Source organism: Ischnura elegans, chromosome 9 (assembly GCF_921293095.1).
Source record: "Ischnura elegans chromosome 9, ioIscEleg1.1, whole genome shotgun sequence".
Taxonomy (NCBI): Eukaryota; Metazoa; Arthropoda; class Insecta; order Odonata; family Coenagrionidae; genus Ischnura; species Ischnura elegans.
This window is the reverse complement of record NC_060254.1, coordinates 103,783,110-103,855,198: the sequence shown is the minus strand read 5'-3', so window position 1 is coordinate 103,855,198 and position 72,089 is coordinate 103,783,110. Positions and strand designations below refer to the sequence as shown.

At 38.5% G+C, this 72,089-nt stretch overlaps 3 protein-coding genes and 3 long non-coding RNA genes across 6 annotated transcripts in view; 4 read left to right on the top strand and 2 right to left on the bottom strand.

Annotated features, from left to right (window-relative positions):
* The first annotated feature begins 379 nt into the window (after positions 1 to 379).
* Positions 380 to 2,695, top strand: LOC124165155. The gene is made up of 3 exons (XR_006866130.1): positions 380 to 709; positions 1,945 to 2,177; positions 2,609 to 2,695. It is a non-coding gene; the product is annotated as an uncharacterized LOC124165155 (long non-coding RNA).
* A 36-nt stretch (positions 2,696 to 2,731) lies between these two features.
* Positions 2,732 to 3,176, top strand: LOC124165154. The gene is made up of 3 exons (XR_006866129.1): positions 2,732 to 2,767; positions 2,879 to 2,975; positions 3,125 to 3,176. It is a non-coding gene; the product is annotated as an uncharacterized LOC124165154 (long non-coding RNA).
* Positions 3,177 to 23,450: 20,274 nt separating this feature from the next.
* On the top strand, positions 23,451 to 23,960 carry LOC124165019. Its single transcript, XM_046542257.1, has one exon. It carries the CDS (start codon positions 23,451 to 23,453, stop codon positions 23,958 to 23,960), a length of 510 nt encoding a protein of 169 aa, XP_046398213.1.
* Positions 23,961 to 31,474: 7,514 nt separating this feature from the next.
* Positions 31,475 to 52,579, bottom strand: LOC124165153. The gene is made up of 7 exons (XR_006866128.1): positions 51,719 to 52,579; positions 50,586 to 50,638; positions 40,569 to 40,650; positions 38,387 to 38,458; positions 36,875 to 36,954; positions 35,165 to 35,330; positions 31,475 to 32,222 (listed from the first exon to the last, which is right to left on the bottom strand). It is a non-coding gene; the product is annotated as an uncharacterized LOC124165153 (long non-coding RNA).
* Positions 52,580 to 56,239: 3,660 nt separating this feature from the next.
* LOC124165152 lies at positions 56,240 to 70,981 on the bottom strand. Its single transcript, XM_046542462.1, has 2 exons — positions 69,648 to 70,981; positions 56,240 to 58,783 (listed from the first exon to the last, which is right to left on the bottom strand). Exons 1-2 carry the CDS (start codon positions 69,810 to 69,812, stop codon positions 56,297 to 56,299), a joined length of 2,652 nt encoding a protein of 883 aa, XP_046398418.1. The 5' UTR covers positions 69,813 to 70,981; the 3' UTR covers positions 56,240 to 56,296.
* Positions 70,982 to 71,122: 141 nt separating this feature from the next.
* Positions 71,123 to 72,089, top strand: part of LOC124165151 — a 2,019-nt gene continuing 1,052 nt past the window's right edge. Inside the window, exons 1-2 of the mRNA XM_046542461.1 lie at positions 71,123 to 71,343; positions 71,433 to 71,485. Of these exons, the coding sequence (XP_046398417.1) occupies positions 71,148 to 71,343; positions 71,433 to 71,485 (249 nt within the window). The 5' untranslated portion in view covers positions 71,123 to 71,147. The remainder of the gene's footprint in view (positions 71,344 to 71,432; positions 71,486 to 72,089) is intronic.

Genomic DNA, 72,089 nt, shown 5'->3' with positions numbered 1-72,089 from the left:
TCAACCATACAACATGCGGAAATTGTTACATTTTTAAAAGTTGCTAGCTTTATTTAAACTTTACATTTTCTTATGAACAATGTAGATTAATAAGTTATTAATTTGCTGTTTTGTAACCCGTAAGGTATGTAGAAATCGTTAATGCTGGTAAATGTTATTAGCATTGTTGCTAACTTTGTTTAAACTTAGTTAATTGTTATAAACAATAGTAAACTTCAAAATAGCATTCATTTGTTGTTCTGAAACTATAGAAGGGGTGAAAATGTAAAAAAATAATTTCTCGCATAAAATCTCGCAAGTGAGCACGCTTCTTATTCCCGCCGATTATATTCAAATAATCGATTATGCAAAATAATCGGATGTCCATAATCGATTCAATAATCGAAAGCAAATAATCGATTATTACGTACAATCGATTTTTTTGCCCATCTTTTGTTACCGTTATTTTGTGATGGCGAATTTAGCTGTGATGAAAAATATTGATTAGTAGCAAATATACGTTGAAGTATGCTATGGAAGAAGAAAATAATCCGTGCTTCGTTGTGAATACTGACAAAAAGGGATTGAAAGAATACTGTTTCATGCACAATTGAATCAACGCCTGAATAAGTTTTTGAATTCCCGGAAACAGTGGCTTTTAGCGTCACGAAGAGATTAAAGAAGTTGCCATTGTCAGCATCAACCCATCTCTGCTGTGCTGCATGTTAATGTAAGTAAATGGAACATTTTTTTTCCATTCGATACTTATGTATGATTAATGAACCGCCAATTACTATCCATTAATTATTTAAGATTACTCATTATTTTATTCTCAGGGTAATTACAATTTAGCATGGTCTTTACTTTCGCTGGCATAGTGAAAAGAATCCATTCAGACGGTTAAAGTTGAAATATCAGGGTTCTCGCAGTAGAATCCACTTTGTTAACAGTTCTTTATGACATTAGTCTCAACCTCAATTAACTCATTTATGAATGATTTATCTTGAAAATGAGTAACTATTTGGAATATGTCGAGGAATAATAGCAATTAATAAGCTGTTCTAAACATAGCCATCAGTTGAACTCTCTCCGATCGTTATAATTTAGGCATTGATTTGTGCTTTAGTACATTTTAACAGACAATCCACTTGGCTTATTGTGTAGTTTTATAGGGAAACACAAGTGCTGCTGCTAGAGCATTCTCTATGCAAAAAAGAGCCTTGAAAGTTATGGCAAATGTGTCCATCAGGTCTCCTGGAAAGCCATTATTTCTAAAATATAATATAATGACACTACCAAGTATGTACATTTTTTACTGTGCATTATTTGTAAAAAAGAACCCTACCTTATTTTTACCAAACTCCTCGGTTCATGCCTATCTGACCCGTGGGAGTGAAAATATACATATTTTACAACAATTATGTGCCAAAAGAGGTCCACATCACTCTGCCTCGCTTATTTTTAACAAATTGCCTACGAGTATAAAACATATTTCAAATATTAATGTTTTTAAGACAGAATTTAAAAAATTTTTACAGCCTAAGGGTTATTATAATGTAAATGAATTCTTGTCTGATAGTGTATGACAACATGTATGTTTTGATGTTCTATGTCACATGTTCTATGTCTGTTCTATGTCTCCCTGACAATGTTCTATGTCACATGTTTGACCCATGGAACAATAAAGATATTATTATTATTACATATTGCACTCAAGGGCATAAGTAACACGTTTCTAAGTTGTTTCTGTACAATAAGATTGCAATCCTTAAAATTTTTGTTATGTAATCAATTACTCGTGTTTGTTGATAGAAAAATTAGTGGTATATTAAAATCTATGGTTATCACCTGTTTGATAAGCATGTAGGCAGGATTTATGATGATTAAGTACCAAGTCTGCTAAGGAAGTATAATGTAAGCAAATCAATTGGTATTAGTGTATTTATAACAATTTTATATTTACAGGCTGCAGTAAATTAAAACAACATAATAGCCAGTGCCTCATGTGGATGGAAGGAATGGCACCTGGGTTTTCTCACTTGGAGAGGAAAGTAGGTGCTTTATTGGCTTGTGACCCAAAGCAAAAGGGTGCTGCTGTGGAGGAGATGAAATTCAGCCAATTGCCATTGACATCAGATGAGGATTTCATCAAACTCTGCCGTAGGATAAGTGAAGATCCCTCATTTGAGCCAAAGGTGGTAAGTGAATAATGATAATTTGTGTGCTGCAATCCTGATTCAAACAATGTATGATTTTTTAAATGAAAGAACAATTAAGTTTTTGTAAGAAAGTTTCATAAGAGTTTCATTTGTAAGAAAGTTTCAGAAGTATATCTTGAGCTCGCCAGACATTCGTAGGTGCTTGGAATTCCAACTGCTATAAAAATACTCAAGTACAACATAATTTTGAAGTGGGTATGGATTAATGTCCAATGAAATATTAAAAAATTATGGTATGATTGGATTTTTGTTATTTCATATGCACTTGTGCACACATACTACATGTGCATACTAACCATGACAACTGTGTTAATTTCATTGGTGAATTTTTCTTCTGGCTGAAAACATGATTTTTATTATTCTTGTATTAGCTGTTAACTCTTCATTGATTTGGTCTTTTTTATCTCTAGATGCAATGTTTGGTAGCAGTTGAATGAGCACTTCTACAAAATATGTTGCGTCGTCTTAGAATGACAATGTAGCAGAGCTGTAAGCCCTTACAGGCAAACTTCAGAAGAATTCGGTTAAGAAATCATTTTATAGCACTCCAGTGTGTCCTGTTATTTTTTGTGAGTGCATCCAACAAGATATTCTAAGATTATTATAATAATTGATCATTGAAATGAACTTTTAACTTATTACATTAAGTGATATTAACAATGTTTTTTATAATTTTATAGGTGTATGCAGAAGGGTCGACCGTGATGCATCAGATGTGGAGCTGAAAGGGTGTCTGAGTAATTGGCTCAACCAGGCTAAAGTCGGGAAAATAAGATAGTAAGTAGTTGCTTCTCATTTCTCTGCCACACTAATTCGATCATCCCAGACATTTTCTTCATATTTTCCATTCCCTCTTACAATAGGTATACACTATAATGTTCCATGATATATCATTTCACATGGAGTAATTACTATTTTCTCTTCAGGGATTGGCAGGATAAACAGACTGAGGATCAGGCTGATGAAGACAATAATTTTGCTTAATAAGTTCATCAGTAACGATCTATAAGTATGTAACCATGTAAGTTCCATGCGCAACCTTGTACTCCCATAACTAAACAAGAATTCAAAAGAATGAAGTTTTAATTTTACATTCTCACAGCCAATCAGCATACTTGTGAATGTTTTGATGAAATTCGAGCAATATGTTTTTATCTTTTGAAGATTTCTGTATTTTAGTTATTACCATGTGTGGCCTAGGGGGTCATAAATTTTTTAAAGTGTTTCTGTCTTTGATGTTTCCTATTCAGTTTGTAAGTATTTCACTCACTTCATTAATAATGATTAACTATCGATGACTAGATATCTACTTTCGGTATGTCCACCGCTGCCTCAGCATGTACATAATTAATGAGAAAAATAAATTCTTCAGCATTTATTTGTTGCCCATTTTATTAAATAAATTTAGCTCCCAAATTCTGTGCATGTGAAATGACTAACAATTGATAGAGTGGAAAATTTTAAATTTTGTTGTTCTAAATTAATCATTATTTAGGAGAGCATTTTAAAAGCAGAAATTTTAAGTCAGTTTTTCCTCAGCAAGTGTCACTACAGAAATGGTAGGTGTGGAACTAGTTTTCCTAGTATGTAGCAATGTGACACTACACATTTTCAGCAGGTGTGATGTGACAAGTTTGATGCGACAAGTTTGCTGCAAGTTTGATGCGACAAGTGTGCTGCATGTTTGAAAAAGCATAACAAGGCGGTTTGATTCAAGCTTGCAGGCTTGTCATGACAAGCTTTCTGCAAACTTACAACTATGTCGTGACAAGCTTGCAGCAAGTTTAGCATGCTATCTGGGATCAATGTTAACACACATAAAGAACTCAGAACAATATTTCAATTGCCAGCTCACTGAAGAGTCGATGAACTAATATTGTCCACCAACAAGAAGATAAAGGTATCACCAATTATCAATGGGAACACAAATTAAGAACTCAAAAGAGTAATCTAATTGCCAGCTCACTGAAGAGTCCATCAGCTAACATTGTTCATCACAGGAAGCTAAAGTTCTAAATACAAATGTATACAATTTTATACAGGATTTCCTGTATAAAACTGTACACAATTGTATACAAAATGTGTACATTGTATACAAATTTGGCTTCATACAATTGTATACAGTGTATACAATTTACACATTTTCATACACTGTATACAATTGTATACATTTCATACAATTGTATACGTTTCATACATTTGTATACATTTCATACAATTGTATACATTTCATACAGTTGTATACATTTCATACAATTGTATACATTTCATACAATTGTATACATTTCATACAATTGTATACAGTGTATGAAAATGTGTAAATTGTATACACTGTATACAATTGTATGAAGCCAAATTTGTATACAATGTACACATTTTGTATACAATTGTGTACAGGTTTATACAGGAAATCCTGTATGAAATTGTATACAATTGTATACAAAATTTTCACTGGGGTTACAACTGAGATCGATCATTCTTATATTATCGTGCCCTGGGCATTTATTTTTTGATTGCTGTAATATACTTTGGATATCAGCTGGAGTTGCTGGCAACAATAAAAAGGTAGATGGAATTATTTTTTTAGCACCAGGGTTGAGAATGTGTTGTGAGCATTGGGGCAGTATTTTTTGTATGTCATTAGTGAATTGAGATGCAAAGGATTCGCAGACATAGTTTAAATTAATATTCTTAAAATTTGATTTTATTTGCATATCAATGCTTTTCTTACTGGTGACACCCCTAAGGCTATTGATCAGTAGCCAAGTCTTCCTAATGTCGTCTTTGTTCCTTTCGAGATTAGAGCGAACATAAGAGATTTTAGATCGCCTTATCAAGGAAGTTACCTTATTTCTTTGGGTTCTGTAATTATTTCTGTGCACTTTGTTTGTTGTATTGGATTTGTATTTTTTGAATAGTGTGTCTCTTATCTGTATTTCTGAATAAATAGCATTATTCATCCACGGAAGTTTAAATGTATTATTACCGATATTTTCCCGTTGCCTGATTTTAGATAATGAATAAACATGATTTAACTTTTCGCACAGTTGCTGATAAATGCTGTCAGAATCATTGAGTGTAAGTAGTGTCGACCAGTTTATTCTGTTTATTAATTGTGTTACCCTCCGGTCGCAAAGATGAGTAGATTGTCCCATAACCTTATCTTCAGGTAAGCTCTTATCTGTGTGTATGAAAACACCAACAGGAAAGTGATCAGATATTTTTGTTTTGATAATGAAACCATCAAGTTTTGAGTGGAAACCTTTAACGTTAATGTGATCCAAGCATGAAGCTGTCACTTTACGTTTTTTTATTTCTATTCTAGTGCTTTTTGTGATACAAGCAGTGAGCCCATTGGATGCAAGTAAATTTTTGTATGCGTCCACATTAGTATCTTTTTTCGATTTTAGATTCAAATTAAAGTCACCAATCAATATTATCTGGTTTTCTGATCTACTTTCGAGGAAGGATTCCAGACTAATGAGGAAATCCTTCTTCTTACAATGTGGTGGTCTGTAAACACATACTAATAACACTGTGTTAGAATCATAAACCATTTTCAAGATCAATGACTCGCATTCGTCCAACTCGAAATCAACTACCGTTGCAGGCAAGACCTCCCTCAGAAAGACAATCATACCTCCACCCTTTCGTTCTTCCCTCAGTTTATGGAAAGAGTTGAAACCTAGTAGGTTGTAAGGACCCATTTCTGATGATTTTATATTGACCTCAGTCAACAAACATGCCAATACCTGACCCCTATTATTCAGCATATTGAGCAATACTTTTACTTCATCCCAACCTTTCTTCAATGACCTCACATTCAACGAACAAAAAATACAACCTTTAAACAAATTTACATTATTCAAGAAACCACCAGTGCTCTCATAGGATTTGCATTCAACATCACTAGTAGCTATTGATGACAATGGATCCATGATGCCAAAAGATCTTTCAATTTCAACAGCAAACAGATAGAACACTTAATGTGTCTTATAGTGTTAAATACTTAATGACAATAACAAAATCAGTAATAAGAAACGGGAATATAATCAATTGAAATATATATTATATCAATTTACATAGGTCATTTTCATTTTCCACTTTAATTATTCGGCTGGTTTCGTTTTTTTTGACAAGTATTCCACCATTTCTATACCAGACAAATTTGAAATCAAGTTCTTTAGCCCTAGTCCTAACTTGCCACATCAAGTTTTTGAGATAAGGAGTTAGACTTTCATTGATGTATATTTTTGCATTAGGGTACTTTTTCCTGTTCTCAGGGCTGTTCAAGGAGGTTCTGTTGATTAAAAGAGATTTCCTCACAACTTTGCTGTTAAACTCAACAACGATTTTTTGTAGCTTTGTTTTAGCCTTAGGAAGGACAAAAACCTCAGATATAGTTCTGCTATCAATTACAACGCCAACATCCTTGGCAACATCGATAACTTTAGCAGTCAGGAGCTCACTGCTATCACTATCACCCAAGGGAATACCCACAATTTCTAAGCGGTTTTCTAGCTGTTTTTGCTCCAACCGGTTAACCTTCTTTTGGAGATCACAAATAAGAGTGTCTTTCTGTTTAAGTTGTTCTTTTAGGTCACTGATAGTGTTATTCAGCTCACCCACAGTGTTCTTAAAAGCATTTATGGTACTCACAAACTCATCATAGCCGTGGCTGAGGAAGGTAAGACTCTTCTTAATTTGTAGTACATCCTCCCTCGTGAGAACAGCATCAGTGGAACAGCTCTCTCGTTGTTCCTCAGCTGGCTGAGCCTCTACGGATGCAGCTGGTGGATTTCTGCTTTGCTCATTTTGCTTTGAATTCTCAGCACAACGACAGGTAACACATCTCCAAGCCTCTTTTTTCTTCGAGGACATAGACCTATATGTCGACTCTCTGATGCCGGCACAGTTGAAGTGAATTCTTGACGAGCAGCCGTAACAATTGACGAACTCCTCGTCAACAATATCTTCTTCACACTTGTTGCACTTCATGAAGATTTCAAATTACTTTGTGAGTTCGTAAATAGTTAGTGTTTGTTGATTAGTGCTACGTGATACGTATTAATCACAATATGCAGACAACTTAAGGCACATGTATAGACGCTTTAGGCTACAGAGCTACACACGTCCGACCACCATGAATGTATTTTACTAATAAGTATTTTACTAAAAGTGACTTCCGAAAGGACTTAACTGTAAAATAAGCAATAAATAATGGCTCTACGACAATTAGGGAGTTAAATTGTGGGATTTATATGATTTAAGGCAATTATTTGGAAAAAATTCGATAACGTATTAAAACAACATATGAAAAAATGATCTCAGAGTATTTAGTTTGAGGTTGATGTAGGCCCATACAGGTATCAAAATCTGAGTCTCTTAGGGACAAGCGCTTGTTGAATTAAGGTGGAGTAACCCATGTTTAATAATCTAACCCCCGAATGTAATTTAATTTTTTGCTCTTTTCTAGGTGGAACCAATCCCCGGACGTGAGGGGAAGAATGAAAGGTGGAGCAGGAAGAATGAAGAAGAGAAGACGACGATGGCCTCGCGGGACATCCAATGCTAATTCCTTTTATGTTATTCGGGGATATTTGACACGAATTTTAATCAACATTTTTGCTTTTTCAATTTCAGGATGTATATTTAGGAGTAAGAACACCATTCATCGACTTGAGTTGAAGGCTGGTAAGAGTGCAGTTTTCCTCAGGCGCAGTGCATTGCCGTACATATTCATCAGGTTTACATCAGGTTATCTTGAACGTGAAATGGTAAATTAGGGCCGACCTGAGTCACACAACTTGAGTTTTGGGAGTCTCCTGGTGGAAAGTGAATTCACCCTCAATTATCAAAGCACGAGCTCTAGGTATCAACAGTACACGAAAGGTAACGGCTCGAAGGAGCAAGTTTGAAAAGGTTTCGAAACAGCGCTGAAACAAAGGTACCACAAAGTGCACTCCAAAGTTATTTACTACGAATGAGACCGGTCCCAGGAGACATAGAATGCATTCTTAGGCAGGAAATCAACGTTGGTATTTTTGTGTGTGTAGTTATTTTAAGGTATTTGGGTGGGTTTTGTACTAACACCATTTATTGCAGGAGTGAAGAATGAAGACGTAGCTGAGGCCCCGAAGATTGAAGACATCGCAGGGGCCTCGAAGAATGAAGAGGGAAGATAATGTGTGTGTGTATCGGGAATGAGTGGACATTGATAATCCCTCGCCTGAACTGGGTGTATTTTTTGTACTTAATTGTAACATGTCTGTAACTCTTTCCCTTCCAGCCATGAAGATTGAAGACATCAAATTGAGCTCGAAGAACGGCAAGAATCCGAGAGCGTGTGTTTTTTAATCTATCGTGTGATTTCGTGTGATATTTTTCTGCGTGTGATTATTTATATTTGCGTGTGCTGCGAGTATTTTTCCGTTGCGTCGCGTTAGGGCTTGCATGTGAGTGTTATTTATTTGTGAATGCACTAATCTTACCTCTTCACAGATTCAAGCCATCGCTGGACATAGGGAGGGAAGAGTGAAGACTGCACGAAGAAGAGGAGATTGAGGACGTAATTATTCACCGAAGGAAGAAGAGAAGACGTGTGCGATATTTACGGCTTAGTTTTGGGCCCTTCTGGCCAATGAACATAAAGTTTCGTAAGGCTAGGCGTGTATTCCGTGCGTTAGTTTTAGTTTTTTGTGCCGTGGTTTTGCATTACGGATTCCATTGCGTCATGCAGGAATGTGGCTGTGGCTAGGTAGGAAATTTATGATTTCCTATCGATGCCATTGTCTCGTTCTTGTGTGATGCTTTGGAGCGGTGCAAATCCTCGGAAGGGTTATTTATTTGTGTATGCACTAACCCGCTCTCTCCCTAGGTCCGCAAGCCATCGCTGGATGTGAAGAGAAAAATGAAGATTCATCGAAAGAATAGAAGACAGAAGAGGATGGCATCGCGGAACCAGAAGAAAGCGACATCTTAGCTTTGGGCCCTTTGGGCCAATGAACATAAATTTGCGTAAGGCTAGGCGTTTTTTTCGTGCGTTAGTTTTAGTTTTTTGTGCCGTGGTTTTGCATTACGGATTCCATTGTGTCATGCAGGAATGTGGCTGTGACTAGGTAGGAAATTTATGATTTCCTATCGATGCCATTGTCACGTCCTTTTGTGATGCTTTGGAGCGGTGCAATTCCTCGGAAGGGTTATTTATTTGTGTATGCACTAACCCGCTCTCTCCCTAGGTCCGCAAGCCCTCGCTGGGTGTGAAGAGAAGAATGAAGATTCATCGGAAGAATAAAAGACAGAAGAGGATGGCATCGCGGAACCAGAAGAAGGCGACATCTTAGCTTTTGGCCCTTTAGGCCAATGAACATAAATTTGCGTAAGGCTAGGCGTTTTTTCCGCGCGGTAGTTTTAGTTATTTGTGCCGTGGTTTTGCATTACGAATTCCATTGTGACATGCAGGAATGTGGCTGTGGCTAGGTAGGAAATTTATGATTTCCTATCGATGCCATTGTCACGTCCTTTTGTGATGCTTTGGAGCGGTGCAATTCCTCGGAAGGGTTATTTATTTGTGTATGCACTAACCCGCTCTCTCCCTAGGTCCGCAAGCCATCGCTGGACATGCTGAGAAAAGGAGAAAGAAGACACTTGGAAGAAGAAGGGATGGTGCACCTCACCGAGCCGGCTTCTTGCGGCTCTACATGAGTTGCAGCAGATAAGGAGCGGTATGATCTCATAATATTCATTCAAATTTGGCTCATTTTTCCCATATAAAATTTTTAATTAACGAGTTGTTTGAGAATGTTCAATGTTACATTCATTAACGGAACTCAATTGTGCTTACACTGAACTTCTAATTTGCTCATAATGCCATTAAAATTAACAAATGAACTTAATATCCTCCTCAATTTAGTCATTCACTACTCATTGTCAGTTTGAAAATTGTACTTGGTACTTAGTAACTGGAAGTGATTTATAATTTTATGGATCTATACTAACTTAGAATTGAATTGAAAAGTTATGAAAAAATGTTTCCAATGGGCAAAATATTTTTTGTGCCAACATTTTTCTGGATGACTTATAATAACACATAAACGTATTTTCTTTACAAATGTTTTCGAGTCAAAATATCACCTCCCTTACCTGTCTTCGCAAAATATTTTCAAATTATAAAGCAGTCCGAACAACTTTTATTTGTAATTAGTATCTAATTATCTGTTTATTCATTACAAATGTTATTTTCCATCATGATTTTTCATTCTGAATCAGAGTTATTCAACTATTTTTTGTCCTGTGAAAGATTACCCATTTCAAAATCAGTCCTTCATTTTTCCTATTCAAGGAGATATAGTTCCATTTAATTGGAATCATTTTATTATAATAAGTATTATTAATTAAGAGAATATTATTTTAATTTCCTCTGCAATACGGGAAATGATATTTTTCACTCCAAGTTTTTTAAATCTAATTCAAAGGTGAGCCTATTCACACTGTGACGTCCATGCGCCATAAGAAAATTTATCGATTGAATCGGCCATGAGGCCGATTTTCAAGCGTATTGCTTTGTCTCTTTATGAGTGTTCGTTTTTTCCATTACAGAGTTCGATGGATCGTATTGTGTGAGTTGACTACTCGAGGCCTCGATGAAAGCACGTGCAAAGAGATCGAAAGAATACAGCTCGTTGCCGCAAGCAGACGGTAAGATTTCATTCATTCCTCCTTCAAGATTTGAGTGCAGTTCAGAACCAATATTTAGTGATCATATAGGTACACTATGATTTTTACATTCAGGAACCTCGATGATAAAAGTAATGATTGCGTGAGGAAAAAAAAATATTTTCACATTTCCTACGCGAAAATATTTAATTCAACCGCATCCAAAATTAAGATTTCGCGCTTTTTTTGTAACACTCACAAAACTAAAATCCTGTGCTGAATCTCAAGGCATTGACTGGTTGGCGACGACGATAGCGTTTGCTTTCATATATTTCGATTTGAAACTTCATTTCTGAGAAATTATATAATTCGAATGAAGGACAGGTATGGGAATTGTCGTGAATCTATTATAAGTATTTACTTTGCTGTTTAATTTTCTCATTGTAATGCGGAGGTCGAGGTTTCCATATTGGCCTTGCTTTTAGTAACTCAGCATCCGTCATGCGCGCTCAAGTAATAACTTCCTCAAAGACCCTATCTGAGTGAAACATGAGATTCCGGTCATATTTTCTATCTGAAATTTTCCGTGAATTATATATTCCGAGTATAAGTGACATATTTTTAAAAAAGTCGCAAAAATAATGTATTGATACTCATTTTTGTTCATTTTTGGGTACCTATTTTCCGTTGACGCTTTTTTCCTTGCTGTTAAATATTTATTAAGCCAATGGTGTCAGGAAATTCAGTATATAATTTTCATTTTTTTCGGCTGTTTTGTTTCTGATGTGATTACTTAGACCTCTGGTTCTTTGCATGATCTTGAGAAATATATTATATTAATTCTTTCGTATCATTAGACTTAAATATTAAATTACATCTCACAAGAAATTATTATAATACATTCTCCTGGATAGCTGTTTTATCCTTAATAAGGATGTATATATAATATATTTGTAACTTCTGTTTTCGTCTTTTTAAATAATTTCATCGTGTTGATTTTTATAATTTCATTATTGTTTTCCATTTCATAAAATAGTACATACATTTTTGCTATCAATTTTTAGTAATACCCATGAAGTACAAGTAAGTCGTAAAAAAAGTTATATTAATAACACACTCAGCTCACTGTGATGATTTCCTGGAAAAATTTTAATATTGCCCAATCATGTCTTTAAAATTTTTAAAGAATAATGAAAATACAATCAAATATTGCCGATTTGATAAGCGTCAAATGATTTGGAATTACCCACTCTTGCATTTTTTTATTTTAAAAATTTCTACACGCTTAAAAATTAATATTTTCTAAACGTCTTCCTCGAAATGATATTTCTGAGCTGAGAGTCAACTTTTTATGTCTCTCCTTTGTTGGATTATGAGATTTTTTTGTTATATTACCACAGGTCAAGCTTGTGGACAACGACAGCGATTGCCTTTGGAGACAACTGTTCAGGTTCATGAAATGGACACCTGAAGGTTACTGCGCCGACAACTAGGAATTGAGGATTTTATCGTGAAGAAATGAAGAATGAAGATAGGAAGAAAGAAGACACCAAGCCTGAAGATAGTTTTTTTTGCATTTTTTGTTGCAATTATTGTACAGGGTCTTTGTATATTTTTTATTAATGCATGTATTTTTTCCAGCTTTAGTTAGGATTTGCGGCAGGAGAGTAGGGATTTTATATTGCGTCCGACCGTCAAGTAGAAATAACATAGATTAGGTAGGTCTTCGTGTATCGTGGCCACGACTCCGTATTTAGGCGTTTAATTAACTCAGGCGTATAAAGTAGTATTTAGGTAGGCAGGGCTGTATGAATGGATGAATGTGATTTTATGATTGAGTGTGTGGAATGCGATTTGATGAATGAGTGAATGGAATGTGATTTTATGAGTGAGTGTGTGCTTGTAGTAGTAGTGGTACTAATGGTAGTGTTAGTAGCAATACTGACACTAACTGTCCTTTCCTTTCACTAAAAATCCCTCCCCACCCTCCCTCCCCCTCAAAATCCAAACTGCTCCCTCTACGTGGGGAGGGGGATAAACAGAGGAAAGTCTAATTGTCGAATCAATTGTTGATTTTAATGAATCATTTATGTCATCTCCTGCTTGAATTACAGCATTGGACTTTCCTCTGGCTAAAGCAGTATGGTATCCTAGTGCAATTTCAAGTTCTGTATTTGTGCTTTGTATTTAGGAGGTTTGAAGTGATAGAATGTTATCTAATTTTTGGCTCGTGTAACTTTGTTCTGTTTATAATGTTTTCATTTTTTTATTCTTTTGGTTGAAATATGCTCCATGGTGACATTACTGATTTATTTTCATTCACTTTTTTATTATTTCAGCTGATTTTATCTACCAATTTTTGGTACTGTTTTTTAATATTTTCTCATTACTATGATATGGTGAATAAGTATTACTGTGTTCTTTTAAGGAATTAAAGTAATATAAAAATTATTTTCTGTATTCATTCATTTTCACTGCTCTTGATAATGTTGTGTTGTGTGATGGTATATTCTATAAAATCAAATATTAACTTATGTTCCCATTCAAGCATATTCTTTGTAAAATACGTTTTTGTTCCTCCTTTTCGTTGGTATTGGGGATCTTTTGTTAAATGCATGATTCAACTGTCTCTACATGCTAAAATATGGCAACAATTTTTCTATTACCTTTGTGCATATTATTTTTTGTAAGTATAAGTAGAATTAGCTTGAATTAATAAAAAATAGAAGTACTGCTCTTTTTGAATCCCTTTTTTGTTAGGCTTTTCTTCGATGCTGTTATTATATGCCCAGTCAGAGTTTCTTACCTGCCATCCATGTTGACGGCTTCCGCTGACAGTATCAATATTGTAAGATTATGTTTGTCTCATTTACTGGTGAAAAATTTATAATTATATTTTTACTCCTGGTTTTCATTTTAGTTACACTAACACTACACAGTAGAAGTTAGAATATTGTTGACCTCACAATGTGGGTCCATATGTAAAATTTTTCATGGGTTTTGCATGCTGAAAAATTTCGAGATTGAAAAACTTCTGAATACCTAGGTGAAAATGACACAACCGCGGTTTAAGGTCTTGAGAAAATAAATACACTACTTTTTAATCAAAGAGGACTATCGTGGCCCTAATGAGGACCCAGGGGTGGTAACCACCCATGTGAAAGGGATTGCATAAGCAGCATGGTTGCTAAGATGTCCAAGTTTCCAAGTGTGCCAAGTCAACATACCGATATTGTCAACTTGTGATCGCCATGGTTCATGCGTGCGGCAAATGTTTATGATGTTTAATTTGCTCTACCTGGGCAGCCGAACTGACTTACCATAGCCTTTTTGCTTGGAAAAGTTATCGACGAGGTCTTCAGATCACCCAGTTCACCACCAACGGCTATATGGAGGTCATTTGTTATTGACGCATGAGGTGAAGTATCTGGGCAAGCAAGGTGTCAACCCTAGTCTTGGAAGTATGAGTCAATGAAATTCAGAATGTGATTAACTTAAGTGAAACTTCTTTTTCTTTGACCCCCTAAAATCCCTGATTTTCCAATGACTGAGATCTAAGGACAATTGAATAACTATATGATATGCAGGTATGGATTTTTATGCAGCGGTTTCACCTTTTTTCACATTTCACCTTTCTTACGCACTGCAGTGCTTTCACTCCTAATTCGGCATTTGGGATTTTTCATAAAATGAATTGATGAATGAAGGATCTGATTCTTAAATCAATATTTCTTTATCTGAAGGTCATAATTTAAGGTAAAAGAATCACAAATTTTTGCCTCCAATATTAGAAGGAGGATGTCCTATTCGCCCTGTGTGTTGCCACCAATCGCGAATTTAAATGGGTTTACTAAAGTCGCCACTCACGTCGCTGACGGACATATACATTCGAGTTTGATGGGGAAATAAAGAGTAATTAGGAGCGTCCACTGAAGTTTACATTAATGATGTTGTGATTTATCAAATAGTGCAACTACAGAGTGATAAACTCTTTGAAATAAAGACACTTAATTTCCATACGTTTTGCTTTGGGGGCTATATATTTTTTGAATTCATCACTATTCCTCTTGTTAATAGTGCTTTATGTTTTTGCTCTATATATGCATGCGGGGTGGGATATGCATACTCTTCGTTTATCTATATATGACCCAAGATAAGAAAATAAGCATAGGATTCTATGCTGATGTTTTTTATGTGCTCATGTATTCGCATTTTTAATTGAGGTATATTTAACTAAAAATCACCGTTTGACGGACTAATGATACTTAACTTAAATTCAATCTTTGAAAGCGCTTACTATTCTATTTGAGAATAAACCTAGAAATACCTGGCGGAGTAATCTAAGTTAATATGAGGACTGTAAATACAGCATATGTTTCGATAGAGAGGTTTTTTAATTTGCTTTTCAAAATGTTTTTAGCAGAATGTGCCTGACTTTAGCTGTTAATTTGATTGAAGAGAAGACATGGTAGTATTCTCGCGTTATAATACAACACATAATTATTAATTTCATTAAAATTCAGGTTTAAACTAAAGAAACAGAATTTTGAGCTGATAATTGGTTAGCGCTCAACTTGGTAACCCTGGAGACCTTCATAACCACTCGAGAGGTGTCTTCATAGACCGTAGGCTCCTTTCCTGCGTTCGCAGATCTAAAAATATTTCATCGCTTCTCTAAATGTTGATAACATCGATTTGTTTAACGCCAACGAGGCGCCAAATAAGGGACAAGTCGTCTCACTACGCATCCTTTTTTACCTTCTACCATCTTCCGATTTACATTATCAAAGATGAACTCCCTCCTAGCAGCGCACGTGGGATGAATTCTGCTGTATTCGAGGCGTGGGAGGAGTAGAAGCGACCGGGAAGGGGATGGGATAGGCTTGCTGCTCTTGTATCCGCGACGCTGCGTGGGCGTTGGAATATTTTCTTCGCAGGCGCGGACTCAAATTAAGCATTTTGTGGCTAAACGGTGGCAGATAGGTCAAAATGCACGAAATTTTTGTCATATAGAGCAGTAACTTGGCAAACGCTTTAGGGAATGACCATAAAATATTATATTCTTCGAATTTTGACCCTCCCCCCCTAAATTGCATTTCAGCAATGGTCAGGGGTTCACCTAGAGGTCTCAAATTTTTCAGGCCTTATTTTTGATCGGTCCCACAACTTTTTTTCATTGGGCCAGATGGATTTGAAAAAATCGATTTTTCCAATCCGCCCTACTGTGTAGTCGATCGGAATAGATACTTCCTCGATCCTTGATAGGCCGTCGGCGACCACATTCTGTTGTCCCGACACATGTCGAATATCGGTAGTAAATTGGGAGATGAAGTCCAGCTGGTTGAATTGGCGGGGTGAACACTTATCCTGATGCTGTTGAAAGGCGTAGGTAATGGGCTTATGATCTGTAAAAATGGTAAAATGTCTTGCCTCAATCATATGCCTGAAATATTTGACACCTTCGTAGATCGCCAGCAATTCCCTATCATATGGACCTTATTTGCCTTTAGCGGAATTTAATTTGCGGGAGAAAAAGCAGAGTGGTTGCCACGTGTTATTGACATACTGCTGCAGAACTGCCCCCATGGCTAGGGTGGAACAGTCGGTTACGACAGCCAACGGTGCATATGGAATGGTGTATGCGAGGAGGGTGCTCGTTGCAAGGTTGTGCTTACAATCCTCGAAGGCCTTGAGTAGCTCCGGCGTCTAGGTGACGGGCTGTGCTCCCTCGATCCTAGGGCCTGATAAGACGGCATGCAGTGGCGCTTGGTGCTCTGCTGCATTGGGCAGGAACCTGTGGTAAAAATTCAAAATGCCCAGAAATCGTCTTAGTTGCTTAATCGTTTTCGGAGGATTTTAATTCTTGATTGCTTCCACCCGGGATTCCAGCGGGCGTGTGCCTCTTCGAGTTCCGGGAGAATTCTTTTCCCCCGCACCACAGCCTCCATGCTCCAGAATTCGTCAAACAACTACGTCACTACATGGCTGAGCAACGCCCAACTACTGCATCACGGTACAGCAACCCTCGGACTTTTGTCTTTAAGGACCTCGCCACAAAAAGTCACGTCTTTCTTCGGCAAAATAGAGTCCGTGCAGCACTGCAGCCTCCTTATCCCGGTCCATTCGAGGTGCTGGAGTGTGAAGGGAAGACCTATCGAATCAACGTCCGTGGGAAACCAGTGAATGTATCCGTGGACCGCCTCAAGCCAGCACACTTGCTGTCTGAACTATGTCCAACACCTACCTCTACCCACATTAATATGCAAACAGACGCGGAACAAACATCTCCACCAATCATCACTAGCCGGCCGAAGTGTCCAGCTTCCAGACTTCTTCCGTCCGTAGCAACGGTCTCCGGGGGGTGATGAGGCGACCGTCTGGCGGCCTGTAGCAATGATATTCACGCGAAGTCAAAGGCAGCGACTGCTTGGAGGCCCAGTCGACAAGCAGCCGCTTCCCTTGAATATTGTGGAAAGTTCTAGAAGCCTCAGTAACCTTCGCCTGATGATATATAAGCGGCGAGCATTCCACACCAGACTCTCAGTCGCTCGCTCGTTCGCCGTTATTGTACGTGCATGCATAATAATTCTGTTAAGTAAGATTCTGTCATTATCGACCGACACGCTTCATACTTATTTAGGTCAACTGGGTCAATACACAATCTTAGATTTCTATTGGGCTCCTCTGTAATGACTAAGTTACAAATCCACTCCCTCCCAGTGACTTTTTTAATTTTTTCAATATTGTTTTCACAAACTAACCTTTCCAACTCCTCTTCCAGTCGAAACCTTAAGGCCGAGGGTACCCTTCTAGGGGGCCTACAGACAGGTTCGGGTATTTGGGTTGGGTAATGATTGAGCATTTTTGAGGAAAACAACCAAAACCATCAAATACACCTTTGTTTAATTTCAAGAACTCACTCTTAGGAGTTGTTCCCTTCCTTGAGCATACTCTCTTAACCAAATTTAAAGATAGACACCCCGGTAAACCCAACAGGGGTTGGGAATCACAATCTACAATCACAAAATCAAGATGTGCATCCTTCCCTCTATATTTACAACACATCGTAGCTATTCCCATTGGCTTAACTTTGGCTCAACCGTACGCCTCGAGTAGCATGCTGCAGTCTAGTGGGCCGAACATGAACACTTTCATTCATACTTTTAAATAGCTTTTTAGGCAACAAATTAACCTGGGCCCCAGTATCGAGTTTCATCAGCATTGTTTTACCGTTCAATTCAATCTCTTCGTGCCACTCATTTTCTCTAATGCCCTTACTTTTAGATCCCACCGCACTCACACTGACACTAACAAGGTCGCAATAGATAGATGACGTATCCGAGTCACACTCGTATACATTAATTTGGCGAACCTTGTTAATTCTGCACACAACAGCAAAATAATTCTTTTTGCCCCACTTTGCACACACTTTGCCAAATGCGGGACAATCGCACGTGGCGTGTCTCGAATCACACCGTTGGCAGTGAAACACGTTATATGAGCGCTTTTTTTTTAACTACTCACAGCGTAGCCCTTAAGTGCACTTATATCACTGCTTTGATGCCTTCCTTTTTTCACAACTTCAACAGCAGTACCGCTTTATGTAGCCATTGTTGGCTACTAGATGACCTTTGCCTGGCGTCTGCTCTGCTCTACAGCTCTGCAATGAGCCGCTGCTCTATCAAGGGTCAAATCTTCAATGCGAAGGAGAGCTTCTTGAACCGCTTTATCCCTCACCCCGAAGACAATGCGGTCCCGCAACACAGACTCTTCCTGAGACTCCACCCTGATGAATCGGCAATTGAGGAGCATCCGAAAGTCGGCGAAAAAGTGTTCGAAAATCTCCCTTCCTCCTGTATCCATTGCTTGAACACCTATCGTTCAAAAGTCTCGTTATTTATCGGAGCCACATATAGTTCGAATGCCTTTTTTACTGCTGTGTAGTCTTTCCTCTCCGCTTCTGTAAGCCCGAAGGTCAAAAATAGAGATAATGCAGGCCCGCCAAGGATGTTTAGAAGAACGGCGGCTTTAATGGCATCACTTTCTCCATCTTGCTTCGTGGCAATCAGGAAATTTTCAAACTCACTCATGAAGCTTACCCAGTCTATGTAAGCCCTCGTGCCGTGGAAGCCATCAGGCTGCGGTAGTCTAACATACAAGGCCATTTTCTCCGAGTTCCGTACCTTGGGCTGGCGCGGTCTGACGCTATCTCGCATAAGTCACTAATAATATGTATCTATTACGATAGAATGATTCCACACGACTACACCATGTTGTATTTTTGGTCCAGCAGGGTGATGCGGATTAAAGGAGCAAGCCGGCACTGGATGGCTATGTATTTACTTAATAGCTCATACAAATTATCACTTTACCGTAATGGGGAATAACGGGAGTAACCACCAGTACCAACCTTGGGTCTTTCACCATTTCTCATGGACCGGAAGTCCATAGATACCAACCCAAGGTTAGGTACTTTCTGCTACAAATACAGCCCCTTCTACTTTACTTAGCTTGTTAGGGAGGTCAGTAATATAAATTACAAAAAGAATACGACCATGAGGTACACCACAAGAAGCCTCATTAATTTTAGATCAGCATTGGATACCATAATGGGACACCACAACAGACTGATGCTTGTCTTGAAGATTTTACCCAATGGTTTGCAAATCCGCTAATACCGAGGTGATAAACATTAACTAACAAGGGGAGACCAATTACCTTAAGCTCTGCCTTTTTCAATGCCGTATTTTTTATGGCCTTCGGAATGGTGAACACATCTCTTAACTAGTAGTGGTTCTGCTGAATGGGCCTTAGTTTGGCTGTAATTAATTAATTTTCATGCAATACTTTTCACAAGTTGTAAATAATTCCAAAACATCTCACCCCTCACTGGTCAGGTGGGATAGTGGTAGGGTATGTGACTCCCACCCAGGGGGCTAGGGTTCGGGGCTTTGTTACGGCAGTATATTTTGCTGTCTTCATTGTGATCATGCGACATCATTTTCATTAATTGTAATTGCAGCAAGCATAGACGTGAGACTATTTTTTTATCATCATAATGGCATTTAGGTATTTAAGCAGTGTCATTTCAGTGATCATTCACAGGATCATGTGAGCAAAATAGAACATGTTCTTATTTCTTTCGCGATTATTTCACTTATACACGACGAATGATTTCATTTGCGTGATCATTCAGCATGTTCATTCACCGTGCATAGCAGCCTTAAGAATTTGAGCTACATGGCAGAATACAGAATATATTTAGAACTCACTCACAAATTACAACAAATTAATGGATGATGTCATCAGAAGTTGGGAGAGTTACACCGATGATCCTTATGCTAAGCTAACCACCTATGTAGTTCGTAAGCTGTACTCCCAGCATATTTCCCACAGCCTTTCGAAATCAGCTGTCCATTTAAATTTGTCAGATTCAGATAATAAGTAGAAAAATTCAGATAATAAGAGTTCATCTGATTATTATTCACGTAAAATATACATCTGCCACAATATGGTTCAAGAGTAGTTGTTACAAACACCTTATTAGATAACAAATGAACCAGAATATATATCCACTTTACACAATGTATGCAATGTGTAAAATATTTAAAAAGTTTACAATACTAGCTGATCCAACCAGTGGTGCAGTGAGGGGGCGTTTTGGGGGATAAAACCCCCGCCCAGAGGTCAGAGAAATTTTTAAGTTTAATCCGTTTTACTTAATTGGATTGATATTACCAATAAAATATAGTAGGGATTAATAAAGTACCCCTCACAAAGCCGTAAAACTCACCATTTTGAACCATTTACCTTAAAAATGCGAAATTTAGTAATCTTGCACCTACCGCTTATCCTGGAGGGTATTCCATACCCCCACACACCCCAGTATTAGTTTCACCTAAAACCTCCCCCTCCTGTCTTAATTCCTGGCTGCTCCCCTGCATCTGGCAACTGGGAAAGCAAAGGTGTTAGAAGATAAAAAGCAACCTGTATGGTTTTTTTGAAGGGCTATTCGAAATGTTTACTTTAAGCGGTTTTCAGATGTCAGTGCGGTTTCAAGGAACAAATTCACTAAATAGATAATATGTATAGGAGCATCATATATTTTTAAATTTTATAAGCAGTGAAACTTTCATCTTTCATATTATTTTTCTCTTGAAATTGCTATTCTTATTAACTTTTATCCGATTTTTAAGATCCAGAATAGAATACAAATTCATTTCCCAGCATGCAATTTCCTAAATTTTTCCGGGGGAGGACTGGCCCAAGTCCACCGGTAAGGGGAGCCCTTGCCGAGGGCCCCCAACCACCCCTGACCGCCCCTACAAGGAGGGACTAGAAGAGGGGGCCTGAGGGTTACCTCCCAGCAGTAGTGGGGGGTCCGAACTGTTGTATCTAATAACAAGTCGGGATCACGGTACTAAGTGTAGCTAGCCAAGGGAGTTTGTTTAGTCGGCCAAGGCAGTTTCATTGGAGTAGCTGGAGTTCTTAATTGCACTGCTACTGCACTGCCATCCCTCTTCCAAACTCCACTGGTTTGTTTCAATTTCAATGCAGTTTCAGCATAGAAGCAACGCAGTGAGTTTCAAGGTTGTTTCAGCCCAGTTTCAGTCAAGCTTCAAGGGAGAAATTTTTACTTGAGCAGCTAGCACGGTACTCTGCCACCTGCTAGCAGCCTGCGTCATATCAGTTGGGAGCATGTATTGGGCATAGTCCAATACATGCTCCGGAGTGCTCCCGCTTCGGATGCTACTGATTCGTGGTCCACTTTCGCTCCTATTGCTCCCTGAGCTACCCCACTGGATCATAGCTGGAGCGATTGTAGCATTTGTTAGTCGTTTGTTTTACTAGTATCATCTGCACAGATATTAGGTCGTCTGAATAAGGGATTGATATAGCCCCTTCTACTTTACTTAGCTTCTTAGGGAGGTCAGTAATATGAATAACACAAAGAATATGACCATGAGGTACACCGCAAGAAACCTCATTAATTTTAGATCTGCATTAGATACACTAATGGGACACCACAACAGACTGGTGCTTGTCTTGAAGATTTTACCCACTGGTTTGCAAATCCTCTAACACCAAGGTGATAAACTTTAACTAACAAGGGGAGACCACGCACCTTAAGCTCCACCGTTTTCTATGCCTTTATTTAATGGCCTTTGGAATGGTGAACATATCTCTGAACTAGTAGTGTTTCTGTTGAATGGGCCTTAGTTGAGTCCATCCTTGGAACCGAGTATCGAGAACCAAGAAGCGATGGGGGAGAACTGGACCAGTACCAATCACTGAAAAAATTTAAGAACCGACTCATCCTTATAAAATATGGTTTCATTATTGATGAGGATGAATTTATTTCCAAGTATTTACTTTGATTTACAAGTGTTTATAACTTTTCCATTAACTTGAATCAGAGGATTTGGAATTCGTTGAAGGAAACAAATGAAACATGAGCTACAACCTTTTTTTTCCGATTAATAATCACATAAAATATGCATCTGCCACAATATGGTTCAAGAGTAGTTGTTACCAACACCTTATAAGATAACACATGAACCAGAATATATATCTACTGTACACAATGTGTGAAATATTTACAAAGTATACAATACTAGCTGATCCAGCCAGTGGGGCAGAGAGGGGGGGGGTTTGGGGGATAAACCCCCCCCCCAGAGCTCAGAGAAATTTTTAAGTTTAATCCGTTATACTTGATTGGATTGATAGTACTGTAGGAGACCGGATGCTGGCTCTTCATATTGAAGGAACCTACCTAAGCATCCCACGCTCTCTCCGTTCTTTTCCTCTGCTTGCACCTTACCTGCACATCCCTCTGGTTTCCGGTCGCTCCTTTCCCACCAATAGGTACTGCAACATCAGCGACCTACGAGCCTCACACGCCACGGCGATGGCAACGAATCGGAGAGGTGAATACCGATCACGTGGGGACGCCTAAGGTGGACTTGGGAGTCTAAGCAGCTTGGCAGCAGGGAGTCAAGTGCGAGATGTAGAGAGAGCAACATCAAGTTGGGGATCAATAAAAGAATGGTCTTTATCTCACAAAATCTTTCAATTCTGTTCCCTGTACTTCCTCTGACGGACCAGTAGCGGTCGTAAATCTTACATTGGTGTCAGAAGTGTCGGATTTTAGTCAGAGGAGGATACATATCAGAAGATAAGACCATGTCTTCTCGAATCAGTTTAGGTGGACGAGAGGTGGAGCTCCAGCAGGCCATGAACGAACTGTGCGAACGACTCCGCGTGGTCGAAACGGAAAATAAGAGGCTGAAGAATAACAGCGCGGCAACCGCGACAGAAACTTGACCACAGCTCGCATATTTCACGGCGGTTGGCGAGTTTTCGGGAAAAGTCGAGGAGGATGTCGACGCCTTCTTTTCAAAGTTGGAGGGAATCGCAGATCTCGGTGGATGGTCCGATGCCGATAGATTGCGAGTCGCTAAGCTGCGTATGCTCGGAGACGCTAATATTTTCATTCGTAGTAAAGACGAATGCCGCGAGGCAGACTCGTACGAAGTTTTTAAGGCTCTCGTTACGGCGCGGTACCGCTCCAAAAAGAGCGCGCGGTTTTTCCGGGAGATGTTGTCGAACCTCCGCATGTCACCGGGCGAAGGCATTGAGGCATTCGCTGACCGATTGCGGGCGATAAATGCGCGAACCTACTCCACTGAGGGCCCAGCAGAACGAGTGGCGGAGCGACGTGTCGAGGCGGATCAGCGGGCGCTCGACACGTTCCTACGTGGGCTAACTGGGGAGGTTGGCCATCAGTGTCGACTGACTGCCCCTGAGACCTTCGATGCTGCCATCGGTAACGCCATCCGGATCCAGGAGACTGAGAGGAGGCCGGCGGAGGGACTTAGGGATGGACCACCCGCCCGCCGAGTATTCCATGCCCCTAGCCAGCGCGTCTGTTTCAACTGCGGGCAGCCCGGTCACCTTTCCAAGCAGTGCAGCCGAGGAAGGCGCTGTTTTATCTGCGGAGGGGGAGATCATCTGGCCCGTGATTGTAGGAGCCGCAGCGGGGTCCAACAGGCGGGAGATTTAAACGGCGCTGGGGCCGGAAGAGCCGCCGAATCCGGCCCCTGGTAAGTGTAATCCTACCTCGTGTGGGCAGTAGGGGGGATTCATGCGATTTGGTGGCAGTAGTTAATATTTTAGGAAGAAAATGTAAAATGCTTATAGACACGGGGGCTCAGATTTCCCTAATCAGGCGCGCTGTATGTGGAACAGACAAAATCAGAGCACCTGCGGTCAGAATTTTGGGTATTGCTGGGGGAAAAATGTGGAATTACGGGGAGAAAGAAGTGACCTTTTTTGTGGGGGCAGTGAAGTATGATGTAAATATGCAAGTGGTTGAGCGAGTTGCAGAATTTGACGGGATTTTAGGCTTGGATTTTCTTAAGAAATATGGGGCATCAATTGATGTGAGTGGGAGTAAACTTTTTGTTGGCAAAAATAGTTGGCCATTAACAGGGGAACTAGTAGAGAAGAAACAGGACCTGAAGGACGAGATTAGCCCTAATAAGAAGGAAAGTAGTTCTAAAAGACACGAAAAAACTATTAAAAATGTAGAGTTGAGGTTAGCAAATCCTATATCTGTGCCGCCGCGGAGCGAAAAAATAATTAGAACAACAATTGTAAGTGAAACCTCCTTTCAGGGTCGCGAAGTTATTGTGGAACCCATAATTCCGGATGTTGAGGGGTGTGCCGTGGCTCGTAGTTTGAGCAGCGTAGGCGAAGATAACTCTGTTATCTTTCAAGTGGCGAATTTTGGGACAGAGGAATTAAATTTCCCAAAGGGGACGTTATTGGCTACGGTAGACGAGCTAGTTACAGGGTTGGCGGGCGAAAGTGATGTGGTAAGAGTTGGCCAATTAGGGACGATAGAAAATGTCACCGATAAATTAAATTTTGCTGACAAGCTAAGTCACCTATCGCCTGATGAGGTGAATGTGTTGAGGCCTGTTCTGGAGGAGTTTTGTGACCTTTTTAGTCATAAGGAAAATCTACCTGCGACAGATATCGCGTACCACCACATACCTACTAATGAGGTAAAGCCCATATATCGTCGCCCATACCGCACTCCGTACCATCAGAAGCCATTGGTAGAGAAATTTGTGCAAGAGCAACTTGAGGCTGGGATAATTACACCTAGTGAGAGCCCATGGGCATCACCAGTCGTTATCGTGCCCAAGAAATCCACAGATGGGAAGCCAAATTTTAGATTTTGTGTAGATTTTCGGCAATTGAACTCCATCACAACACCCGATGTCTATCCGATTCCAAATATCGTCGATACTCTTGATTATTTGGGGGGGTGTAAATATTTCACGACCTTAGACATGACCAGCGGGTATCATCAAATACCCATGCACCCTGAATCGCAGCCTAAAACCGGTTTCGTTGTCGAGAGTGGGCACTACGAATACACTAGAATGCCATTTGGTTTGCGAAATGCCCCTGCTACCTTTCAGCGAATGATGGACGGAGTGCTCCGCGGATTAAAACCCTTACAGTGTTTAGTATATTTAGATGATGTTATTGTATTCAGTAGCGGAATTAAAGAACACTCCGAGAGATTGAGACGAGTTTTCGAAAAATTGAGGGAATCAAAACTTTCATTAAAATTTGAAAAATGCCACTTTGCCTTAGAACAGGTAAATTATCTCGGCCATATTATTTCGAAAAAGGGTGTGCGGCCCGACCCGGGAAAGATTGATGCGGTGAAAAACTTCCCAACCCCAACGAATGTGAAAGAGTTGCAATCTTTTCTCGGTCTAGCCAACTATTACCGACGCTTTGTCGATCGATACGCCGAGCTGGCCAGGCCCCTTACAAGGCTTTTGAAGAAGGGGACAGCGTTTATCTGGGGACCGGATTGTCAACACGCAATGGGTGTTTTGAAGGATGCACTGACTTGTAGCCCTGTGCTTGTATACCCTGATTTTAACAAACCCTTTATTCTCTCCACGGATGCAAGTAATTTTGCGCTTGGGGCCGTCTTATCACAAGAGGTCGCGGGAGAGGAGCATCCAATAGCCTATGCATCTCGGCAACTAAATACCGCGGAAATCAATTATTCCACGACTGAAAAAGAATTGCTGGCGATCATTTGGAGTGTTCAGCATTGGAGGCCTTATTTATTTGGGAAAAATTTTAAAATTGTGACAGATCACGCAGCATTGAAATGGCTTTTCAGTATGAAGGACCCCTCTAGTAGGTTGATGCGATGGACGTTAAAGCTCGGCGAATATAACTATTCCGTTGTTCACAAACCGGGGAAGAAACATTTGAACGCGGATTGTTTGAGTCGTAAAGTGAGGCTCGTCGACACCATATTTGATGATGACGTAGCAAAAATGCAAGTAAGGGATATGCAGTGTAAACAGTGGCGTTCATCACAAGGTTTCGAAGAAAAGGGAGGGTTTTTATACAAAGATACGCGTAATGGATTGAAACTAGTGGTTCCGGAGATAATGAGATTAGATGTTTTCAGACAGTATCATGAGCACCCTTTGTTTGGCCACGCAGGTGCGCAGTCAACATTCAATAGAATAGAATCTCTCTATTGGTGGCCTAAAATGCGAGCGCATGTTGAAAGGTTGGTGAAAGAGTGTGTGTCATGCAATCGCCGTAGCCCGTATGGTAGAACGAGAGCGCCTTTGCAGAAGCTACCTGAAGCCGAAGCCCCTTTTGATTTCGTAGCGGTCGATGTGGTAGGACCCCTACCCGTGACGGAGAGTGGAAGCAGATACATTCTCTCCATATTAGATCATTTTTCGCGGTATTTGGTCATGGTCCCCTTGGCGGATCAGTCGGCAGTGACTGTAGCTGAGGCTTTCGTGAATAGGTGGGTTTTGAAATTTGGAGTGCCAAGTAAGCTTTTGAGCGATCAGGGGTCTAATTTTATGTCTGATCTGTTTACAAATATGTGTAAATTACTGAAGATTACGAAGTTACGCACAACACCCTTCCATCCGGAATGCAATGGGAGAATTGAGAGGGTTCATCGAACAATTGCGGTTATGATTAGCCATTACGTAAACTCTAAAAACAATAGCTGGGATGTATTACTCCAATATGCAACTACAGCATATAATAGTAGCACGCATAGTAGTACAACATGTTCGCCACATGAAGTTGTATTCGGGTTTCCAATGAAAACCCCTTTCGAGTGTTTGGACAGAGAGAGTAAAAAGATTGTCGGCGATTATGTTACGGGTCTTCGGAAAATCCTGATGGATCTGAGGTCGAAGTGCCGCAATAGTTGTAGGAGTGCGCAGAGAACACGAGAGATTCAGTACAATAAAAAATGCAGGGATGTGAAGTACATGTGTGGGCAGTATGTGTATTTGAGTGATGCCCAAATTAAGTCAGGCCGAGTTAAGAAGTTTCATTGCCCATGGAGGGGGCCATACGAAGTGATTGAAGTTCTCTCGGACACAAATGTGCGGCTGAAGCTTCCCTTTCGAAATGTTGTTGTACACAAAAATAGGCTTAAACCATATCATGGTACTTCCCCTCCCACTTCAACTAGCAGATTCCAGGAGCGACGTCGAGGGCGCCCACGGAAAACCCAGACGACGGAGGACGAAGGAGCCAGCTGTGCGCCCTGTCCAAGTGTGGAAGACCCCCCCTGTTTTCCCCTTCCCAGTGTTGTTTATCCCTCCACCTCATCAGTGCCCCCAGCGAGTCCCCTGACCAGCGAGAGTGATAATCTGGAAGAGTACGCACATCCCAGAGAAGGCCGCGAAGAGGATACCAACGTCCTTGCTTCCCCATTCCGTGCGCAAGCACATTCCGCGGAAGGCCGCGGAGACTGCGAGAGCACCGACGCAGACGACAACTCCCTTATCTCACCAACCCTCCCCGCGCGCTCTCCCTACCCTTTGAGGTCGCGAGCGGCTGGCCAAGCCGGACCACGCTCAGAGAACGAGGACGTTAGTGTAAATGTGCCAGCAGAAAGTGTGGTGAACGAGGAGAGAGCCGAAGGTGCATATAACCTACGACCACGTAATAATAAGAAATAAATTGTGTCTTGTGAGATTGAACATTGTTTAATGAAATTTTGTTGATGCTGGGTTTATTAGTATTTAATCTTTGTATTGTTGATCAAGGGTCGGAATGATTATGTATTACGGGATTGTATGATTTTTACAGACGTTTTATTGAGTGTTGGGTTTATTGTGGTATTTCATCTTGAATGTCTTCTTAAAAAAAAAATTGTCCACTGTGTGTCCAATTTTGTTTTGCGGGAAGGCGATGTAGGAGAGCGGATGCTGGCTCTTCATATTGAAGGAACCTACCTAAGCATCCCACGCTCTCTCCGTTCTTTTCCTCTGCTTGCACCTTACCTGCACATCCCTCTGGTTTCCGGTCGCTCCTTTCCCACCAATAGGTACTGCAACATCAGCGACCTACGAGCCTCACACGCCACGGCGATGGCAACGAATCGGAGAGGTGAATACCGATCACGTGGGGACGCCTAAGGTGGACTTGGGAGTCTAAGCAGCTTGGCAGCAGGGAGTCAAGTGCGAGATGTAGAGAGAGCAACATCAAGTTGGGGATCAATAAAAGAATGGTCTTTATCTCACAAAATCTTTCAATTCTGTTCCCTGTACTTCCTCTGACGGACCAGTAGCGGTCGTAAATCTTACAGTACCAATAAAATAGCGTAGAGATTAATAAGGTAACCCCTCACAAAGCCGTAAAACTCACCATTTTAAACCATTTATCTTAAAATTCCGCAATTTACTAATCTTGCCTCTACCGCTTATCCTGGTGGGTATACCACACACCCCGGTTTTAGTTGCACCTAAACCTCCCCCGGCCTTAATTCCTGGCTGCACCCCTGCATCTGGCAACAGGGCAAGCAAAGGTGTTAGAAGATGAAAAGCAACCTGTATGGTTTTTTTGAAGGATTATTCGAAATGGTTGCTTTACGTGGTTTTCAGATGTCAGTGCGGTCTCATGGAACAAATTCACTAAATAGATAATATAGGAGCATCATATATTTTTAAATTTTATAAGCAGTGAAAATTTCATCTTCCATGTTATTTTTCTTACAAAATTGCTATTTTTATTTTATTTTTATCCGATTTTTTAGATCCAGAATAGAACAAAATCCATTTCCCAGCATGCAATTTCCTAAATTTTTCCGGGGGAGGACTGGCCTGAGTCCACCGGTAAGGAAAGCCCTTGCCAAAGGCCCCCAACCACCCCTGACCGCCCCTACAAGGAGGGACTAGAAGAGGGGGTAACCTCCCAGCAGTAGTGGGGGGTCGGAACAAAATTATAATTCATCTAGTGTAAAATTGATACCTCTGTACCACAGTTGGGGTCTATATCCTATCTACACCCTGGATCCGCCGCTGACTGTCATCCCCTCTTACGTTCATCTGCCCTTCTCGGCAAAAGCTAATAGTTTCAAGAAGTGCATGTGTAAGTCTTGGAATGGGGTACGATAGAATCATCTATTTCGGGGTGGGGAGATTGTTTCGGAGGCTCTCCTTGAAAGTTACAGCCGTGAAAGTGGAAACCATTGGTTGTAGCCAGTGCTGAGGAAGGGTAACAAGGTTCAAGCTGCCCCCTTATGCAGTGGCGCAGCGAGGGGGGGTTTTGTAGGATAAAGCCCCCCCCCCCAGAGCTCACACAAATATTTAATTTTAATCCATTTTACGTAATTAGATTAGGATTACTTATAGGATAGTGTCAGGATTAATCAAATATCCCTCAGAAAACTGTAAAACTCACCATTTTGAACCATTATTCTTAAAAATTTTCTGGAGGAGGGCCCCGGCTAATCCCGCTTACCGTGGCAGGTTGTGCAATACCCCCACACCCATAAGTATTATTTGTGCCTAAACCCCCCCCCCCAGCCTTAATTCTTAGCAGCAACCCTGCCTTTATTAACTTCTGAGATATCAAGTGAATCCTTTCACCAAGAAAACTCCGAATAAAAACCATCAAATTAGGATTTAAAGAATTTAAAAATAGTTCTGCTACGGCCTTAGAGAATGATTTTTTTCTCTTGAAAGTGTGGCAGCTTTTTAAATTATTTGATATCTTGGTAAATTCATTATTATGAAGATTGTCTTATTTCAATAGCCGCTTAAAATTTCTATCAGATGCAGCAACTGTGACGTAACATTTGGGTTTCACATACCCTTGGTCATGATGTAGTAATCCTGGTTTTTCTATGATATGTGAACATAAAAACTGAAATCGCAGGTTGCCTGTAATGATTTGCAGTCATAGGCGGATCCAGTGGGGGGCACGTGCCCCCCCACCCCTTAAGGCCCCTCAAAAATATGCAAGATTTTTAATACGGTCCCATTGTCATGTGATCGTTTTGTTTTACGAGGTATCCTGGTGTCCTCTCCCCCAGAGAGAAATCCTGGATCCACCCCTGTTTGGAGTTTATTAGAACTGCATCGTGCTCTCCAGCGCTTGGAATTCTGACCTCGAGATAGTCTACGACCGAATTTAACATCATACATATGTTGGTGTTATTTTTTGGCACTTTGCCTCAACTTTCAATTGGTAGTATCGAAAGTAGTAATACAACGACCACTAGCACGATTAAGAATGACCTTCGATTTATATTTCAGTATGTTTGAAAAATCGGCGAGGAGAAAAACCTGGTTTATCGTAAACTTAGACCATATAAGCAAGTACACCTGCCGTTCGGGTGGAATGCTGTGGCCAACATCGCACGGTGGGGAAGTGAGGGGGATGAGGGAGCGTGTGACGTGCTTGAGATTTAACGCTCATCCGCTGCAAAGTCGCTGAAAAGTGAAGATATTGGGCGTGCAAAATGATTATAGACTTAAAAAAGATATTTTTGCAATGAACTAAGGCATCTTATAGCCTTGACTGTGTGCAAAAAGTCACTTAAAACCAGATTAAGCAAGAATCGATTGTATTAAACACATTGATTAAGAACGTCATATGTAAACATGTGCGTACCCAGTGAGGGGCAGCTGCCCCCCCTAGAAGCAAAAATTGCAAAAGTCTTTAAGCAAAATCTACTGAAATTGAAACGAAAGTATTCAACAAAATAATATTCAAATTCCAAATTCGAGTTCAAGAAATCTGCTATTCGACCCATTTCTAATAGTAACGCCAGAAATATACGACTTTACGTTTCTTGACCATGGAGACAAATGATGGAATTATCTATCAGAGATTTTTCTATGCCAACAAATGAATGCCATAAATGTATATCTGGCACCTTGCTCCTTGGGAGAAGAACATCCCTCTACCCCTCCTCATACATTACGTCTCTTTATGGCAATCGAAAGCAAACCAATGCCCCCAGGATCAGGGTTTTAAACCAGGGAGCCCAAATAACCTTGGAGTCCTAGATAATGTGGAATCCCTGCTGAGAGGGTCCCTTGGGACTAAGTCCAGCAGTCATTCTAAGGAGAGAACTCAGCCCTCCCGAAAAGTTTAAATTCTCCCAATAAATCAGGCTTATTTCATCGTGAAAGTTTATTTGTTACTCATTTATATTTACTTCATTTTTGGAACTTATCATAATGGAAGCTAGATTTTATAATTTAATCACTGATTTCTTTGAATATATGGAACAAATTGGAATAGTGTTGTAGTAACTATGAGTTGCATAATTTTAAAAGAAGTAATTTATATTATTTCATCTTAATTTGAAGCGATTCCATGGTGCCTTACTGTCATGTCTTGTAAATTTTACTCTATTTATGTTAATAAAATTTTTTCATGTTATCTACCATCATTCTTTACCATTATGATATCGGTACACATTTAAATGCGTCTTTGGAAACGTATAAGAGAGAATTTGTCCACCTCTCTCCTCCTCCCTGGGTTCCTCCCTCTCTCTCCCATGGCTCAGCCAAGAGTGTGCAGATGCAGCAGTGAGTTCATTCAGCTGAGGGAGAAGCTTCAGATATGCTCAATGGAAGATTTTGAAGCTGTCTCTCTCTCTCTCATGCAATCACTGTTTTTTATGAATGTGAAAAGTGGCCGTGTAGTGTAGACACGCAGGCAGAAATTTGCTTGGGATAGTTGGTGCTTTTGTGGTAAGGGGGTAGCCTATACTGATATTTGTCGATGACAATTATGCACTCTCAAATCAAACCACCACAAACAATCTTTTTCTGTGCCAGACTGGAACCTGGGAGGAAGACTTCTTGCCACTCATCACCTTCTCCATGATCCTCATTGGGAAAAAGTGACAATGCCATTCACAGAAGACATTCTTGCTTGATGCACTGTTGTAAGCACAGACAATCTTCATTGATTCAGCCATGAGTATGTACTTCCAACTGATTCACAGGCGTAAATGGATCATTCATCTGAGTTTCAGTCATTCTACAAGAAAATTAAATGGAGAAATAAGATCTCTCTCACTTATTTCTATGACTAATACAATTTGAACACAAGCGTACCCAGCAAAGGGCAGGGTGGGGCAGCTCCCCCCCCCCCCCCTTCCACTTAGAAACAAGAGTCGCAGAAGTCTTTGAGCAAAATCAGTGCTGAATTGAAACAAAAGCATTCAAAAAATTTTCTTTAAACCCACGAAAAATGATATATATTAGTTTAAGATGTGTTACTAAAATAAAATTATTTTTTCAAGGAAATAATTTCATAAATCCCATTGCTGCTCCCCCCTCAGACCTCGGCTTGTCCCCCCCTAGTTATGATCCTGGGTACTCGCTTGAATTTTAATGTGTACCTAAACAAATAAAAACAAAATTGTAATGGATGTTTTACAATGGCACTTTTATTAACCCTTTAACGGTCAAAAGGCTTGCGATTTGAAAAAAGTTACAAAATTTGGCGGGGTGCATAATGTATATTTTATATGATTGAATCAAAATTTTTTTTCCATATTTTTATTCCAAAATGTTTTTTTTACAATAAACTTTTACAAATTATGATATTTTGTAAGCGTAATATGTCCTCTATATTTTTATCTACAGCCTTCATCTTTTGCTGAATGATTTTTTATTATTTTATAAATAAACAACTGCCAACAATTTTTTCTTCCTTAGTTTTTTGTTGCAAATTTAACATTGAAATTATCGCAGTATCACGCGTTGAGGGTTGCATTTCGTTCAAGGGGCAATCATTACTCCACCTTATACATTATGGTGCAATGATAAGCCTTTCTGTGCTGATTCTTTCTGATAAAAATATAAACGAATTATTTTAGATAAAATGTTCTATTGGGGGGAGTGAAGGAACTATTATATCCTGCATTTACAAAATTCTTTACAATAAAAAAAAAATGAATTTTCACTCCTGAAAATTATATAATTTTGCACATCATGACTTGTGAAATTGACTGAAACAGTCCTTACACAGTGCCACATTGCATTCTTTACATATTACGTTGCTCCTTTTCTCTTTCTTTTTAGTACTACAACTTTCACATCTTCGATATGTTTCAATTTTTTCAGGCATATGCAAACCTACATTCATAAGTTGAATTGTGTTTTTTACTGTTGCAGCACCGGTTGAGCTTCTTCGCTTTTTCGCGTAGCCTTTCAATGGCATATAATCTGACTTTTTCTTAGAAAAATAGTTGCCAATTAGTCCATTCACCAATTTTGACCTATAATTTAGATGACTCAAGTGTTTTTGCCCCTTATTCTTCAGTATTTCTGTATTGTTATATACAATAAAGTTATTCACTATGGCACAGTCAAAAAATAGTGAAAAAATTTGACCCACCATCGACGTGATTTTTTCCCGATACAATATGTTGATAGGTATTGATCAAACCTATCTACTCCACCCATATACTTATTGTAATCCACAATAGCCTCTGTGCATGGCACTTCTTCGTGGTTGCCAATTCTATGTCTCCTCAGAATTTTAGTAGGATGTACTGGATTGTGCATTGTACTATGTACTACATTATATGCCTAATCATCTCTGATTTCCAGTAGTGCAAGCTCTATTTCTCTTGCCAATAAATTTTCCATGGCTAAAATTTGAGGATTCATTTCTTCATAATACGAAACAAAGTAATGTAGAACTGCGTGTCAACAACAAAATTATGAAAAGACTTTGGCTATTGACATGTAAAAAACATGAACGTACCTCTTTGAAAACAATCCCCTATTTTCTAATATCTCTATTCCAACTGTGCAGCAGAGGTTTTGCTCTTTGTGAGTTTCTGAAAAATGCTACTGCAAAATGAGCCTACTGAGAAATGTCCTTTTCGTAGCTACGATCTCAGAAGAACACAAACTAGACAAATTTAGTGTTTGAATGATAATTAGCAGAGCCTGAATATTCTTCAAGTCGACCACTGTTGAGTGCAAGCGATACAATGTAAATAATTAGAGTTTCATTTCACCCCCTCGTATATAGTTACGATTTCCTCTCCAGCTCTACATTTGTCAACAGCTGGTAATGAGTAAGCGGTTCACCTAGCTGAAAAAAGAGCCCGTCTCGCCTGCTGGTCTAGTCTATCACATGAAAAAAAAAGTGGCGTCACAATTTGACGGAGTCCGGGAAGGAGAGACTACCCAAGAGCTGCGCTAATCGCAATAGTTACGTAATAGTTGCAACAATTGTTATTTGAGCTATTGCACATTATAATAGAATAATTGAAAAGGATGAAATAACTTGAGTTGTGATACAATGACAATAACTACAACTTGTAAATATTCATAAAAATATTTATAAAATAAACTAATAATTATTATAAATAAAAAATATAAAATGAATAAAAGAAAACGTAATTGAATGGGATTCATTTTATAAGTGACAATTACTAAAACAGTGGAATATATAAATACCAATTTTATCGCGCAAAAAAATTCAGAAATAGGATTTTGAGGATAAAAGATGAAAATAAGGGATTTTAAATACTTGAAAGATGCTCCTGTATAATTAATAACTTTTAAAATACATTTAAATGAATTTTACAAAGACAGAGAGACAAACAAAGGATAACAATCAGTGCTTACATGAGGAAGCAAAGAAATCATATACTGTAGCAGGGGGTAGGAAATTATTATCCCAATGACCTATAAAGGGTTAAACAGATTATTTGAAACCAAAAATTGTATATAATTGTAATTTACAAAAAAGAATTAACAAATACGTATCAAAAAACAAAAGAGAGCCAAAAAGATCTCGCCATGAGCTTAGGGTAAAGAGAAGGGAGAGCCTTGAAAGTGAGCAAAGATTATATCATGCGTATTACTCTATACAAATTATTTTCATTATATAAAATAAAGTTTAACCTTGGACTTTGATTCTGAAATATGTCCATTTTATTTGATTTTCACACTCACCCCTTTGCTTATCCTCATTTCTCAAAAGACTTCTTTGCTTCAACATGTTTCTATTCCATGGTCCAAGATCCTCATCCACCACACTTTCCAGGGGCAGTCTGGCCGGGTCGGCTGATAGGTGACAGCCAAGGGCCCTGAGCTAATGGGCCCATCACAATGCTCGCGTCTGTTGTGAAGGGTACGTGAATGGTGTAATAGAAAACTCAGATTACTCAAACATAAGATTTTTTGTAAAATTTATAATTCTAGGTTTTCATTAGTTGCTTTATTTATAAAGTAATGACAAAAATTATATAAAAAACAAATGAAGGTGTCAGAAGATTAAAGATAACTTGATGCTTATTTGAAAGGATTATTCCAAGGGTTATTTTATAGGTTTCTTTAAGATTTCAGTGCAGTTTTAAGGAAAAAATACTCTTAATACATAATAGAACCATAAAAAGGTTTTAATTTTTGTAAGCAGTGGACTTCTCACTTTTTGTGCTACTTTCGGTATGAAATTGCTATTTTTCATTATCGTTTATATTATTTTTTAGAGCCAGAATAGCATGGACATGCATTTTCCTAAAATTTTCTGAAGTAGGACCCCTGAATCCTCCAGGAGAAGGGCCCCATAGTGAACCCTAGCCGAGGGCCCCCAGTCACACTAAACTGCCCCTGGCACTTTCTCCCTTTAGGATCAACCTTGCTGGTCTATTCCATGTGTCATACAGTTCATCAATGTATTCTTTCCACTTATTCTGCATCATTCTATTATTTGGACAAATTGCTTCATTCTTAAACCTAATTTGCAGCATAGCCAGTCCTCCTTTAATACCAGATAGTGACACAGACTGGCTTATGATTCCCCTAACTCTTCTTCCCTCTCCAAGCTTAATCATTAATCTACCCAAACCTTCTCCTGTCTTTTCTCATCTACCCACCCATCCTTTGCTCTTAAATTATCTTAATGATATCTTCAGCAATCCACAGTTTCCTTGTCCTATGCCTTTCCATGTTCTCAATAAATATTTTTCAGTTGCATTTATTATTCCTTTTAATATTTTGCTACTGATGCCATAAATATCTGACAGTAGGTTTCTTGACCCAGGAGATGAAAGCCAGAAATATTCAATGGAGAATTTCCTAATCAGATGAATAAATGCCGTAAGTATCCAGCTCCTTAATCTCTCCCTTTTTTTAAAGAAAGCACCAATAAGAATTCCACCAATGGATTCAAACCCCAATTCAGGAAACGTGGGTAAGCTCAATGCAAATAATAGAGACTTTGAAATGGATAGCTTGAGGCATCACTAGGTGACATAGCTTCAAGTTGAATCAAAAAAACCTTGTAGATTTCAAATAAATGATTTCAATATTGACCAGTTTCATTGCTGTTCGTCAGTGTGTGTTACAAAGACTGGATACAGTAAGATTAAGACCTTATATGCACGTACAATGATATAGTAGACGAAGAAGGGTGGTCAAGGTGGGTAATGCTAGAGGGAGAGATTGGTGGTCCTTAAGTTATTCAGAGTTACAAAAACCTCTTACTAAAAACTCTTTCCAGCAAACAAAAGCTATCATAGCACAAATCAGCTACTGGGGGAATTTGTCTACCACAGAAGTGTATGATTTTGAATGTGTATGTATTTTTTTATGGTTGGTAGTGAGGCTGACGTATGAAAAATGTATATCTAGAAAAAAGAATTATAAAAACAGATCCCATACCATTTTGATGATCTGTTGAAGGCCAGGGGCAGGTGTCATTCCCCGAATGTCGCCTTTAGACGCATAGTCAGCTATTATGGCTGAAAAACAATTTAAATGATATTCATTAGGAGCCAGCTTACATATGATCTACCCTTATTATCATGTATGTTAATGCTCCTTGCATGTATAATAGTATGATAAATTGTATATGCCATTGGCCCTTAATCTGGCCTGTGTTGGGCCGCCAAGACACCCTCCTATTCCGAAATTGACGAATTTTACAGTCAGAATACCAATATTGACCAGTCGCTTGATGTCAATCATGTCCCATTCAACAGCATAATTAACACTGTCTTGAGTAAAAAAAAAAAATTTAATTTAATATGATTCAATCTCGTAAGATTCAATTCAATCTCAAGAGGGTGAGGATATAAATTTCAAAATTAATTATTGTATTCCACACCCCCAGACTCCCCTGCAGTCCTCCCCCTGAATACTCCTGGCACCCTCTGCCCATGGCCGTCCACTGTCGTAAGATGGCGCCCAGCACAGGCCTGACTTTAACCCTTTCACACCAGACGTCGTGTGTGGCCGACGGGCATTTTCATACGCAGAAGAACTGAGGTCAGGTATAGCTATCACAGATTTTTCAATGCAGACGACCGGATATATTGGCTCTGGCCGATGCGAGGGAAGGGAAGTGACCACTGAGGTAGCCAATGTTGGTTGCATTCAGGCCCAGCCTGAGACCCAGCTTAGCGAGTCCTTAGGGCCACTCCTTAGCAACTATAAGCCGGACCCTTCAACTCATTTATGATCATCCTCTCTGTAGGAATCCGTTGCGAGGTGGTCATATTGTCAATAGTTTTTTCAATGGTATATTTTGTGCATACTACAATTTTTTTAATGCTTTGAAATGAATTCTTCGTTTTGATCCGAGGTTAAGTAATTTGTAAAGGAAATTTTAGCGTTAAAAAATAACAGACTTAAGGACTTATAGCCTTATTACCTTATGCCGAGCTTATACATATTTACAAACACTGTTGTTATTAGCACAAGAAACCCGTTTAAAATTCCACAATGCTTAAAAAATACTAGTTATTCTTTTATAAGAGTAAATTATTGAAAATCAAATATGTACAGTGTTTGGTTGAAAAAACACTGGTAACGCAGTAAGTTGACCATGGATTCGTGCTATGATAGGGATAGAGGGTGTGGTCCAGTGGGTGGGGTAAGGGACGGACGCTAATCGCTGGGTGTTGAGCTGGGTGCCAAAACAGAGGGAGAAAAATACCCAGGCAACTCACCCCCAAAACAGAGCTCAATACAGAGAGGTTTGAAATATTCTAATGCTACTTGTAGCACGAAAACGTTTTCCTATTCTAGCCGCCAGTGCGAAAGGGTTAAATGAAGATGATAGGTATTCTTGGAAATTAACATGTGCATTGAGGAAATGTTTTTTGAATGAAATGACACTAATACATAAAAAATTTATATTCAGAAAAATCAAAACAAAAATAGATCTCATACCATTTTGATGATCATCTGGAGGCTAGGGGCAGTTGTCGTTGCCCAAAATTCACACATAGTCAGGTGTTATGGCTGAAAATCAATTTACATGATATTCATTAGGAACCATCTTAAAATGTTATTTGAATGATCCACCCGTATCATTATGTATGTTGTTGCTCCTGGAATTTGTTATAATAAGCATGATAAATTGCAAGTGCCAATTGTAGCAGAAAGTACCTAACCTTGGGTTGGTATCTAAGGACTTTCCGTCGATGGGAAATGTTGAAAGACCCAAGGTTGGTACTGGTGGTTACTTCCGGTATTCCCCATTACGGGAAAGTGATATGTAATGTCAAATTAATGCCTCGTATGGTAGGAACTATCAAATAAATACATAGCCATCCAGTGCCAGCTTGCTCATTTAATCTCTATCACCCTCCTGGGCTAAAAATACAACACCAATGACCCTTAAATAAAGACAATAGGTACCTACTCTTGGAAATTTATTAGTACCTTGAGGAAACATTTTTTCATGAAAGCATTTGTGTCTTTGTTTTTCGATTCAATTCCATTAATTGCATCATTTTTTATTTCAAATTTATATAAATTAAAATCAACAGTGATGCAATCAAGAATTTCCTTGCAGATATTGTCAGTGTTATTTTAAAGCACATAAAAAATATATGTACTTTATAAAAAACAATATCTGGGTTTTTTTACTGCATTGAAATAAAATGTTACTCCAAGCAAAACATCATGTATGTATTTCCCTGTTAGTGTTTCTCATATTAGCATTGGCGGATTTAGGAGGGGGGGGGGGAGCACAGGGGCATGTGCACCCTTAGACCCTTAAAAAATATACAAGATTTTTAATAATGTCCCATTATCATTGCATTCATTTTGTATTACGATGTAGCCTAATGCCCCCCCCAGATCAAAATCCTTTTCTCGTGCCCCCCAGAGAGAAATCCTGGATCTGCCCCTGCATATTTAGTACATATTTACACTATTATCCAACTAGACCATGTACAATTACTTTTGATAGGTTCTCAAGGTATGCAGAAATATTTTTATACGAGTATCTTTTTTTTTGTTCAGATTTCAAAATTCATTATCATCTCGAAATTCAAAATCATTCATTACTTGTCCCAAAAGTTTCTTAGTACATACCTTGGCTGAAATGTCTTTTTAATGTTAAATCACAGGTTTGACAAACATACATATATTTAAAGATGAAACATTGAAATGTCTTGGCTGTTGTTTAAATTATGTTCTCATTAAAAATTTGAGTGCACTAATACATATATTTTCTAATGCTCACAGGGCATGGTTGCAAGTAATTTGTTGCAGTAAATAAAAAAAAATCATTAACAATCTGCCCTGCAATCTATGACATTGTTGTGATACCACATCTGCTATCATCTCAAAAAAGGTAAAAATGGGTGATTGGTCAAATCCACAATTTTAAGAAATTCAAATACAAAAAGAATCTTTCACCAATTTGAATAAAAATCTTGGATCCATATTCACAAAATCTATATTTAAAAATATTTAAAATGCAAAAGTTATTAATAAAGGATACAGGAAGAGCATGGCCTTATATATACAATGAGTTAATAGAGGAAGAAAGCTGGCCACGGCGGGTAAGCTAAGAAGGGGGGCATGGTGGTCATTAAGTTATTCAGAGTTACAAAACCTCTAACTAGAAACTCTTTCTCGTAAACAAAAGCTATCATAGCATAAATAAGTTTCTGGAGGAATTTGTCTGCCACAGAAGTGTATGATTTTGAATTTTTATATAGTATTTGTGTATGGTTGTTAGTGAGGCTAATATATAAAAAATATATATCTAGAAAAATGATAACAAAAAGAGATCCCATACCATTTTGATGATCTGCTGGAGGCCAAGGGCCGGTGTTTTTCCCCAAATTTTGCGGTTACACGCATAGTCAGCTGTTATGGCTGAAAAACAATTTAAATGATATTAATGATGATGATAGGAAGTTACAAAAACCTCTTTCGAGAAACTCTTTCTAGTAAAATAAAAGCTATCATAGCATATAAATCAGTTTCTGGAGGAATTTGTGTACCATAAAGGTGTATGATTTTGAAAGTGTATGTATTTGTTTTTTTCATGAAATGAGACCGATTTACAAAAAATGTGTACCTAGAAAAATGATAACAAAAACAGATCTCATACCATTTTGACGATCTGCCAGAGGCTGGGGGCAGGGGTCATTCCCCAAATTATGCAGTGGACTCGTTCCAGTCACGTGTTATGGCTGGAAAATCAATTTACATGATATTATTTAGAATTCAGCTTAAATTGAACTATGGATGATCTACCCCCAGTGAGAAATGGGTGGTGGAATCCACGTGGAACCCACGTGGAGATGTAACGTGGATACCACGTGTTTTTGGTCGTGGAATCAACGTGGAACCCAATTGGAAATTTGGTGGAAAAATTAAAACAGCAGTAGGTGCTGTCCTAAAACCATTAAAACCTCAACCACTCTATATCTAAACCTTCTATATATGTGTCTATGGTTTTTCATGTGCTCTCATGGTTGCCTTTCCACGAATTATATAAAAATAGAATGTGCGATACATTTTCACATAACTAGCGTGGTTTCAGGATGATAAATGACGCAATGTCACCAGAGAGTTAAGTTCCACAAATTAGAAATTCTGTTTAACATTTTATGCTAATCACCACAAATCCACTTGAAATCAACGTGGATTCCACGTGGGTCCAACCACTCAATATCCACCACCACCATATATCCACGAGTCAACGTGGATTCCACGTGGGTTCCACGTGGATTCCACCACCCATTTCTCACTAGGCCCTCATTATAACTTATATTATTGCTCCTGGAATTTTTTATAAATAGTATGAAAAATTGCCTATGCCAAATGGCCTATAAATAAAGGTCCGTGGAAGACATTTTATTTTTTGCTAAAATTCATTTTTAAACCATGTGATTTTTGTGTTATAGAAAATCTTGGCAGTGTTTTATAATGCTACAATTTTTCCACATTTATAGCCATTTATTTTATGGAACACGTTTCATGAATACTAATACTTTTATTAAGCATTTTACATAACATTTAACACAATTTCGATTGTACAAAATTTCTGATAAAACTAAATGAAGGAAATGGTCAAGTATGTAGTATTGACATATATACGATCAGCTAATGGCAAATCCCCACTCCCTAATATATGTCTACACTTGGAGAGCCATTCCAGAATGTTTGGATTGTCAAGTTTCTCCACACTAAATAAAGTCTTTAAAAATGCTTCAGCAGTAGCGACAACAAGTTCCTCCTTCGCTTTCTTTGACTGAGTGACTGTGTGTTCAAATTCTTTAATTGCAAACTCAGCACAGTAAAATGTGCTCTGTCTTTCACAAAAAATCCTTCTGAGTTGAATTCACTTACCCTGGTATGAGCAGTAGCACTAGCTTTTGGAATTTTAAAATTCGTTTCCATCGTTCGATATTTAAAGCTGGAACCACGATAAATAACAGTCCAACCGCAAAACACAACCTCTCATAATGGTGTTTTCAAACTGAGTGCTGGGTAATTACGGTATTACCGTAGTACTGTATAACTTACAAATTGGCCAAAATATTTCATGTCGTGGGTTCCCTTTCGATACCCCTCACCCAGGTGTTGAGGGAAGGTAGGACATGCAGCTAGATACAACAAAATCGCTTAGTTTAGATTACAGCTGTTGCCAGTCGGCCAGGAAAGGCAGTGAAATAAGTACATGTAACTCAAAATAATTGGATTCATAGAAACGGGAAAAATTATTTCCCATTTATCAATCCTAAAACATGTAGAATGAGGCTTTCTCACCCGAAGAAATAGATGTTAGATTTGGCCAAAGTCAAAATGCTTTCTTTTTGCATTGAAGCTCAGTGGAGATCCGAATATCCGACCGCTTATAAGGAGAACCCCTCTCCTCCTGTCCTTTCTGTTCCTACCTTCCCTTCCCCAAATGCTAGCACTTTGTGCCTTCAAATAACTATCCGTGTGTATGGATGTCTTTTAATGAATCGAATCGCTCAGTTGACGGGATGGCACCGTTAACGGTCGCCGTGGTCACCACGACACCCATTTCAATGTGGCCCAGCAGTGCGCCGTTCACGGCGTGAAATACAGGCAGTGCTACAGAGAGGCCGCTTTCTGAAGAAATGACTCTTTGCAATCAATAATTTCCCTGCAGATATTATCAGTGTTATTTAAAGCACATAAAAACTATACTATGTTAATACCAATATTTGGAGTTATTTTTTCTGCATTCAAATCAAGTTAAACAAAACAGCATGAATTTCCCTGTTAGTGTTTCTCATATTAGTACATGTTTAAATTACGAGAGGGGACCTAACGGTTGAGAGAGGGATCTGCTTTTCCCGTAAAGGGTTCCAAGCAGTGATATTTTCTGAGTCAGCGTGAGAATCCTGGTCGCCTCTGAGTGCATCTGTTTGTCTTTGGGATTTTTTTGGTTAATCAACTTTTACCGATTTAGCGAAAAGGTGTGATGGCTGACTGGCGGGGTGGACATGCGGCAGTGAAGTTTATTTTATTTATTTTTTTTTGTAGGGGAAAACTCCCGCAGAAACTCTAGTGATGCTTAAAACTGCTTTTGGGAATAGTAATCTAAGTAAAGCACGTGTCTACGACTGGTTTTCGCATCTCAACAATGGACAGATGTCGATTGATGACCATCCTCATTAAGGGCACCCGTCAACATCAAGAACGGACGGCAATGTTGCAAAAATCCACTCCCTCATTCATGAAGATCGTTGCCGAACCATAGAAGAACTTTATAGGTATTTTGCAGAGGTTAAGGGAAACTATCCGGAGAAAAAGGGCTGATCTTTGGCACACAGGTGATTGGTTCTTCCACCATGACTATGTACCCGCCCACACCGCAATGTCCATGAAGTGGTTTTTGACAAAAAAAGGCATCACGCCAATCGTTCACCCCCACTTTTCACCAGATATTGCCACCTGTTACTCTCTCTACTTCCTAGACTGAAAAGGGATATTAACGGAAAAGGTTTTGGGATGGTAGGTGAAGTAAAACAAAAATCGGTGAAAGGCCGAAAGAACATTGATTTTAGTGAATTAAAAAATTGTTTTGAAGTGTCGAAGTAACGATTAGATGAATGAATGTGTTGCAGTCAATGAGGATTACTTGGAAGGTGATAACAATTTATAGAGAAAATATTGATTAATGAAAAAGTTACTGCGCAATTCCCGTTATTTTTGGCTCCCCTCATGTATTATCCAACTAGACCATTCACAATTACTCTTGATGGGAACTCTATGCAGATATTTTTTATTATGAGCACCTTATTTGGGTCAGATTTCAGAATTCACAATCATCTTGAACTTCAAACTATTCATTTCTTATCCCTAAACTATGTCTTAGTATGAGGGCTGGAATGTCTTTTTGAATGTCACATTACGGGTTTTACAAATATATGTATCTAAAGATGAGGTATTAAAATCTCAGGGAAATATTTAAATAAAGTTCACTTCAAAATCTTCAATGCACTAATATGCTAATATACTAGTATGTTTTATAACGCTCACAGGGAATGGTTGCATGTAACTTGCTCTCCTAGATTTTAGTGACAAGATTAAACAGTGGCATTTACCAGGACCCACGTCACCCTGGGCTTCCCAGGCAACTACCCAGGGTGGCGTATAGCTAGGGGGCAACCAAACGCCCAAACAGCAAAATTAAATTGTTTTCCAATTTTAAAATTTTTTATTTTTTATTCTATCTCATGGTGTAAATTTATTTTTATTTTTGCGGAAGAAAAGGTAGACTTTGTGAAAAAAAACTCATAAAGTTTCATGGCTATTATCCATGTATATAATAAAAATATATCACTGCCACTCATATTATGTTGGTTCTTGAAAAATATAAGTCTATTAAACTATTTGGATTAAAATGTTCTTATTACCTCCGAAAATGCTCTCTGGTATTTCTTTTTAACAAAAAATGTACACTGCATTATACACAAAAGAGGTGATGCTACACAATGGCTCAGGGAGGGGTCAGGCTTTGGAGGATAGACCCCTTCCGCCCCGAATTCAGAGAAAATTTTTAATTAATTTCATTTTACTTACTTAATTGCATTGATATTAAGTATGGAAAAGTGTAAGGATCGATAGAATATCCCTGAGAAAGCTGTAAACCTCACCATTTTGAACCAGTCATGGTTGAGCTTCCACGCGAGACAGACGTGGGCTGGTGCTTCGCTCGAGACAGGCAGGTGCCTTAGTGATGTGTTCAGTTGCGTCCAGAGTATAAGTGCATTCAATTACGAGGATAACTTCCTACTCAATTTAGAAGCTCGAGTTACTAATATTAAGTGGAAACCGCAGTTTAAAATGGCTAATTGCAGTGTATGTAATGTGAATGTTCTTAAGCGCCAGCTAAGGATTACCTGCAGTGAATGTCAAACTCAGTGTCACGCTACTTGTGTTCACTTGTCCAAAGAGGATATCGAGTATATTGGCGCTGAAAAGCAAAGTTGGCGTTGTCCTACCTGTGCTGCGGAAAAACGTAAGAGCATGTCAGTAGTTCCACTGACGGATACGGACACTGCTAGTATCTCTCATATTATAAACCTTCTAGAAGAAGCTAAAGAGGACAGGAAACGCATGGAATTGGACTTGAACAAGGCTATTGAGTTTGTGCACAATAGATTAGATGAAAATACTAAAGTGCTTCAAGAAAACTCAACGCAGATTGCTGAATATTTAGCGACAATAGACTTACTTAGGCAAGAAAATGTTGGCTTAAAATCTCGAGTGAGTGAATTAGAAAAGAGGTTAGACGACCAAGAGCAATATTCTCGCGTTAATGACCTTGAAATACACGGCATTCCCCAGCAACCAAATGAAAATACCTTAGAAATCGTGAAAAGTGTGGGGGACGCCCTTGGTGTTAAAATAACCGACGATATGGTGAACACATGCCACCGATTGGGAAAGAAGGGACACGAAGGCGGAACGAGAGGTATCATAGTCAAATTCGTCCGTAGGTATACAAAAGAAGAAATTCTTCAAAAGAGGCGAGTGAAAAGGACCTTCTCCACACGGCACCTGGGCTTGGCGACCGATACTCCGGTGTACATAAACGAGAGCCTGAGTCCAGGTCGGAGGAGACTCTTCGCTGCTGCGCGTCTTGCGAAGAAAGAAAAGGGATACAAATATTTATGGCTAAGGCATGGGACAATACACATGAGGAAGAAGGAGAATGATCAAGTAATCACTCTGAAATCCTCTGATGACCTGGAGAAACTGTAAGCATTCTGTGAGTGAGTTATGTATGTCTTCAACCTATCTTTACTAACAAAATGCAGAGTACTGTTAATGATAATGGATTTAATGGTGGCAGGTTCCTTGTCTTGCATCAAAATATAAGAAGTCTAAGAGCTAATTTTGATAAATTTGTATTTCAACTAATTAATCTCGATATAAAACCCGCTGTAATTGTTTTGACAGAAATTTGGGTCAATGACACTGAAGTATCTATGTATCAAATAACTGGCTATCGGAGTTTTGATGTGTGTAACAATAACTATAGGGCTGGAGGAGTTATTGCATATGTAGCAGATACTTATGAGTGTTCTTCTATTGATCTGGGTGAATTAAAAACTGCTGATATGGTTAAAATATCAGTAGGGATAAATGATTCTTCTTGGATAAGCATTATTGGTGTATATAGACTTAATTTTAATCCTGTTGAACATTTTTTGAGTGAATTGGAGAATGTATTAACCATCTCTAGTGAGAGGAATTTAATTGTAATTGGTGATATTAATTTATGTTTATTACAACCCAACGATATTTCCTTTGAATATCAAACCCTTATGGCTAGTCATGGACTGGACCAGCTTATTCGAGTACCAACTAGAATTAGCAAAACGGGTAGTACATGTATAGATCACATTTTTTGCAGAAGTAGAGATAACTATAAGTATGAGGGAAGAGCGGACGATTGGGGTTTAACAGACCATCATGCTGTATCATGTTCTTTAAATATTAATGTACCCATTAATATATACGAACGAGTTTATCGAAGCCATTGCCGGATAAACTTTAACCATCTAAATAATAGTTTGCTAAGATGTGACTGGAATGATGTTTATTCACAACAAAATGTCAATGAAGCCTATGAAATATTTATAAATAAACTGAAATGCTGCATTGAAAAAGCTGAATACGTGTCAGACAGTAACAGATCGGGAGGAATGAAGAGGCCATGGATGACTTACGCTTTGTGCGGGAGAATTTCTAGGCGAAATTTTCTGTATAAAAAAATGAGGAAACACCCTGAAAATGAAAAGCTAAATAGGTACTACGTATCGTACACGCAAAGATTAGAATATGATATTAAAAAGCGCAAAGAAAAGTATTACAGGGACCTATTTGATAGTAATGTCAATAATACCGCTGCTCAATGGCGCATTTTAGATTCACTCACGGGAGGAAAGCAAGGAAATGAGAATTGTGTAAAAATTAGAACTAGTAATGGTATCGTTGTCACTAAGTGCCAGGACATTGTAAACGAATTTAGTTCACATTATGGTAAAGTAATTCAAGAATTGACCCAGAACAATTATTTTGAAAGTAATACGAATAAATACAAAGAAATATTCCCAACCTCCAATTCAATTGACTCACTGTTTTTTGTTCCTACTGATGCGAAAGAAATTAGCAGCATTATTAAGGAATTAAAGTCTAAAAAATCTAAAGGTGTTGATAATATTTCCACACAAGTTATAAAAGAAGTAAATGCAAATATTTCGGAGGTCCTTGCCCATATTGCTAATCTAAGTATGTATACTGGAATATTTCCTAAACAATTAAAAACTGCAATAGTGATACCAATTTTTAAAAAAGGTGATAAAATGAACGTAAATAATTACAGACCAATATCCCTATTATCTGTATTTGCTAAAATAATAGAAAAAGTTGTTAAAGTCAGACTTCTTAAATTTCTAAATCAGCATAGTTTTTTCAATAAAAACCAATTTGGATTTATGAGTGGTAAGAGTACAGAGGATGCATTATTAAAATTCTGTTCAGAGCTGAACGACGGACTGAATAAGAACTGTAGAGTTGCTGGCTTATTTGTAGACATTACCAAAGCCTTTGACTCCATTAATCATAACATACTAATGAATCGATTATGGGAAGCGGGTATACGTGGAACTGCATATGATTGGTTTCAAAGTTATCTTTGTGATCGAGATCAATGTGTGCGTCTCAAAAATTGCTACAGTGAAAAGATTCGACTCACCTGTGGTGTCCCACAGGGTTCTGTGTTGGGACCCATACTGTTTTTAATATATGTAAACAATTTATGTGCTGGCAGGTTTAAAGGTCAATTAACGTCATTCGCAGATGACACTGCACTAAGTTACTCTGTTAATAGTGTTGATGATCTATATGAACACATACAAAGTGATCTATTAACACTCAATATGTGGTTTTCGGCTAATTATATGTTGTTAAGTGAAAAAACGAAATATATTATGTTTAGCATGAGTAAATCTACCTCAAACAAAAGTAAACTATACTATCAATGTGCAAATTGTATAAAAGATAATGTTACTTCCTGTGATAAATGTATTTTGATCGAACAGGTTAGTCACATAAAATATTTAGGTATATATTTTGACCAAAATTGTAAATGGAAGTCTCACATAAATAAATTAAAATCAGAAATGATTACTATTGTAAGAAAATTCTACTTCCTCAGATACATATGCCCTGAATCAGTGTTAAAAATGGTATATTATGCTCTCGTTAATTCAAGATTGCAATACGGAATAGCCTGCTGGGGTGGAGCATATTTTATCAACATTAAACCATTGATAGTGGCGCAAAAAAGGGTTATCAGGGTTATAACACGATCGTATAGGAAAAGCCACTCATTTCCTCTATTCAAAAAATTAGATGTCCTCCCACTAAGGCATTTATTCATTTATAAAGTCCTTAGAATATTCTATAACCGTAGTGGTGAAAAGGCCCGACCACAAAACTATGACATTAGAGCTTGGAGAAACTTCCATATACCTAGGCCGACGACCGAAATTTATCGACAGTCATACAATTACTTAGGGCCTAAATTGTTTAGCATGTTGCCGAGTAATGTAGCAAACTCGGAAAAAAGATGGGGATTTAAATCCGCCGTTAAAAAATGGCTTATGATGTGTGAGGAAGTAGAGTTTCTACTAAGAAAGGTGGGTTAAAAAAGTTTACAATAAAAGGTATATTGTATATTCTATGTATGTAATTATGCGTTTATATAAGAAAAATAGTTATCCTTGTCCAAATATTTGAAATACGTTTTGTAATAATGAATGCAATCGGCAATAGAACAAATAACTGAATACAAAGAAATTTTACTTCTCATGTGTGCTAGCACCAGACCTATGTAAAAAGTTTATGATGGTAGCCCCAAAACTACTAAAAGGGGTACCTATATATTCCAAAATATTTAAGTATGTTCTAAAATGTAATATTTGATTGTAAATGGAATAAATTATATATTATTATATATATATTATTATTATTATTATTATTTACATATCTTAAAATTTTCTGGGGGAGGTCCCAGCACCACCGGCTTACAATGGAAGGCATTCCATACCATCCAGATCCCACAGCATTGATTGTCCCCTCTAAAATTCCCCTGTCCTTAATTCCTAGCTGTACCCCTTTCCCCGGACCACTTAATTGGTATATGTAATTGAGGGGTATTCCATACCAAACCCCCCTTAGTAGGGCAACACAACATCAGTTTGCTCTGCGTTTTCCCTTGTGCGGGCCCTGGTATTGATGTACAAGTCATTTATATTTTGACCGTAACAAAGATAAGAGTGCTATCCACAAGCATTCTTGTTCTTTTCCGAATCCAATCAATTCCGCATTACAATATTTGAGTGCTCCAATTTTGGGGATTTGATGGATTTTAGGGTGTTTGCAGATTATAAAGCATACAAGCCTCAAAGTCTCAAAGTCTGGATCTACAGGCTTTATATAGTTGTGTTCGCTAGTTTCCTTGTGTTCACCCATCCCTATTTCCTTTGATGCCAAACGTCGGGTTGAATCGACGAGCATTTTCATACGCAAACGACCTGATGCCGGCTATAGCTGACATGGGGGAAGGAAGGTGACTGGTGAGATAGCTGTGGTCGTATGCATTCTGGCCCTGCCAGAGACCCAACTTAGGGAGACCTTAGGGCCACTGCACCGTAATTAAGCCCGACCCTCCCCTTATGGGATCTGCTTTTATCCCACTCCACAATGTTGATTGTAATGCATTTACGTACATGAGTAGGCAAAAAATGTCTTGTGAACGCATAACTCAGCTAAAAGGTTTGCGCCGAGTGCATTTAAATGGGTTTATTATAGTATCCTTTGTGTTATGTTTTCACTTAGGGCGTGTCAAGAGGTGTGCCTACGCGGCAGGATGACCAGCCACAGAAATTGCATGATGTCGTACATGTGACATAAAACAAGCTAATGCAAAAACAACAAGAAAAAGGACAGGTGGGATACAACAAGAAGAGGAACTAAGGCGTTTTGGTAGGATGAGAAGTACTTGTGTACTAACTTGGGTAGCAATCTGTGCAGCCATGGTAATGCGCATAGCAGACAGACAAATAGACATCCACTTCTAAATATATGTAGAAGATGGTTAGCTAGATTTATAAAATCCCTTCTTACCTTTTATAGGAGGAATAGGGCAGGGGCGCAGCTAAGGACAAAGGCTGGGGGGTGGGTTTAGGCGCAGCTATAATACTTTGGGGTGTGGGGGTATTGCATAACCGCCTTAAGATTAATGGTGTAAAATGGCAACCATTACGGTTTTCTGAGGGATATGTGATTAATCCTAATACTATTCTATAAGTAATACAAATCCATTAAGTAAAATGGATTAAACTTAAAAATTTCTCTGAGCTCTGGAGGGGTTTTATCCCCCACGCTGCGCCACTGGAATAGGGGATGCTCAATTGAGTATTGAGTTTAATTCTCAATTGAATTGCGGTGGAATGATTAGAATGGTGGAAAGTATTTCAATCTTGTTAGAATCTAAGAGTGAGGGATCGATACTTATTCTAGGAATTAAGGTACAGCAATTCCAATGGAAAACCTTGAAAATGTCATATACCTCTGGGTGGTTGGCCGCCGACATGCCAGGGAGTTGTCCTTGATGTTATGGCCCTGAAATAGTGAAGGCATATAATTGTAGATAAACCTCATTTATTGATGAAAATTAGAACTGTGTGACATCTTAAGATAACAGAAAAAATGTTATTCTAGACCTAACGTTGTGTGTTTTTAATGTAATAACCACTATTATCCAAGATTATTACAAGTTTTTCCAAGAGAACTTTACATTTTTTAGAATAAGGGTGTTCATAGGGGAGAATTCTTGTATTCAGAAATGTACTATGGGAGACATAAGTGATAATTACATAGGGGTCAGTGTTTGCCAATATCAATACCACCATGGGAATAGATTATCCCACAGCAAGGTACTATTGTTTTCAATAATTTGTTGAAAACCACACATCCAATTTTCCTATCAGGGCCAGACCAGTAAAACTTGGATAGCTGGCATACAAGGCTAATTGCACCCAAGGTCAAGGATGTGACGGAACTAGCAAAATTGGAGTCAAAGTATATGCGATGTGAGCAAAGTCTGGAAACGAGCACGTAGTCTCGTAGCTGATACTATTGCTATCATCATTGATTCATAACTAATTATATTCAAATGTGAGTTTGCACAGACTACTCTGAGTGCTTGAAGGAGCTTTGCAGCAGCCTGAAACTATGTACAGTGTCGTTAACCTCAGCTTCAATATCAGTGTGGCAATAGAAATGTAATTTAATTAATTATGAATTAATTTGATTAAAATCCTGTTACTTCTCCTTGTTTAAAAGTGATAAGTGCCATGGAAATTGAATTTTCAATGGAAATAAAGTACATCCAAATGAATGTTACTTCCAGAATCAGTTAATGAGCAATCTTCCCAGCTATAGAAAAAGGAAAGCAGTCCAATGATCCGTGATTCTCCTATCCTATTAGGCAAGTTAAGAGGCAGAATATCACTCATGTTTGAATGGTGGCAGGAATGGATCCAGATTGCAGGGGGAGGCACTCCTTTACATTGAGAGGAATCAAAACATCTGGGAGTCTACCATTTCAATCCTGTTGGCATTTGCATGAGGTGGAAATCTCTCTAGCTTACGTCCACACCAATACTTCTAGGCACACAAACATACGATACATTCACTTACCTCTTGAGGTGGGACTTTGGGCCTCGCCGCGGGTCACAGGTGGTCTTGATGGCGGTAAAACCTCCCGTCCCCATCGGGATGGTTCCGCGACGCTCTCTGTCCCAGGGCCTGGCGGACAAGATCTTCAATCCGTCTCTCTATAACCCCCACCATCCAGTCAATTTCATTTGTAATAGACGCTATATCCAGAATTATGTTGTTATACTGTTGCATGAATTCTTCAACTGAGGGACGGTGGAGGTGGGGCCCTGGAAAGTCTTCCACCCCCCTGGCAGGGCCCTGTTGTTCAACATTGAGGTCTTCCCATGGGTCTTCTACTAGGCCTTCTTCTCCCGGAGGAGGAGAGGCGGTTGGTGAAGGGCGGCCCTCCTCCGGGGGCAATGGGGACGTGGCTATCGGCATCTCTGCAGTTTCATCTGACGTCGCTGTTTGCAGCAATGCCACGTCAGCCCCTGAAGTCTCCAACTCCTCCGGGATAGGGCCCTCGGCAGCCAATTCCTCCACCTCTTTGCGTCCTAGGCATCTGCCTATTATAGAGAGGAATCCTTCTTGATCACAAATAAATTTGGGCCCATTTCATTCCCACCCCATAGATTTTGCTATCAAAATGGATTAGTTAATGACACTTGTAGACTATGCAGGATAGAGAAAGATCGTTTAATTTGATTGTATAATTAGAAGAATTGGAGAAGAAGCATTCACCTGGGTTCCTCATGGGGAATCTAAGTGAACAGTTGGGCATTAGGGACCCTAAGTGTCTTATATGTGTAACACCTAGTGAGGTTATCAAGGCTCTATTGCACCCTTGCAATGCCAAGGACCCATCTACTTCACTTGGGAATCAATCCAGTTACGACTCCGTACTAACTTACAAAAATTCCATAGCTCTAAAATACTACTACTAGAGTACTACTTCAGTGTTTTCCTAAAGAGGGGCTAATATGGCTTATTGTCAGTGTGAGTTTAAAAAACTATTTGTATCCGTTACTCTAGCAAGTCGTTCATTAATATGCCTTCACATAGAAATTATTGGGAAGATGATTGCAAAGGAATGTGTTTATCTAGATATCTCATCGACCGGAGAAAAAATTCCCAGCAAACGCCACAAAAAATCATTATATGCATCGATTACATGTTCGATTCATGATAAATATGATCTTCATGTCCCGTTTTTGACTTTGAAGGAGTAATACAATGCAACGGAATTGCTGGAGACTTACCGGAAAGGAAATCGATTAAATAATTCATGACTACGATAAATTTCCGCCAGGAAAATTGAGGCTGGGAAATAACACCTTCATACGGGGCTCTAGCAAACTCTTCCTTGAGTAAATTTACCCGAAAACCAAGGAAAATGCGAGTTTCCTGGACATAAAATTATTTTTGAGAGAACCAGATCCTGGTTGCTAAGCAGCTATCTCTGTGGGATGTATTTGAACAAAAAATGGGAAAAATATATATTCTTAAGGGCGTATTACACGATATAATAAAGTTTAGAAGTTGTTTTGTTACTTACGTATGGTATTACCCATATTGAAAACTGTTTCCTCAAAAAACTGGCGTTTTTATGCGTATGCACTGTTGCTACGAGTACCTTTTACAAGGATTACAGGCATTATAACGCACTCCTAGCAACGTGCGGCTATCGTCTTCTGAGGGCATTGTTGTGAGGAAAAGCATGCGGCTGTGCATATACATATATATTATAATTCATTTCATTGCAAATATGTATACTGTTCTAAGAATCAATAAAGTGCCGTATTTTCAAATTAGTACAAGTATTTTCGCTGAAATTATCTACATGGAGTGGCGGTGGCCGGTAATTTTCATGCGGGTATTTTTTTTTCTGCGTGAATTTTTATTGCCACGGATTAGAATTGATTGTTTCGATCCTTGTTGATTTAGCGGGGTTAATTTATACACATATAAATATCCGTCGTCTAAATATTAGTGCGCTGCCAGTTTTGGCTGTAATAATTTTCGGATTTCCAATTTGTTTGTTCACGCCCTCTATTTACTTCACCCCTTCTATAGTTCAAGGAGGATATTTTACGCGGCAGAAAAAAAACATGGAAAATTTACGCGTGTTATTTAAAAAATTAAATCTGTGCATAGAAATCATGTAAATTCCTCTCGATAAATATGAATATAAGCTATTTATTCTGATTAAATATCAAACTGTTTATAACCGAATAAAATCTTAATTGCAGATTATATCGGCGTATTTAAGTGTCCAATAATATCTACCCTTTTCACACGGATATATTTACGTCGGATTAGTGTTCAATCTTTCAATCAGTGTCGCCGTTTCGTCATTGATATGAGCAATTGTGACCTTCGAATAAATTTCTTCCGCTGTCTCTTGGACGTTGAATAAAAAATTACATCCAATATTGTCCCACAGAAGAATCTCTCTCTTATTCCAATTTAAGATATTAATGCCAATGTGTTGACAAAATCCATCCTGCTACGTTTGGGCAATAGTTAACGTTGTTGGAGCTTCTGAATATTTCTGCTCTTCTAGGTACCAAGGGATTATAGGTATGAAATCATAACTATTAGTCAACAATCCTAAGATTGATTTGACGCAGCTCTCAATTCCTCTCTCCTATCCGCTAGCCTCTTCATAGCGCCATACATATTTCTACCCTTTTGCATCCTTCATAACCTGTCCATGTAACTCATTCGGGACCGTCCCTTGCCATTCTTCCCTCCCACCTGTCCTTCTATGATCGTTTAATCAGGCCATCATGTCTCATAATGTGGACAAGGAACTATTCCCGTCTTCTGCTTAAAGCTTTTGAAGACTTATTTTTATTCCCACTTTCTTAGCACTCCTTCATTACTTACACGTTCGATCAATTTTATTTTCATCATTCTTCGGTAGCAACACATTTCGAATGCTTCCACTCTTTGACTCCCAGTCAACACAGTATTCGTAATGAGGTCTTATATGAACTCATACGTTGGACTCCTTTAAGATTCCACATTAAGAGACATGAAAGGGCCTTTAAGACCTCACACTTCATGAGGTCACATGAATGATGTCTTAAAGACCGCATACTTCATGAAGTCTTGAAGACCTCACACTTCAAGGGGTCTTCAAGATCTCACACACATGAGGCCTGAAAAATCAAGTCATGTATATGTTAATGAATTATAATTTCAATCGTAATTATATATTTCTGCGTGTATAATATTTTTTCTTCCTTCAGTTAACTCTTTATATTAAGAGATGGGTTCGTAAACTTCTCCCTCCGATTCTATTAAATAAGCTGACACTTCCACTTTCCGCTAGGTCCGCCATTGTGTTGTCGTGTTATTCTACTGCCTTGAGCTCAGACGTCTAGTTTATGATTAATATCGTGTGTACTCCATGGCCTAGTTCTTGCTCGTGTTTTTCCTTGTGTCTACGAACGTGAATCAGGATTCCATCGGATCTGAGATCGGCACGAACCTTGTGGACATCATGATGTGTTACGTGCACGGAGACTGACTTGGAAGGTAAGTTTCAATGATGTTATGTGTACGATTCTTTATCCACTTGTTGATGAGAAAATCCATTAATTATACTATTTTCCAAGCTGGTTAAGTTCATGCTTATCATTGAGTATCGGTAAATATTCGTGTAAAATATTTAGGTGGAACACGTTTTGTAACGTGCCTTTGTTGTTGTTCATGTTTCATTTCATTCATTCATCGTATCCTTATAAATTTGCTGTTATCGCATTTTAAATTATCTCCGCTAATATACACACTATCTCGATCATATCTGGTACGTTTTCAAGCAGTCTTTTTATTATCTCGGGTTCACAAAACAGTTTTCCCTAAGATTATTGAAGTTTATGAACTTCTCCCCTGTTAAAAATTACCCATTAGTCCCCATTGAAAAAACCTATAGGGAATGATGTTCCCCATTAAATTTCAATGGGGAATATAATGTCCCTATGGGTTCTCAATGGGGAATGAATACCTCTTATGGGTTCTCAATGGGGAATGAATATCTCTTATGGGTTCTCAATGGGGAATGAATACCTCTTATGGGTTCTCAATGGGGAATGAATATCTCTTATGGGTTCTCAATGGGGAATGAATACCTCTTATGGGTTCTCAATGGGGAATGAATATCTCTTATGGGTTCTCAATGGGGAATGAATATCTCTTATGGGTTCTCAATGGGGAATGAATATCTCTTATGGGTTTTCAATGGGGAATGCCAAGTCCCTATAGGTGTTAATGTAGGAGAAGATGAGGTTATAAGATTAGAGTTATCATAGGTCCATGATGGAAAAAAGAGATTTACTGTAAAGAAGAGAATGTTTCCTATTATGCTATTCTCCCCCAAGTTTCATATTAATGTATTAAGTTCATAACAAACAATAGCATTATGCAGCTTCAATGTTCTTCGTAATGAGGTTGCCACATTGCAACCAATTATCCATCATAAATAGGTAGTTAAGAAATGGTGCTACAGAATTTATCCAAAGAAGAGCATTGTAATTTGGTGCATAAACATTATAACAGTTATGGATGATTATAAAATCAAAAATACATTTATACAAGAATACAAAAACAATTTTACATATTTAAACAAAAGTGTTTAAACGGAACAGAGCTTACATACTCCGATTCATCCACCTCAATATGAACTGCAACACATTTAACAGAGGAAAATTGAGCGCAATACTTCCCTCCTCTACCAACTATAATTTTCAGATTATCCAGGCCACATATATTTACTGTTCGAAGAGGCTTGAGAACAACATAAAGGTCCATTTGTTCATCCCCCACAGCCACTATGTTGACAATTTTGGCAAATGAACCCTTGACCAGCTCAACATAGGAGTCATCCTTCTGGCCCAAGTCTCCATGCCCTTTGCTTGTATAACGAACCCCATCACGAATAACCCTCTTGTACTCCCTATATTGTACCATTTCTGGAAGGCCTTCACTAAATCCGACATAATCGGTGCTAGGGCCAACGACAACTTCACCTCCACGGCACCTTCTCCCACTGACACATACCATTTTGTCACTCAAGTTGCAAAAGGCAGCCACTTCATTTGAGATTCCTTCAGCATTCTCAGTAATGATATAACAGGCTCTATTAATGTATATACTTGTAACAACCTGGTGAGGGATTCCTTTCGTAGCCTTCAATATCCTTTTCAAATTTCCTATCTCAGACTCGAAAGGAAAAGCAGTGTGGGACCATAAGGGCCCCCACTTTCGTACACTATCAGCTAAGTGAGTAAGCTGATGTACATTGTACGTCATCTCATATTTTCCATAATACTCTTCATGCTTTGCAACATATTCAGTTAGCATTAACTCCGCAGAATCTACATCATCTGTGTGAAGCTCATCTCGAAGTAGAATGCTGATAGCACGCACAAGGAGCTTCCAATGTGACAAGTACTTTTTCAATAAAATTCCATTTAGAATTGGCACACTGAGGAATAGAAACCAAATCTCAAAGTCCTTCGCTTTCATGTGCTTTCTGTTACTCAAGCACTTTGGCTGGCGTTTCAAAAAATGAGGTACATGCATTGAGGTAATGCGACTGTCGATTGTATTCAAGCTACTGGTTGAGCCAACATAATATTCCCTTTCAGTGTGGGTCAAGAAATTCTCAGTGCATCTCTTCACAACACCAAGCAAAATCTGATGCATATAGTCAGGAACAAAACCCCACACCATATCAAATGAAGATAAATTTAAAAGTGGAGAGATCGCCTGAATACCCATAACTTTTTCTCCAGAATGAATAACTTGCTCATAGCAAAGGCTTAATCCTTCCTCAGTTCGGGGCTCAGGGTTGGCATCGCAATGAGTGTACTTAACCGTTCCGTTAACATATTCACCTTTTAGTGTGCACCAACTACAACAGTAATACCCATTTACTCCAGTAATACCCTGCAGTGGAGCACGTGCAACTGTGTCCACACAACAACACAATGTGACAAACCTCACAGTTTTCATCACCCCATCACATGGAACGTCAATTCCATCCCTATATAACTTATTCATTTCATTAACAAAAGAGTCCATGAAGACATCAAAACGAGGTTTTTCCTTCCCATACCATAAACCTGCCAGAACCATATTTTTCCGACGCTGCTTACATTTCAGTTCATTTATCATGAGATAAATGGGTGTGACTGTTGTTCTATCCTTAAAAACTTGAGCACCATCAGCATTGAATGTCAATGACATCCAACTGGGAAACTGTTCATCTTCCCTTCGAATTTTCTTTCCATACAATGAACCACTTTGTATATCAACCAAAATGTCACTTGGTGCAGCACTAGTTAAAAACATAAAATCATCCTTGCAACTTACCACAATTTCCTGCAATTGGGTTCTGACATCCAATGTGATAAATGTGTGATCATACCTGTACCCTTTAGTGGAGTTAAAAAATTCACAATTTATACAAGTTTCCAAATTTTCATCACCACTTTTACCCAAATAATGACCACAAAATTCACAAGTGAAATGCATGGTCATTGAAAAATTGGAATTGAAAAGGCTTTTGAACATGTACTCAGTAGCAGGAAAAACACTAGTGCCCATGATCACATTCAGCATTTTCATTAAATCACAAGAGGCCGTCAGTGATAAACAATGCTTATTTACAAGAGATAAAACCAAAAGGATAATTTCAGAAACTGAGACGGCTACATTTAACTGAATAGAAGAAGTTGAGTGTAAGAAATTTTTAAGCCTGGAAAATGGTGATATTACCTCACTGTCACAAGAACTGCTTGAATTTTCACTGAGTAACTCATCATCGAATGCACGTACACTATCAGAAAAATTCAGAGAACTTGCCTCAGAGGAATTTTCTAAATGTTCACCAGGAAATTCGTCACCAGGTGCACTCACATTGTCAGAAAAATCCACAGGGTTCATCTCATAGAAATTGCCTGAATCATTGAGAGAGCTGCTATCACAGAAATCACTTTCATTAAAATCGCCGTCAGCCTTCTCCTGTTCACATGCAACATCATCGTCAGCAAGCTCTCCTCCAGAACTATAGTTCAAATTCGCTGGACTGTATGGCTGAAAGAATATATAACGTACTCACTTTAATGCTAAGGCTGCTATTATGGATGGAATAGCATCATGCTATTCTTCATTATTGCAACCGATGTTGCTATAATATAGCGTATTGCAACGCCTATGCTATTTGGTATTACGAACGGTTGCAATTCGTGTTTTTACTACACCGGAAGACGTAATTCTCAGAATAGCATAGGCCCGTTGCTATTTACTATTATGAACGGCGAATTGCAACCGGTAGGCTTGCTATAATATTACGCGGTCTTCGATGCCGAGCAATTCGGTATTGCGGGTATTGCAACCAGAAAACGTGCGCATTGCGATGTCGAATTGTTTTTCTGAGGTTAAAGTAACCTAATCAAGCATTGAAAAATGGAATAATAGCCAAAAATAAAATGATATCAGCTTTATTTTAATTAAATAACAGTAGCATAAGTGATGAATATTTAACTAGTTAAGTGATTTGGTTAGGAATTAACATTCGAGCTTAATATATGAAGCACAAGCTTGCTTCATCGACAGTACGAAAACAATAACAATTAATGCAAAGAATTACTACCATTAGCCCAAATTTTACGTGTTTTATTCATATTTACAATTCATAATTTTATTTCATCACTTGACTTGCTACTAAAAATATCCTCAATGTAGGCTATCAGGTCGATTCTTGAAAATTTTCAAGCTTGTGTTAACACACTAACTCGCCAAATATATTAATAGTTATAGCTTTCAATGAAAACCATATATTACCATAATAATACCATATACTTTGATCAGCCGTTCATTTCCTCAATTGGACAGTATATACAAATACATGCAACGAGTCGAAATTGTTTTCCCCACTATTCGCTGCCTTCTACAATTAAAACTAAAAATTTACTAAATTATAAACACGGGCAGTCGACTTGAATTACTTGCTTGAAAACAAAGGATTTCTCCGAACACCAATAAAGTTTCCGAACAAATATGATTCACCACAAACGTTTAATGGAATATCCATGCACTACATCATTAATGCAATATATATCATGTGGAATTGAATACAAATTGTTTCCTCTATAGACAAGTAAGTTATTCACACAATTAAGTTTCAGTTTATCGGCACAGTTCAGGGTCTATCAAAAATTTCAGTGAGCACATAATAAAATCAGCTGATACGAAAACAATGGTAACTGACACAACAGCACTTTCCACACGATTCACTATTGCTAGATTCACTTTTTCACAGCTGTTCCATCCATCCTCAAATTCACCATCACCTCCCTCTGCTTTTTCCAAATATGCAGCTGAAATATCGATACTATTCCATCATAATACATGAAAGCACAGCTGTGACGTTGCCACCTACTTCATTTCCTAAACAGAGAATGAACACTGAAATTAGGGAGTCATATAATATATAGATAACATTAGAAACGAAAGCTTCTAGTTCATACAGTAAAACGATATCGTCACGAGCAATACAATAAAAGTTGATACATATTAATTCTGATATGCAACAAACAGACTTCGAAGCCTAACACACCCACACAGCACACGGACACCTTTCGGACATCCGGTGATTGTCCGCCAAGTGGCCTATGGACATCCTACGGACAGCCGAATTCATACAAAATGATGTCCGCTGCAAGTCCGCATGTCAGTAAAAAAGGTGGCCTATGGACGACCTGAAATTGTCCGCTCTGGACACCTTGAGGACACGTTTAGGTTAGGATTGCATTTTGTTCGATACAAATAAATAATAGGTCCAGACAAGAATTTAAATAAATAAGGCATCAATTCCATGCACAATATTTATTTGGCTTCTTAAAATAATACAATGCAAGAAACTACATACATATTATTAAATTTTCTTCTTCCCCTGCAACCGCTCCTTGGCGTGCCTTAGCCAGTTTTGGATGGCAACCTCCACATCTTTTTCAGCGGTCATGCTCTCCTGCACTGCTCCTGTAATAATGAAGTATATAAACATTTCATTGTAGCAAGAAATTGTATCTTGTACGTAACAAGCAGATTACATAAGACAGGACGCTATAGTTTTATTAGTCACGTGTTTAACATTCTTAAGGTTTCAAAATTAGGAAACCTGTCCATTAGAGGCTGAATACATTTTACAAACTTTTCTTTAACTTTTTCTTGTTCTTAAATAAGAAAAGATGTTGAGTAAAAATATTAATATGTTAGTAATGTATACATTATGATTAAGAACATTTTTCATAGAACAATTGTTGAACTAGATTTTAATCCCAAATATGAGAAGACTGTTTGCCTGTTAGACCCTGGTGCACCATCTAGAAAAAAATTCTTTGATCCATCCTTGCCAGACAGCTAAGTAGAGGTCTCGAAAAAGATATTGGAAAAAGCATTCAAATGGAGGATAATATTTCTGAACAATTGGTCTCTGCTTGAAGATTATGACTACACTAGAGTGAATTGTGTTACATAAGCTGGAGCTAAGGAAGACTAATGCAGAGGAGCTGAATATGATATAGGAGTAAAGGAAACTAGAAAATTTAAAGGAGGAAGTTTAAGTGGACTAGATCTCTTGGGATTAGTGTGAAAACAGCCACACTGATTTGGCACACAAACCACTTAGCTGCATTGGCCGAGATGCAACTTTAAAAAATAGAAACTTTGAAAAACTAGCAAAAACTTGCTGTAGTTAAGGCCATTCCATGATTTAGATCTCCGAATTCTTCCAATCTTAATAATTAAAATAGATCTTCTAATCTAGTCTGGTATCGAGGCAAAAGTGAAAACCTAGCTCACTGGCAATATTCACATTTCGACAGAGACATAACAGGTGAATAGCAGGTAAAGCCTGCTGTGAGCTACTGAAATTTCTATAGCTCCTACAACAACACCTACTTCAAAACATCTTAGTTAGCTAGAGCTACTAGAAAATAGTAGCTTCTGTAGTACTGTGCAACTACCATCCCTGTTGAATAAGTTATCCCATTCTTAAGTTCTACAGGTGTTATACATCGAACTTTTATAGAGCATGAGATCCTTTTCAACCATGTTTTTGGTAATTATACCTCCCATATGCAGAACAAAAATTGTTTTCAAATGTTTGAATTACTTGGTAGTGGAATCTACATCTGAAAATAATACATAACAATACTATTTTCTCTACCTTTAGCATGGAAGGGTGAACCTTGTATTACAAGATGTTCAATAATTATTTAAATTTACTTTATATGAGCTCCCTTAACAGGAGCAACTTGCGAAAAAAGTATCCAGACCAAAATTATTCCTCCTTGCCCAAACCTATATAATAATCAAACGAATACTTACACCTCTCTCTCATGCCTTGCTTTAGCATGTTCCAGCCAACTCTTCACTGTAACTTCCACACTAGAATTGGTGGCTGTATCGTCCTGGTTCAGAGCAACATCTGTAAAGAATGAAGACAAATAAGTATACAGACAATTATAAGAAGAGAGACATACAAACTTATAAATAGAAATAGGAACTAAATAAAATACAGATAAGGTATTTTTATTCAACTCCACTACATGAAAGCTATAGTCAGTAAATGCCTCCAGGTAAATATATCAGGTTCACAATACTCTACACCAAAATGTGTACCGATGGCTGTACGAAAAGATGCACAAGTTCTATTTTCTGGGTATAAGATTTCATGCAGCAGTTTGAGCAAATAAATGAACCATGTAACTATTAATTAAATGAACCATGTATTAAATAGCCGTAAGGTTTGTTTACACAATATATCACTTATAATTAGACCTTGTTTAGATTCATCCCAAGTTTCTTACAGTCGTCCTATAGTTTCCACTAAATTAAATGCATGGATGACTAATAGCACAGTTACTTAGTTTGTAGTTAAATTAGTTTATAATTTAGTAGGTTAGCAAAGTTGGGCAGAAAAAATATATTAAACGCTATAAAAGTTACGTCGGCATTGTAATTTTTTAATCCCTAAGCCTTATCTTTACTGACATAATAGATCATTTATTTATTTAGGACCTAAAATCTTTAATTATTAACCTAGTTCCATCAAACAGATAAAGAGTATAAAAACTTTTTGTAAAAAGGCTAAACATTGGTGGTTATCCTATCATAACCTTAATCGCCATATCCTATCATAACCCTTCGACCTGAAGACGCTGGCAGGATAGCCAGCGAAACTGTTGTCAACCAACAATCTGACGCGGAAGAAAACCCTGGAGAAATGCAGAGATCAAACCATCGCCGCGGAAACCTACGCTCTAACATCCTATCATAACATTAATGTTCTTTTTCGATGCGTGCGTGAATATACATATCAAAAGAAATCACACGGTGTACTCCGATTTCAAAGAATTAATAATTTACGTGAAACCTATTAATCATATATGCGTGTTGCAAAATCCCCCGGTTACACGTAAGTACAATTCCTAGTTATATATATATATATTTTAATATCACGAGATGTGGGTCAATTCCTAGTTATATTTATTGCCAAGAACCCTACTTGATTTGATTTAGGAACGGAACCAAACGGACCGTTCGGACAACAAATTCAGCCGTAGCCTACGTTATCAAAACAACAGGTTCTATTTTATACGCTAGCACTTACATTATTTCCTATACGTTCTCGCGTACAGAGACTATAGTACAAGAACTTCCACTTTAAATTATATCATGTAAACAAGGAACAAAAGCGAAAATTTCACCATGAACAACGGAAAAAGACGCTACCTTTAGTTGCCAAGTAACGGTTTTACCGAGACGGTCATGTTGTTCCAAGCAGAGCCATATTTTTCCTCGAGATGTTACAGGCTGAGTTATAAGAAATATAAGGAGCATGCGGAAACACTATACTGCCGACAGTGAACGCCAAGAAAAAATTATTTGGATGTCACATCAAACTTACTTGGAATACATGTAGCTGCATCTTTGTAACCGCCAAACCACCATGCTGTCTCCGGTGTTCCATTCCGGTTCCTCTGTTGGAAAGGAGGAACGGAGGAATGTGGAGAACCATGGGAAAATCTGTATCGCGGAGTAGCGGTAGATTCAAAATTCGTTCGCCACCAAAAAATCTAGAATTTCAATATAAAGTAAAGGTACGGCAGTACTTACCTTCTATTGCCTATCCTTAAATTGGACAATTACAATGTCTAATCTGGGAATGAGGCCATCGATGCCGTGATAATTTTAGGAGAATTCTTACCATTAAAAATTAAAATGAATTTAAAGCGTTATGTTTCATTAAAATACTTTCCAATCAATCGCCTCTGAGATTTTTTAATCCCTAGAGAGTAAATATTAATTAATCAATAAGTTGAAAGAGTTCATTTAACCTGCAGGAATGGAATGTCCCCGAGACGGCTACGCGACGTCGGCAGGACATTGGTACATAATATAAAATTTCAGTAAAAATCGATAAATTCCATTATTCCTGTTGTTAATTTTTGTAAAAGTTGCTAAATTTAAGTAATTTTTATAATCATGAAAGAGTACGGGTTTATTGTTCATCCAACGCTTCTCAACCGTACAACATGCGGAAATTTTAAATTTGTTGAAAATTGCTAAAATTGTTGCTAAATTTGTTAAAACTTTAAAAATTGTTATAAATAATGTAGAGAGTCATAAGTTCGTTCAATTGTTGTTGTTTAACCCGTAAGGCATGTAGAAATTTTTAACGCTCGTAAATGTTACTTAAATTGTTGCTAACTTTGTTTAAACTTAATTAATTGTTATAAACAATGTAAAACTTAAAAATAGCGTACATTTGTTGTTCTTAAACTATAGAAGCGGTAAAAATGTCAAATTTTTTTTTTCGTTAAATAGTTTATAATTTCCTCCCAGAGTCCACACTCCAACAAGAGGATTACACTTGGTTACCTAAAATAATCCTCAAAATAACTCTTCCTCCACGAAAAATTTCCTCTTCCTCGATCGGGAGGAAGTATTCTGGCTTCAGAAACGAGAGAGAGTTTTTTTTCTTTCTCCCTTCTCCTATACTCCCTACTCGGAGGAGGATCTCGAGACTTTCTCTCGGAGTTCCTCCTTGAGGAGGTGAGTGTTTTAAGAGGAAACCAAAACTCCGAAACCCTGCATAATGGGACACTAGCTGGACGTCCGCTGGACATCCAAGATAGGACAGTGTGCGGACGGATGGCCAGGACAGCCGGCGGATGTCCTCTGGCTGTCCTGAAAATCCGCGGACACTGAGAGGACGCGACGGACGCGCAGCGGACGTCCTCTGGCAACGATGTGCTGTGTGGGCATTTACGAAGAAAATCAAACATATTTAGCTTTCAATGATTATTTCGCATAGCATATATCTCACGGTAAAGGACCGATCGGATATAGGTAAATCATTGAATATTTATGTGGTATAAACATACTATGTTGTTGATCTTAATTTAATAATTGTATTTGTCGTGGCAACACTTAAGTTGTTTACTTAAACTGTGTTATTCTTGCTGAATAAAACCTTGATTAGGTTTTTACTGAAACTGATATTTTACTACAATTTATTCAGCAAGAATTCTTTAGTAAGATGGAACAGCTTTTAAAGCCAGAAAGATTTGATACTGACCCTTCACATGTGGGTGCTGAATCGAAGTGGAAACACTGGAAAAGAACATTTGCTAATTTCCTGGGCCAAGTGAACAAGGTTTCAGAAGATGGTAAACTACAATTACTCTGCAATTATGTATCTGCTAACGTCTTTCGGTATATTAGTGACTCAGAAAACTACTCAGATGCCATCAAAATACTAGATTCATTATATATCACAAAACGAAATGAAATATTTGCAAGACACTGCCTAGCATCTAGAACTCAGCAGACGGGTGAATCAGTCGATGAATATCTCCAGGTATTAAAACAAATGAGCAAAGATTGTGAATTTCAAGCAGTAACAGCTGATAAATATAAAGATGAGTACATAAGGGATTCTTTCATACGAGGCCTCAAGAGCTCTCGTATTCGAGAAAGATTACTGGAAAACACCAACGTCACATTAGAGAAGGCCCATGACCAGGCTAGGTCACTTGAGCTGGCTGAGCTACATTCAGCGTCTTATCTGAATACAGCAGATTCAACTCCTGTTGCTGCTGCTGACCATAGAGAAGATAGCCCTGAAGATACTACAACAACATCAGCTGCCTTGGTACGATCTGAAAAATGTTTCTTTTGTGGTAACAAACGGCACCCAAGGGACTCTTGCCCAGCAAAGGATATTATCTGTAGAGGTTGCGGAAAAAAAGGACATTACCAAAAAGTATGTAAATCAAGATTTAAACATTCATCTACAAATTCAACAGCTTCTACGTCGTTTTTGGCTTCTGCAGTAACAGCACCTCTATGCCTTCAAAAATCCATGACTAAGGTATTGATCAATGGAGTGGAACTAAATGCACTTATCGATACTGGAAGTTCTCTTAGTTTCTTGAATGAACGTTTTGTGGAGAGATGCGGAATAGTCGTTAAGCCTTACTCCGGTAAGATAACCATGGCTAATTCTTCTTTGAGTTCTGATGTTACTGGATGTGGTACGCTGACCTTGAAGATTCAGACCTATACATATGCAAATATTAAGGTGTTAATCATGAAAAATCTGTGTGCTGACTTCCTGATTGGGCACGATCTTCTGAAGAGTCACTCATCTGTAGAAATAGAATTCCATGGAGAACAAACACCTCTTAAAATCTGTTCACTAGCTACTGCTCGAGTTCCAGCAGCATCGCTATTTGCCAATCTCACACCAGACTGCAAACCCGTCATAACTAAGTCAAGACGTCACACAGAATCCGACAAAATATTCATCGCTGCTGAAGTGGAAAAATTGCTCAAAGAAGGTGTAATAGAACCTAGTAACTCACCATGGCGTGCTCAAGTTTTTGTAGTTAAGGGAGAAAATCATAAACCTAGGATGGTAGTTGACTACTCACAAACTATTAATAAATTTACAATGCTTGATGCCTACCCTCTCCCAAGAATAGAGGAGTTGGTACGGAATGTATCACAATACAAGATATTCAGCACCATTGACCTCAAGAGTGCCTATCACCAAGTAGGTACCTATTCTAGAATCAGATAAGCCATATACTGCTTTTGAAGCTGCTGGAAAACTTTACCAGTTCCGCAGAATTCCTTTCGGGGTAACTAACGGTGTCCCAGCTTTCCAGAGAAACATTGACAGAATTATCAAGGAAGAAAAGCTCAAAGGTACTTTTCCTTATCTAGATGATGTAACAGTTTGCGGCCATGACCAACAGGAACATGACCAAAATTTGGAAAGATTTTTAGGTGCAGTAGAAAAGTATAATCTGACATTAAACCAAGATAAATGTAAATATTCAACTAAATCTGTGAAAATATTAGGATATCTGATCGAAGATAGAGTTATAAAGCCTGATCCGGATAGGCTTGCACCTTTGATGAACCTACCTGTCCCAAATGACATGCCAGCCCTTCAGAGAACCTTAGGTATGTTTGCTCACTATTGCCGATGGATTCCCAAATTTTCAGAGAAGATTCGCCCTTTTCTGGTAAAAGGACCATTCCCGCTGTCTGAAGAAGCTGTGACAACATTCAATTCACTCAAGAAAGATGTAGCAGAGGCATCACTCTCTGCAATAGAAGAAAATACACCTTTTCGAGTAGAAACTGACGCTTCAGAGTTTGCCATTGGGGCCACCCTGAGTCAAGCCGAACGTCCCATTGCCTTTTTCTCTAGGACACTTAATGCAGCTGAGCAAAGACATTCCTCTGTTGAGAAGGAAGCTTATGCTATTGTGGAATCACTGAGGAACTGGAGACACTACCTTATCGGAAGACATTTTGAGGTCATCACTGACCAGAGGTCTGTTGCCTTCATGTTTGATCAGTATCACTCAAGTAAAATAAAGAATGAGAAAATTATGAGATGGCGACTTGAATTAGCTAATTACAAATTCGATATCATTTACCGACCAGGCAACCAAAACACAACTGCAGACACAATGTCGAGGATTACAGCAAGTACCTACTTAGAGGGAAGAATGAACCTCAAAGAACTACATGATGCTTTATGTCATCCGGGTGTAACAAGAATGCACCACTGGGTTAGAGCTAAAAACCTGCCCTACACACTAGAAGAAATTAAAGGAGTGATTAATTCTTGCACCTGCTGCAATGAATTAAAACCTCGATTCTGTAGAAATGAAGGGCAGCTTATAAAGGCAACTTCTCCATTTGAGAGATTAAGCTTAGACTTCAAAGGACCCTTACCTAGCTCATCCAAGAACCGTTTTCTACTGACTATTGTTGATGAATATTCAAGGTTCCCTTTTGCATTTCCTTGTACAGATATTTCGGCATCTACTGTTGTGAGAGTATTGACTATGGTGTTTTCGCTCTTTGGTACACCAGCTTATATACATTCCGACAGAGGAGCTTCGTTCATGTCACATGAACTGAAATCATTTCTCACCTCCTTAGGCGTTGCTACAAGTAGAACTACTGCCTACAGCCCCCAAGGAAATGGTCAGGTCGAAAGATACAATGGAATAATATGGAAGACTGTACTTTTGACCTTAAAGTCAAAAGGGTTAAAGACAGAACAATGGGAAGAAGTGCTTCAGTCAGCACTTCACTCTATTAGATCACTGTTGTGCACCTCAACAAATGCTACCCCACATGAACGTATGTTCACTCATCCCAGAAGATCTTTCAATGGTCGCTCCTTGCCTACATGGTTAACTAAACCAGGTCAAGTTTTAATGAAAAACCATTTGCGGCACAGCAAGTATGACCCGATTGTTCAGGAAGTCGAATTAATAGAGGCAAATCCAGACTATGCATATGTAAAGCTTCCCAATGGGCAAGAATCAAGTGTTTCCATTAGACATTTGGCTCCAAGAGGGGACTTCCCAGTCAAGCTTGACGGACCTCCCTTGAGCCCATCTATTGACTCCGGAGAACTGACATCACAAAACTCCTCATGCGATGAAGAGACAGGGCAAGATAAGGGCATACCTAATTCGAGTAAGAGTGTCTCTGAACAACCCAAGAGTCCATCTCCACAGAAAGGTTCTCCACGTGGACGGCAGCGAAGGCTACCAGCTTATCTAAATGACTACATCAGATACTAATCGATTTTTAGTGGGGGTGAATGTGGTATAAACATACTATGTTGTTGATCTTAATTTAATAATTGTATTTGTCGTGGCAACACTTAAGTTGTTTACTTAAACTGTGTTATTCTTGCTGAATAAAACCTTGATTAGGTTTTTACTGAAACTGATATTTTACTACAATTTATGTCCGATAAATCATCATTATAACAACGAAATTATGACCTAACCCACCTGTCTGAAGCCATTGGGAAATTATCACAACCACAACAAACAGCTGATTTCTTAAATGAGATTTTCAAAGCGTATTATATATTTCCAAGGTTTAATATAATTTTTAAATGTAAATAAAGCAATTATTTATAATTTCAAGTCAATATTCCGTAAAATAAAGAAAAATATATAAAATATCTTCTCCCTCATTGGTTACGCAAACTGTTCAGAAAGTTTTTCATACGGGAAGAGGCGGAGCTTCCAAATAGCTCGCGCAAGAAATAGCATGCTGCTATTCCGAACAAAATTATTACTACGCTTCATTCATAATACGGGGTCGTTGCTATAATGACCCGCAGAATAGCGTATGCTATTTTTTGCAACGCTTATCCATAATAGCAGCCTAATAGTACTTGAGTTGGTAACAATTGATTATAAAGATAACGAAAAAAATTGGTAGCAGGCACCCATAAAACATATTTCCCTCTAAATTCAACTACAGTACTATACTCAACTATACAATTATATTCAATTAACTGAAGTGAACGCACATAATAGGGAGAAAGGATTTGTACCTGTTCATCATCTCGCTGAGGGTCGTAATTCAGCCACACCTGATTTGATGCACACCATTCCTCTCTCGTTTCCGTTTTCACGGAACTTCGCCTAATTTTCAGATTAAGCTGCCTTCCTACATTTGAATTAGGGTCAAGGTACCTCTTATAAGGTTGTCTAGACATGGCAAGGTAGCTTAATAACCCAGATTTCACACGTTACGCAACCCACAAGCACAATTTGGCGATTTGGCTTCGCGTCATTTGGTTTCGCTTGGACCCTTGGACGTTGTTTTCTAGGGTGCGCGCGCACGAATATGACGACCCCTTGTGCGCGCATGGTGGAAGCGTGGTGGCGTGGTATAACTGTAATCAACTGTAACGGTACATCGTTTGAGCTTGTTGGTTGTAGTTAAGGCGCAGATTATAATTTTTACGAGATGGAAAACAGTAAAGAATTTTGGGCTTATGTCTTTTTTAAACTAGACAAAAAGTACAAAGTGGTGCCTCACACGCACATTAAAAATTTTTTTCCGAAAACGGAAAGTGATTTCGATAAGGCGAGGGAATATGAGATTAGGTGGCGAGAGTACGACCAATGTGACGGGAAGCCTAGTGATGCCTCCGATACTGACGATGAGGATTACTGGAGAGGGCAAATCCTGCACCTTAGCTGCAGTAGGAATCAGCTATTGGAATGGCTGAGTCAAAACCGAGGAAAGAGGATGCTAGTACACCCGGTAAAAACTACGTTGGAGGACATTTCTCGGCCCGCTAAAAGTGATGTGTCTGGGAAAGCAAAGAGCAAGGAGTGTACAAATGTAAGTACAAATTACACACATGAACTTCTGTTATGTTGGAAAGTGGAAGTCTGATCACTTTCTTAATAATTCCAAACATTTTATTATCATTCATAACTATTTCTGACCATTTGTTTCTAGCAATTGTTTCCCTGGAAAATAAAAGTATGTTTATATTTGTTAATTTTAAAATTAAGGTAACTTCAGTCTTTTGACATGATTATCTGTGACTTTAATAGGCGAAAAAGGCTGCTTCACAGGAGAGCAGAAAGAGGAATTGGCTGAAAGCAATGGACGAGAAAGAAAAGGGCCAACAATCCATTGCGGTCGAGAGTTATAAAGATGATTCTGCCGAGACCATTGGTAGGTTACGAAAAAAATTGAGTTCTGCGAAAGTAGATTTGCTCAAGAAGAATGCGGAAATTGAGCAACTGAAGCAGAAGAATCTAGAGTCCTTGATGCTGATCAAGGCTCTAACCAGGGAAAACTTGGAGTTGAGAAATGTTAGATATTTAGGTAGGTATTAAATTTATTTGCTACTACTCATGATATTGAATTATATTTATTTGTTAGTTATGTGGAGCTCATAAAAATTTTGTTTCCCCCTGGAGAAAGTGATGAGCAAAATCCCCAAAGGAATGCAAGAAAAGACCTGAGCAAGGTCTGGGGAGAAGGTGGTATGTATGATCTTTTTGCTTGGAATTACTTATATGAGGCCTTGATGGGTTTTTCAATTGTTGTTCACACCATTCCGCCAGATTTGAACTGCAACCCTAGTAAAGGAAAGGAACCAGGAGAGACAGCAGCTGCTGGCATTGTGGACTCTCCTACTCGATCACAAGGGGAGCCACTGCTGGCTTCAAGTGCTTCTGCAGAACCCCCGGAGAAAGTAGCAGCGGTTGCTGCTGAGCCACATGGTATGTTAGTATGTGCAATGAATATGCGTAATGATATCATATAATACCTATGTTAGTATGCAGTACGGTAATGTTAATTCATTTTCCAGGCACTAATGATGTGCAACAGTGGCCTCCATTCCTGCAGGAAAATGATGGCATGGTAAGTAAAATTCAGTGCTCTTTTATTGGTGAAATAAGTGGCAGCTATTTTCTTTTTTGCATCGTTTAAATACCATGGAGTGTTCTTATCCCTCGAGGGGAGCCTGGATACAAGATTTTGCCAGTTATCTTTACTCGCCTCTGAAGTTGTGTGTTTACTAAAGTTAGCATTGGAGAGGTGACTTCAGAGCAAGTGCTTGACATGCATTCACTCAGCGCAAACAATGATATGGAATATTTAACCCTTACTTTTCCACTTCAAGTTTTCTTAGTCAGTTACAGGTGTGTGCTTTGTGCAATTTGCAATGAAAACCTTGATAAAGTTTTGATTATTTTGTAATAAGGAATAGTGCATAATTTGAATAATATATGCATGATTATGGAATTTGAATGGGAGGTGGACTGTATTATGGAGATGCTGGTATTCAAAAAAATTATTTTCTTTAGTTAAAAGCTATCGCCATCTAACAATGAAACTTCAAATTATTCAAGGAAAAGTTGCACTCTGTAGATTTGAATATTTAAGTCTATTCCTAAAATTGACTCCATGTACCATCACTTTTAAACTTTACGCTGACTGGCAATTAACATACTGATGGTGTTGC

Coding starts and splice junctions, on each gene's coding strand:
- LOC124165019 (XM_046542257.1), top strand. CDS start 23,451: ATGTTGTCGAACCTCCGCATGTCACCGGGCGAAGGCATTGAGGCATTC.
- LOC124165152 (XM_046542462.1), bottom strand. CDS start 69,812: ATGTCTAGACAACCTTATAAGAGGTACCTTGACCCTAATTCAAATGTA. Junction 58,784..69,647: donor CTCAGCGAGATGATGAACAG/GTACAAATCCTT, acceptor ATATTCTTTCAG/CCATACAGTCCAGCGAATTT.